The 72,089-nt window shown below is 33.8% G+C and overlaps 1 protein-coding gene across 1 annotated transcript; it reads right to left on the reverse strand.

Annotated features, from left to right (window-relative positions):
* Window positions 1–5,560: 5,560 nt before the first annotated feature.
* On the reverse strand, window positions 5,561–28,731 carry DDX18 (DEAD-box helicase 18). The gene is made up of 14 exons (XM_051985764.1): window positions 28,517–28,731; window positions 24,775–24,972; window positions 20,934–21,068; window positions 18,805–18,940; window positions 18,159–18,259; window positions 17,820–18,019; window positions 17,611–17,725; window positions 15,969–16,108; window positions 13,565–13,726; window positions 12,738–12,890; window positions 11,367–11,480; window positions 8,910–8,966; window positions 8,458–8,635; window positions 5,561–7,328 (listed from the first exon to the last, which is right to left on the reverse strand). Exons 1-14 carry the CDS (start codon window positions 28,605–28,607, stop codon window positions 7,183–7,185), a joined length of 1,926 nt encoding a protein of 641 aa, XP_051841724.1. The 5' UTR covers window positions 28,608–28,731; the 3' UTR covers window positions 5,561–7,182.
* Between the last annotated feature and the right edge of the window lie 43,358 nt (window positions 28,732–72,089).

The following is a 72,089-nucleotide window of genomic DNA, read 5'->3' on the forward strand; positions in this document are numbered from 1 at the left end:
TATTTATACAGTGTCTACTATGTGCCAGGCACTGTTAAGCACTATGCAAATATTATCTCATTTTTAGTCTCACAACTCTAGGAGGTGAGTGCTGTTATTACCTCCATGTTACAGATGAGGAAATTGAGGCAAATAAAGGTCAAGTGACTTGTCCAGGGCCACCCAACTAATAAGTATCTGAGGCTAGATTTGAATTTGGTTCTTCCTGATTCCAGGCTTGGTACTATTGTGCCACCCTACTGCTCTAGGAATACAAATATAATCAAGTGAGCTAGCTCTTATCTTCAAAGAATTTATATTCTAATAAGGAAAGTCAATTTATAGAAGTGAGGGACAGTCAGGAAAGAATATTTTGAATAGGAAAGTTCTAGGGAAAGTTAGTTATTTAAATCATAGGGCATGTGGTTGACGCATCCCTCCACATTTCCTTATTGTTTTTAGAGCTGGGAGTGAGGGATGGGGAAGTGAGAAAGAAGTATGATATTAGGGCCTGGGCCTGGGCTCCTTACAGTGAATGCTCACTAGTCAGAAGCTCAGGTTTCCACTGCAGGAGCTTGAGTTTCAGGCTGGAGGTGGACGCTGAAACCAAGTATGGCAGTTCCAACTCTGAATCTATGATTCTATGATCCTGCATCTTCTAGGGTTCTTTCCAGATCCAAATTTTGGATCCAGTGATCTGCTGATTGAACATTCAGATTCTCTGAGCTACTATGGGAAAGGGAGCACTAAGACCCTGGTAAACAAAGAGTAAACTAGTGGAGGTCCTTTAACTTATGTGAAGTTAAATTAAGGGATGAAGGCCCCTAAGAGGCCCTATCTGGAAACTGCATGAATTAAAGAAGATGAACATACATTTACTGGCTGGTTTCAATACCTTTGGAGCTTTAAGGTGATAACCAAATTTCATGTTTCATATCCAAAAGCCCTATACTACGGTACTTTGCAAGCCAGTGACGCTGGCTTCTTTGCTGTTCCTTGAGCTAACCATTCCATGTCCTAACTCTGAGCTTTTTCACTGGCTGTTCTTTGTGTTGGAACTTCTTTATTTCATTCAAGTCCCAAATAAAATTATTTGCCTCTTCTTCTTTTCTTCTCTTCTCCTCCTTTTTCTCCTCTTCTCCTCCTCCTTCTTTTAAACTGAGCTGTTTATCCTTCAGGACCTTTCCTTTTATTTTATGCATCACTGATATTTATTTGTTTCCAGACCCATGACATAGTTTCCATTTTCTATGCCTTATGGAAGATTGTTGGAAGGAATTCATTAATCATATTTGCAAATTCTTTATAGTTCTCAAGAATGCACTGAAATCTGGATAGGTGATTTGAATTCACTGAGGGCAACCATGAGATTTCCAACTCACTCATTACTTTAAGCTTCAATAACCTCTTAAACATTTTGGGTATTTTTCTAGAATTAATCTTATTCTTGAAAAAGAAATACAAACAAATAGAAATTGTGCATTTCTTCCTTCCATGTTATGCCAGAAATCTTGGCTGTAAAGTTTGGGGCAAGAATTTTTAATTATCAAGAGGTCTATGAATTTGGATGTGAAAAACAACAACAACAAAAAAAACCTATTTTATTTTCATTAACTACCAACCAAAATTTAGCATTTCCTTCAATTATTTTAAAATGTTATTCTGAAAAGGGGTTCATAGGCTTCAGAGTACTGACAAAAATGTCCATGACACAAAGAAAACTTGGAACATTTGACTTAGAGCAAAGTCAGTTCATTTCTGAGTCAGAATACTTATTCCAAATATTGCCTTTGACATACTAATTGTGTGATAATTACTCTTTAAGAGCTTTGGACCTCTTGGTGTTAAACTCATGCATAACTATACATAAGGACAATCATGGCTTCATATTAATTAAAAAAAAACATATTAACATTATCATGTCCTTTGTGTTATTATTTACTTAAATATTTCCTAATTACATTTTTAAAATTTTATTTTTATTATAGCTTTTTATATACAAAACATATGCATGGGTAATTTTTCAACATTGACCCTTGCAAAATCTTCTGTTCCAACTTTTTCCCTTCTTCCCCACACCCTCTCCCGTAGATGGCAGGTAGACCTATACATGTGAAATATGTTAAAGTATATGTTAAATACAATATATGTATACATATTTAAAGTTATCTTGTTGCACAGGAAAAATCAGATTTAGAAAGAAGGTAAAAATAACCTGAGAAGAAAAAAACAAAAATGCAAGCTAACAGTAACAGAGAGTGGAAATGTTATGTTGTGGTCGATACTCATTTCCCAGTGTTCTTTCTCTGGGTGTAGCTGGTTCTATTCATTATAGATCAACTGGAACTGATTTGGATCCTCTCATTGTTGAAGAGAGCCACGTCCATCAGAATTGATCATGATGTAGTATTGTTGAATTATATAATGATCTCCTGGTCTTGATCATTTCACTCAGCATCAGTTCAAGTGTATGTCTCTCCAAGCCCCTCTGTATTCATCCTGCTGGCCATTTCTTATAGAACATACTAATTACATTTTAATTTAGTTAACTGGGGCATGTTCTGAAATTTGACATCCCCTGAGCTTTAGGCAACTAAGACTAAGTTATAAGGAAGGTTCCAACTTGTTTTGGTATAAGGAGCTTTTTTACAGGCCCAATCCCTATTTTATGTCATCAGCAGTAATTCATTCCTCCCCTCCCCTCCCTTTCCCCTAAAGGAGGTCAACATCTTCAGTAATCCTGATAATTGCTCAAGTACTAAAATAAATATTTATGTGAGCCTGTGAGCAGCGTAGATGATGTAGTAGCAGCAGCCCTGAAGTCAGGAGAACTTGAGTTCAAATTTGACCTCAGACACTTAGTAACTATGACCCTAGAAAAGTCACTTAACCTTGTTTGTCTCAGTTTACTTAATTGTAAAATGAGCTGGGGAAAGATAACTTTGAGGTACCCCTTCAAACCTCTGAGATTGGCTAAGATGACAGGAAAAGATAATGATTAATATTGGAGGGGAAAACTGGAATATTAATGCATTGTTGGTGGAAATGTGCAATTATCCAACCATTCTGGAGAACAATTTAAAACTATGCCCAAAGGGCTACAAAACTGTATACCCTTGGATCCAGCAGTGTCTCTACTGAGTCTTTATTCCAAAGGGATCATAAAAAAGAGAAACGGACCCACATGTGCAAAAATGTTTGTAGCAGCCCTTTTTGTAGTAGCAAGGAACTGGAAACTGAGTGGATGCCCAGCAGTTGGGGAACAGTTGAATAAACTATAAAATACGAATGTAATGGAATATTATTGTTCTATAAGAAAAGAGGAGCAGGCTGATTTCAGAAAAGCCTGGAAAGATTTACATGAATTGATGCTGAGTGAAGTGAGCAGAACCAACACTTATATACAATAACAAGATTATGTGACTTGGCTCTTTTCAACAGTGGGGTGAGTCAAGACAATTTCAATTGATTTAGGATGGAAAATACCACCCACATCTAGAGAGAGAACTATTGGAGACTGAATGTGGATGCAAGCATAGTATTTTCAGCTTTGTTGTTGCTTTTTTTTTCCTCGTTTTTTCCCTTTTGATTGGATTTTTCTTTTATAACATGACAAATATGCAATTGCATATATTTAATCCATATCAGATTGCTTGTTATGGGGAGAGAGGAAATAAGGGAGGGAGAAACATTTGAAACATAAAAGTTTTACAAAAATTAATGTTGAAAATTATCTTTTACATATATTTGGAGGATACAATACTTAAAAAAAAAATGAGCTGGAGAAAATGACAAATGATTCCAGTATCTTTGTCAAGAAAACTCCAAATTAATTGGTCATGAAGAGTTGGACACAACTAATGGACTAAAAATGAGCTTGTGCATAATACTGAAATCCAAGATAAATCCATATTCCTTCTTCAAAGCTGAGAAAACCAGTTTCTCTAGACTTCAGACCTATCGGTTAGTCAGGCTTTCTGTTGGATAAAGGCAGGTGTGGAGATGTCTTTGCCCATCTCCCTCATCTCATTTGTTGCAGACATGCTAATTGGAGCCTGATCTGTGCTAATTCTTTCAAGTTCAGAAAATGATTGTTCTTTCTCCTTAACTCCCTCATTTGAAAGGTCCTCTGGTGGGGAAGAGAGTGAATAGCATTTTAGTTGCCATTACAAAAATAGTGGAAACCTGGTCTTCAAGGGATCTTGGAGATCACTGAAATCTACTCTCTCATTTAACAGTTAACTGAGATCTAAAAGAGGGAAATAGCTTTCCAGGTGACAGGGCCAACTAGTAACAGAATGGGGACCAATTCCTAACTACTATACTGTTTACTTGTCAAGATTTTTATTTAGAGATCCTATAATTCCCCTTAGTAATTGTTCTTTACTTTGTGAAACACTGGTTATTTCATTAAGTCAGGGAGTGTGGAGATTTCATCACACCCTTGGAATTTCTTCATCCTGGAAAATCACTTCATCCTTATAACTCACATCTCATCAATATTCTCTGCTTCTGGGGCCCCACCTTGTTTGAGAGTGGGGAGCTCCTCCCAAAGCCACCATTAAGGAAAGCATCCAGGCCAGCTATTAATTCCTGCACTTCTCCTTGAAGCCTCAGGGTTACCTTCCCTTCCCCTGTGATTTGTGCAGCAGTATCTCCCCTCACTTGCCTCTTGAGGGCAGGTTCAATCTTTGTATCCCTAGTGCTTAGCATGGTGGCTGGCATTTGGTAGGGACTTAAATATTTTTTGGCCTGCTGATTTTGAGTGACCAATGTAGGTTCATTCCCAAAGAGCTCTGTAAAAATTAAAATGACAAATGTAATTTTGTATCTTAGAAAGTCCACGGGAGAAGGTGAATTGTGGAGAAATTCCTCACATGATTAAAATTGAATCTTTTTGGCTAAAGTTTCCTGTGCACCCTAGACAACGTCCTGATTTATGAAAGAATATATTGTTGAAAAATAAGGCAATGTCTAACAATTAATTTCAGATGAGCTCTTGGCTCAATCCCTTTGGGCTTCTGTAAAAGGCACCACAGAACAGAAAGTATCCTACTTCCCACCCCGATTTTATCTTCTATTATTGCTCTCACTGGATCCAGACACCTAAGGAGTGGGATAGTTTCTGAGACCTATCCTTACCAATGTAACATGCCCTCCGAGATATCTATCACAGCACCAATATGTATACCCTGCTTGCAATGAATTATTGAATTATAGGAGGAAAGCTTGTCTCTCCTGTGTTCTTATATTGCTAGTATGTCAAGATGGTGTGGGCACTCAGGTACTAATTGATATAAGGGCCAGACTATTTACCTTGTGAACAAGAAAGGTGCAGCGAATTGACATAAAATATCCCTTATCACTTTGTCTCATTAACGCGCCTCCCCGCCCCCAAAAAATCATCTAGTGAAAAAGCCTATTATACCTAATTAATTTCTGACCTCTACTTTTCCTGTTCTTTATGCTTGACATTAATTTCTACCATTTTCACCTCTAAACTCCTTTCAACTTTTTTAGTCTGTAAGAGATAATTTTCTTGCAGAAACTTGTAACACTTGGAATCCCACGAATAACTTGCTTTTTGTTTTAAAATTATCATCTTTATTGAAAAGTTTTCATACCCCTGTATTTCTAGGAGTATCCCTCCCAATCTCTACAATTCCCTATAACAAAAGCTTTTTTAACAAGATAAAAGCAGTTCAGCAAAAACAAAAGAAAAAAGATAAATCTACGTAGCATTACTGTACATTCCCTAGGCTTCTTCCTCTGCAAGTCACCATAATTACAGCATTTACTTTTTCCATCTTTTCCATGTTGTGGTCATACATTTTATTTTGTTTGTTTGCTTATTAGAATCAGTTCATGTAAGACTTCCCAGCCTTCTTTGAGATCTTCATAGTTGTCATTTCTCACACTGCAGTTAATATTCATCATATCCATTTAGCACAATATCTTTAGCTATTTCCTAAATGAGCATTTATTTCATTTCCAGTTTTCCTGAATGCTTTTCAAGGACCCTAGAGTATGTGCCAATGTACATATTCAAAAGATTTGTGATTAACATCTTAGACTGATCCAAACACTAGAGGTTTTTTTTTAAACAATGTTTTGTTAAATAAAAGCATATTAATAATTGAGAATCATAAAGGTTTGTAAATACTTTATATTATTTCATTTGATGCTCACAGAGGAAATGGCTTCAGAGATATTACATGTCCATAAAAATCAGAGGTGCAATTTGAGCCCGGGTTTCCATATCTAGGGATGTGTAGTAATTGCTCAGAGAACATCCTGGTTTAAGCCTTGGAATAAACTTTCTGGGGCATATTTTATTTTCATATAATACCATATATTTAGATAGCAATGCAAAGAAATGGATACATTATTGATGCTTCTAATGAAGTAGATCAAAAGTAACTGAAATATCTTCTTCATATAATTTATTACTGTGGTATTAAGTGCAGACCTCTTAAATTTATGAGGTTTGTTAACAAGTTCCCAGAGGATCATAAGTTTTGAACTAGAAGGGATTTTGGAGGCCTTTTAGTATAACCCATTTCACAGATAAGGAAACAAACTGAGAGTTTAAGGGACATAGATCACAGAGAAGTAGCCTGAATTTGAATCTTGATCTTCTGTACAAATCCCAAACCAAAAGGTTATGGGTCCTATGATTTTGCAGACAATATTTAGTATGGATAAAAGATAATTTGTATTATTCAGGAAACAAGGAGAACAGACTGAGGCCTTTATTTGTACAGATAGTCAAGAAGACTCTCATCTTTTTGATGACCTTAAGATTTCATTATTATTGCAATCCAAGCCACAGAGTTCTCAAAAGACAATGGTAAGGAATGATTGAATATAGAACCAAGAAAAATGCTTGGAAGAGAAATGAAATAGTTCACAATTAGAAAATCTAAGTTCTTTGAAAAATATAATTTACAGTTAAAATTCTGTATATGTTACATACATTGAAAAGGAAATGTCACTTGCTATTTAGAAGCCAAAATAAAGTTAGCTTCATCTCACTGTTTTTTTATTTAAAAAAAAAAAAAATTGGCTGAAGCCACTGCATTTGAGTAGAGTAAATCAGATCATAATCCAAATTTTCAAGATTGTAAATATTCCATGGTTAGTGCAATGAAGACAAGTCCTTATTTAAGGACAAAGTTATTGAAGATCAGAAAAGTTACTGCTTCAGTGAGAGAACTGCCTGCCATCAGATTTCTTCTTGCTAATGTGTTTGAAGATTTTGGATTTGTGGACATTCTTGGGCTTCTGGTAGCCAAAACCACCACCACCACCTCTTTTTTGCAACCTCTTTCCCTGGCTGCTGTTCACATCTGAAAAGTGAATGTTAAGGAAAAGACAACAGAAAAGCACATGGCTTCCAATCTAACATTTACTAGAATACAGTAGTTACCAGTTGCCTCAAACCTCACTTTTGTGGTATTTCAGAATGGAAGTGATATTATGAATCATTTATTGTAGCCTCTGAAACGGCTGTAAATTGTAAAAGATTTGCCTCCCTATGAACCACAGAAGGTAAATGGCAGATACCATATTACAAACAAGAGTTTTTTAACTTCAAGTCCATTGTCTATTTATGTAAATCATGCAATTGTTGCTCCAAATATGACAAAGCAAATGAATAATTTGCAGAAAGTCATGAGACATGACATAAGTGCAAAACTTTGCATAATAGCACAACAACTTGTGACTTGAGCCTAGCCCACTGTCTGAAATTTCTACAACATATAAAAATTTACTGGTAAAACTTCCCATTAAATCCCAGGATAAAGAGATAAAGTGTGCTGGCATATATTCAAATAACCTTGGTTTGCAAGTGAGAAGTATGAGGGATTAATTCAGGACACTTAGTCACATAAAAAACACAATTGTTTTCCATGTATCATTTCCCTCTCAATTGTATCAAAAGTTAGTTAGATGATATCCTTATCTAAGCTGGCTGAGAAGACAAGTAGGCTTGTGCACACAAATTCATTTTTACTAATCAACTGTGATAGTAGGACCTCATTTCCCTATCATAAGAACTAAAAAAATGGTAGCTTGTATGGTCCAACTCACTTAGTATTCCAGTTCCTTCTTCTGTAAACTTAATTATCCTCTTAAGAAAGCAGCTGGAAGAATTTACTCTTTTATCTCATTTCCAAACTCCTCAATGTCATATAATCTCCTTTAAATTATACTTCCCATGTGTGTAGCACAATATACATAAATGTATACTTCCCATGTACCATGACATGGTAAGTCACATGAAGGATATCCCTACTCAGTAGCATAAATACTCTAAACAGAAAAAGACTGGTGATTAAATACTTACCTGGGAAGCACCTAAATCTAACTATTAAGATCAAGCCACATGAACTTGCCAGTTGAGCCTAGAAGAGTTTCATACAAAAACTGCCCCAAGATTTCAGGGTGCTAATATAAGAATACAGCAAAGGATACTTAGGTCAACAAATGGAGGTACTTTGAAACCAAATGATAAAGCAACTTGAGGTAAATTTAAGCTGTTAACATTGTAGATTTGCTTCAGAGAATGAGAATCATATGCTCGAACGTAGGATTTATATGCCTCCTGTGCTGATTTATGAAGGAAGTAGTTCTTCTCAATTAGTTTTTCCAACTGAAATTTAAAGAAGCAAAACATTTTGTAACATTCCAGTATCCTACTTTTCTCAGGCAAACAAATTTCTGTATGTGTGCAGTAATTCTATCTTGTCCAACCCTTATCCATTCCAATTTGCCAAATAATTCCAAAGATGCAAAAGACTTTCAAACATGTTATCACTTAAGAATAAAGATTTTTAAAGATAAGCTCAAAGCAGAAGATGAATAGCCTGAGCATGGGAAACAAGGCATATAAAATATATATTTATCAACATTTAATAATGAAATACCTGAGACTGAATGTCAGAAATTTTGGACCAGGAAAATTCAAATTCACTTAATGGAACCTAGAAAGAGGGGAAAAAAGTCAATACTGGTAAACTAGAATTACTAAATTTAAGATATCATTAACAGTATTTTGATATGCTCCAGTGGGGGTTGCAGTTACAAACACATATGGGTGTTTTGGGTTAAACCCCAAAATATTAGCCCTATAATAGATTTAAAAGAATTGATTTCACTGTCTCTTTCATTTCCTCTATAAGGAAAATAAGGAATAGAGAAAGGAATTAACTCAAGGTCATCTAGCTAGCATCCCTACTTTTTGCAACTAATACTCCAAACTACACTAAAACATTTGTTTACTGCTCTGAGTTGAGATCACTTTCGTCTTCTTGATCAGAATTCAACTAAATTCTACAGAACTGGCATTGGACAGCTGGTCTGAGCCACAGGGAGTAATGAAATTCCTGACGCTCAATTTGGTGAAGAAAGAGGAAAGCAGGTAAAGCCCTTCCAATAAACATCCCCGATAAATCATATTCTAACATAGTGTGCCAGGCGTGTGATAAAACTTAGCAATTAGCCTAAAATGTAACTTATGGTGATGATGATAAACTCCTGCCTGAAAGGCAAGTTTTATCACTGGATGATCACTTTTTGAAGTTAACCCACATTGGCATATACCCAATGTATAACTTAATGCTTAGTAACTCCTTTTATGAAAAACCTGAGTCTCTGCACCTCTATCCCATTGTTAAATCAGCAACCCTCCATACTTTGTCTATGCTTTATCTCAGGCTTGCTGATTGGAATATGGTAAAAAAATGCTTTAAAGATGCAATTGAAATTCTGGAGAAATATGAAAACATGAACAAATCACATAGTACTGGACAGTTTTGAGAAAGAAATGAAAATACAACTAAATACCAGCTTGAGCTTAAACGGTTTTACATGAACCTGTCCAAAGATCTGTCTTGATTTCTAGGCACAAAAATGTATGTCACTACCACAGGTCTAAGTGAGTTCAGAGTGGGTTAAGCTCCCTTTGAGGGGCTGGGCTTCTGACAACCTGCAGATAGATGCACAGGCTGCTCAATCTTTCAGGACCTCATCATCACCAGCCGAAAAATAAGACCCAACTCTATTATCATCAAAGGTCCAAAAAAGTAAAGGCCACTATCACCACTGTTGCAGACTGTTGTTCTGGTCACTTCGCCCATATGACCCTTCCAGCCTTGTTATCATATTATACTAGAACCTCCTATCCTCTTTCTTTTAAGTGCCTAGATCAACTGCTCTTAATCTATGGCTGGCAAATTCCTACCTCCCATACCCTTAAATTTCTGTGATTCTGCCAAGAATCTGTGAGTCTGAATTCTATGAGTCTGCCAAGACAAACCCACCTTTCCTTACTATCTCTTCTTGAACTGTTATCTCATTCCAGCTCAGCCCCCTTTCACTATACTCTCTGTATCCCGTGTTCTACTTTTAAGCAGCTCTCTTTCATCCTCATTTGTATAGATCTTGTATTACTTTTATGTATATATGTTACAATAAAAATAGAAGATAAGCTCTTTTTTTTTTTTTTTTTTTGGAATCTATCCAGTGTCCATCAGTCCCTGGCCCATAGTTAAGTGCTTAATAAATGCTTGTTGAATTAATGAATTTGATTTGTTTCCTCATTCTCCTTCTATTTTATGCTCATGGAAATTTGAAATTCCCTGGAAAAGACCTCTTGATCACATTACTCCAAAAACCTCTTAATATCCTTGTCTCTAGTTTCTCTATGTGGCTTTTCAATCTTACTACACACAGCTGCCAAAATGATCTCCTTAAGGTAAAGATCTGACCATGTTATTCCTCTGTTCAAAGTCCTTCAATATCTCTTCTGACCATTTCATTTCTGTTCTCAATATTCACTCTCCTTCAAGGCTCAGAAGTTAGTTCCTTGACATCTTTCTGGATTCTCCCAAACCTCTTCTCTCTTCACAAATTAATATTATCATTGTGAGCAATGGAATGTAAGCTCTGAGGACAGGGATTATTTGGTTTCTGCAGTCAGAACTCTGTCAACAACTGATACTAGTTAAATGATCATATCGATTGTTTTTTAAAATGATGGGTATCATTTTGATAAACTCTATAGGGTTCAAGAAAATTGCAATGTTACAGATTTGTTTAAAAGATTAAAATATGTTTTTGGACAGACTAAAATGCTTTAGTAACAACTCACTTTTATATAGTTCTTTCTGGTTTATAAAGCTTTTTTCCTTAACAGCTTTTCATGGTAAATATTCCAAGTATTATCATATTATATGTAGTCAATTTAGACTTTTCCTAATTTAAGATTTACCAAAGTTACTTTACTCCTCTTGGGACTCAGCTTCATCACTTGTAAGAATAAGTTAGAAGAGGTAATTGGTAATCTCTAAGCATCCCACTCCAGGTCTAAAATAATTCCTTACCTTGGCTTGCTTCAGGTAACGAAGAAAACCCAACTCTTCTGGTCGTAAAATAAGCAAAGCATGACCTCTTCCATTTATGCCTCTGGCTGTTCTACCTACACGATGAATATATTCCTTAAATAGAAAAAGAGAATGTGATTTAAAATGTGGTCTTATGAAGAAACATGCTGGCAATATATCAGCATTTCCAATAATCTGTTAATGATGGCACATCATCTGCATTCTAATTTGTACCGATAGCACATCTGTCCTCAATTTAATTTTCTATATGACACAGGGATTACTAGGAGACTGACCATTTTCAGCATAACAAATTGGTAGCTATTATCTTCTTTCAAGATCCTGTTTATGTCAAAAGAACAAAATGCAAATATCAAGACTGAGGAAGAGAGGACAACACAAGACTTAAGTAGGTCCAAAAGACAGAGCTTAGAAAAATGAAAACATTCTGGCTTTTCCTAAAGCTGTAGTTGGTGACTTCTTATAAAGAGATTTCTGGTGAAAAAAAAAAATCTCCCTTTATCAATGCCTATTAGTGACTGTTCTGCAACTTTTAGTGTAACAGAGATGCCTGGAGCACTGAGAAACTAAGGACTTTGCTCAGTATCACTGAATCAACACATATCACAGGGAGGACTTGAATATACTTCTCCTTGACTCTGAGGCTGTTTCTCCATCCACTATATCATCCTGCCTCTGCAACTTGCTTGATATCAATTTTTCATGTTTAGGATACCATATAATTTATAATTCATCAATTTATAGTACTTACATGAAGTATATATGGTGTTGATACCAAGTTTCAAATATTCTCTTTTTTAAATTTAATTTTATTTTTTGCTGAGGCAATTGGGGCTAAATGACTTGCCCAGGATCTCACACAGCTAGCAAGTGTTAAGTGTCTGAGGCCAAATTTGAACTCAGTTCTTGCTGACTTCAGGGCTGGTATTCTGTCCATCACACCACCTAATTGCCCCTCAGGTATTCTCTTAATACAGTCTTTGTTTCTTTATACTGCACCTTCCATGGTGCCACTCTAAGCCTCTCTGTGAACAATGGAATTAGAAACCAGTTTATGTTCTTAGTGTCTTCTAGAAACAAGTTTATATATCATCATAAATTGAACACTGTGGACTGACTTAATGATTTAACATTAACCAAGAAATGCAGGGAAAAGATATTTGTTATCAAATGTAGTTGAAATCATTTCCAGCTGTAATGGACACTATAGCATTTGTTAAGAATATTATTTGTAAAAAAATTATCTTAGAAAGAAGAAAAATAAACAATTCAGAAAACTAATCATCACACTGTGTGTGAAAGCAATTATCCATGTAAGATAATATTTGGAAGAGAAAGGACGGCAGCTACCTTTGGATCATCTGGAGGGTCATACTGGACAATCCAATCTACTTCTGGAATATCTAGACCTCTGGCAGCCACATCTGTACACAGCAAAATTCCAGAATCTGCATTGCAGAACTGAAAGAATGTAGTTGTCCGTTTATTTTGCTTCTGTTTGCCCTGGATTGAAAAAAAGAAATAGATACATTACTGAGTCACACTGTGAGCAGTTAAATAATACTGCATTCATTTCTGAAGGTGGATGCTTAACCAGTAAGGCGACCTGAAATCTAAAAAAAGGGGGCAAGTTAGGAATGCTTTATAATACTCGAACAAAACCCAAGACACCGCAAAAAGCACCAAATTATATAGACTGACAATAAAATCACAGATTACCATATAACACAACTCTTCAAGGATCTGAACCCTCAGGACTTATTTTTTCATACTTAGTTATAGAAGCATTCACTCAAAAGCAAGTATAAAGAATCAAAATACTCAAGGTTGATGTAAAAAGTAATAAGGCCATGTCTCCTTCAGTAGTCTGAGATCCTGTGTATTTCATAAGATCCTTTAGTGATCTTTTTCTTTCCAGATTAATTCCTTTAACCTAGAATCCAAGGCCCTCAACAATTTGGTTCCAATCTCCCTAAGCTTGTATTTAATACCCTTGGTAAACTGTTTCTATAAGCCACATCTACTTACTCCTACTTCCCCAAAGACATAATGTAAATTCCCGTCCCAATGGCTCAAATCAAGTTCCACATCTTCAGTGAAATCTTTCTTTGTCGCTAGTGGTCTCTCCCCACCTCAGAAAATAAAAAGAATAAAAATATCTCAAACAGAACACTTACATGAATAGCCATGACAGGTAAATCAATGTAGTTCAGAAGCTCATAGTGGTATTTCACTGACATACATGAAGAAAAAAATACCATCAACTTCTTCTTCCGGTTCTTCTTAAGGAATGTAAAAAGTAGAAGGAACCTTTTCTCAGATGGACAAACAACATATCCCTAAAAATAAATCAAGCGACAATCAATTACATAACACAATTCTAGAAGAATCAGGTATATCAACTAACATGAACATTTTATTAAAATTATATATTTAAAATAAAGAGTTTTTGTTTTTTGGTCTTATTATGGATAAAATAATTGCAAGGAGTCAATTGACAGAGCTTGATTCTTCGGTATACTCTTAAATTCCAGTATTTCTAATGTTTAGTTTTGATTAAGAAAATGGTGATCACAAAAGTAACCTAAACCATTAAAAGACAGGATAATTTTCACACATTTATTTCCAGTAATATATTCCATTCCATTGAAATGAAAGAATTAGTAACAATGATTTCCCAAAAATAATCTAAGTGACCTTTACATTTTAGTAATAATTTCAAGTATTCTCTATCTACAAATAATTTCCTGTTGTAATCACTAGATATTTTATGCCTTTAGTATTTTTAAAAAAAAGGGTTACTCATCTATGGTTTGGTTCTAATTCTGGATGGTATAAAGAAACAGTAATATATCAAAACCACAATTTACATGGTTTTTTCTTTGTTATATTCCATTTTTTAGAAGGGCTAATAACAAGAAAACAAACTTGAGAACTGGAAAAAAATATACTTATATGCACATGAAACTAATGTTTAATCTAACAGTTAAAAAAAATTAAAATCTTACAAAAAATTGGTTAAAAGTTAAAATCAGTGGTTTTTAGTCTAGAGTCAGATCACCTGAAAACTTAACCATAAGCCAATTTAAGCTAGGCTCCTGTCACCTAATACCTAGATCACAGCATCCATATTGTTGGTTGCCCCGATTTCATTTTTTCTATTTAGTTAACCTTTCCAACATTATAGCTTTCATCATATCTATTACCTACCATTGTAGGTCTTTATATTTTTTATTATCAAAATGTATCTAATCAAATGCTTCTGGATTCTTCAAAAATTAGCTCAGATTCTTAATTATGGATTCCGGGAAAATACTTAATATTTTTGACAAGTTTATTTCAATATAATTGGTTTTTATTTGTAATTTCATGTGTTTTATTTTAGGTACTTACACACACACAAAAAAAATCAATGATCAACATGGGCCTTACCCCTCTTTATGCAGCATTTTCAAAGTGTTCTAGATCAGAATATATGGCCTTTCTCTGAAATCCTCTAGTTCTTATTCGGTAACACACACCACACAGTTCAGCCTATCTATTTATAGCCTGAATTAATTGTATTCTAGTTGTTTCAAACTTCTTATATGTGTTTTTCCAAGAAGAATGTGTGTTATTTTAGGAGCTTTTGTATAAAGTTTACTTACTTCTTTGGTACCTACTACAGTGTCTATAACCCAGTGCCAGTGGGCCCAACAAAATATCTGTTGACTAATTCTCTTGAATTAGTCACATTTCAAGTTAAAGGTTTATACCTAAGCTACTTAACCCATGGGCTCTAGTTCCCTCATTTGTACAATAAGGAGGCTAGATTAGATTAAATCAAAGATTCCTTCCTGCTCTAAATCCTATGATATTAATCTCCATGAATTTATAAATCAGGGACCACAGGATCACAAAATGTATACACTAGATATCATTATTGTAGTACCTCTGATATGCTGGACCTCTACATTACACATGCCTAGAGTGCTAGGGAAGTGAATTCACTGGTGTTTGAAACTTCTTCCACAGTCCAACTATCCTGGTGACTAAGTAAAGTTCAAATCAGCCCGCTCTCTCCAATAGTTGGCCCTGGCCCCAGCCCCAGCCCTTCTGCCTGTCTCTCTACAAGCCTCTCCCTCTGTTCTTTCCACTTCCTGCTCTGGACATTAATTAATTTGTACCATTGTGCATTTTGTTACAATTACAAATTGTACCATAAAAATGTACCATTGCTCCTGGATAAAAAATTTGTGAAATGATTGTCCTATGCACACACTTATCACAATACAACTGAAAGAATAAACGTTCTAGAGTCAGAGAATAAGGGTTCGAATTCTACTTTTGGTGCCCAGTACTTGTGTGATCTTGGGAGAGTTGCCTGATCACTGTAGGTCTCAGTTTCTCTATCTGCAAAAGCTTCACTGAGCATGCAATAATCCATTCTTTGGTCCCCAGAACACAATGTTCTTCCCAGGCCACTATTTTCTTATGCAATGTAATTTTTCCTTGTAAGAATAAAAGCCTCTTGAGATCAGAGATTGTCTCTCTTTTTGTATGTGTACCCCAAAATATCAAAACAAAACAAACAAAAACTACCTGTTCAAGACCATCTACTGTTGCAGTATCTTTATCATCATCAACACCAACATACAATGGTTCCTTTTTAAGTGAAATTTTTGCCAGATCTTCTACCTTACGAGTTTGTGTGGCAGAAAAGAGCATTGTTTGTCTGCGTTCTGAAATAAAGATGATATAAATATAACATAAGCCTTTCAGAGATTTCCAACTACTTTATACTTGAAACAGATAGAACGTCAAACTTTTCCATAAAATATTTAATAATTATCTCACAAAACTTATGATTGCCAAATCCATCCATTTTCCCTCTACATATGCAAAAAACAGTATTCAATGCATGGGAGGTGATATAAATAAAAGTTTTTGTGAAACTTCAAATCCACAACCTTATTTGTTTTCTGTTCTGCACATTTTTGGTATCTGACAATTGTTAATAGTTTTGTTTTCTGACCCAGCTGTCTTTCAATATATGTCTCAAATAAGCAGACAGCACAGTACTACACAACATTGAGCTGAGTTGAAAGGATCTGACCTTGGGGACATAATCACTCAAATTCCACTTTTCCAAAAAAAAAAAAAAAGAAAAAAAAAAAAAAAAAAAAAAAAAAAAAAAGAAAAGAAAGAAAGAAAGAAAAGAAAAGAAAAGAAAAGAAAAAAGTTACATTAATTGAGTGGCAGTGGAGTACAATGTAAAAAACCCTAGATTTGAAGTCAGAGGATCTGACTTTCAATCCTCTCTCTCCTACTGACAGGTCACTTGCGATTTCGAAGCCTCTTTTCTCACTTATAAAATGAGAGGTTAGAACAGATGGCTTATGAGGACCATTCAAGCCTTAAAATCTATTATGCAAAACAATCATAATGTCATTCAAAGAAATTTACTAAAATAAGTAAACATTAATTATTATTATTTTTTTTTGGTGAGGCAAACATGGCTAAGTGACTTACCCAGGTTCATACAGCTAATAAGTATATGAAGCTGCATTTGAATTCAGGTCCCCCTGACTTCAGGGCCAGTTCTCTATGCACTACATCACCTAGCTGCTCCTAAGCACTACATTTGAAACAAGTGCTATATTTTAGAAATAGCTAATAAGCTCAATTCATAAGTCTACAAATTAGCAAAATAAACTTCCCCTTCAAAGTGAAATATTCTAAATTCATAAAGGAGATTGTTGCCCATTTTAAAAGGAACAAGACCAGAATTTTATTGGCACGTTTCCCTTTGTTTTGAAAAAGAAGTAGACATAACTATTTTACAAACTGAATACATGGGAAGTACTAGGAGATAACTTGGATGGAAGAGGAGACAAGATAGTTTGTGCCTTTTATCTTATATAACAAATTCCTGGATGTCTGTGAAATAGCTTTATAAAGTATCTTCTTTATATCACTTTTAAATAAGTAGCTTAATGTTTTGAAGAAGACCAGCAAATAGAGGCAGTATTTTTGTCTTAAAATTTGTGCTTTCAATGATTTTTTTTTTTTGGGGGGGAGGGGGGAGGGAGGGAATCCATACCAGGAGTCGATCCCATTTAGAATTCCATTATCATTACTTCAAGATTTTCTTAATGGCAATATCACCTGCCACCTCCAACTAATAGCACACACAACCCCAAACACAATGAGGATGCTGATACTATACACAACTTTGACTCACTTGGCAGAAGTTTGATGATCTGCTTCATTTCTTCCTCAAACCCAACCTCAAGAATTCGGTCAGCCTCATCAATAACAAGACACTGCAGATTTTTAAACATAAATCCTGGGGTGTTCTATAAAATAAAGAAGAAGCAGAAAGAAGTCTATTACTTACATGTTTATTTTTCAGGGGAAGGAGATAAAAAGGACAAGCTGCATGATATTTACCTGCATATGGTCCAGAAGTCGGCCAGGTGTTGCCACAATAATATTGATCCCGTTTGCAAGTTTCTGTGCCTCTGCAGATCTGTTACTGCCTCCCATGATCAAACCATAGGTATGCACATGATAAGACATTAATTCCTTAAGCACACCAAAGGTTTGCATAGCCAGCTCCCGAGTAGGTGAGAGGATAAGGACCCCAGTTCCTACCAAAAAAAAAAAAAAAAAAAAAAATTCAAAACCAACCCTCATTTAGAACATAGTGATAAAATAAACAGTCTAACATTACAAGGGTCAAAATAAGTTATATTTTAAAGAGACATAAACAAGAAACTGAAAGCTTACCATTCCTAGGCATGAACTTTAACTTAACAATGAGTTCTATCGAAGGAATGAGGAATGCGAGGGTTTTGCCACTGCCTGTTTTTGCAGCTGCTAGAATATCCCTATTATAAACAAAAGAAGAACTTATTTATACTAGTATACTGAAATCCTGAAATGAAAAAAAAAATTATCTTATTCTAGGAAAAAAAACCCCAACCTAAACCAAAAATGTATCACCCACAATTTTTGCTATTCTTTTTTCTAAGAAGTTGTAACTAACTAGTTCTCAGTATTTTTTAAGAGCTTTACATCACAACAAATTAAAATACCATGTAAATATTTTTCAAAATAGACAGGTACTTTAATTCAGCTTGAAGCAAATGAAGATACCATACTGACCTACTGATAATAGCTAACCTTTCTATAACACATTATGTTTTGCAAAATATTTTACAATCATTATTTCATTTACATCTTCATGACCACCTTGGGAGGTTGGTACTATTATTTGTCCCATATAATAGGATAAGGAAAATGAGGTAGATAAGGAGAAAATGACATGACCACACAACTAATTAAGTGGAGGGCAAATTTGCATTCAGATCTTTCTGATTCCTAAGCTCTCTCCATTGTGCTACCACATAATATATACTAATGTTCACTTTACCTGCCTTCTAGAAGCGGTCTGATGCTTTTATGCTGAATTGCAGTCATGTTAGTAAAACCCATTTCTGTTATTGCCTTCAGAGTGTTTTCATTGACCATATTAGTAAGTGAAGTGAATGAAGTATCCTCAAAGGACCCTAGACAGAAACAGGCAACCATTAGCAAACTTAAAAGAAAAATAAAAAATTACATATCATTAAATGAGTCATGTTGATGATTTTAGTTTTATTAAAAACTTAAAAAAAGAAACTTTAAAAAAAAAGTCATGATTTAATCATTATTTCTGCATGATGGCAGTTAGAAAGAGACATTAGTTTCTTTAGTTCTAACCATAAATAGCTGTGAAGTTAGGAATTAGGAAATTAAGAGAAGTCCTGTTATCAAGATGGAAAAAGGGTAACTAAAGATAATGAGTCCTTTACAACATTTCCACTTAACCAATGAGAAAAGAGAAGTTTAGAGAAATTATGGAATTGTTCACTGGTCACATGATTAATAAGCATTAGAGTTTCAACACATGCCCAGGTCTTCTGACTCCCAGTCTAGTCCTTTTTTACTGGACCTGTATGTGCCAAAATGTTAGTGGCAGCCCTGTTTGTAGTGGCTAGAAGCTGGAAAATGAATGGTTGCCCATCAACTGGAGAATGGCTGGGTAAATTGTGGTATATGAACGTTATGGAATATTTTTGTTCTGTAAGGAATGTCCAGCAGGATGAATACAGAGAGGCTTGGGGAGACCTACATGAACTGATGCTGAGTGAAATGAGCAGAACCAGGAGATCATTATATACCTCAACAACGACACTGTTTGAGGATGTATTCTGATGGAAGTGGATCTCTTCGATAAAGAGAGCTAATTTAGTCCTTTTTTACTATCTGATCCTGTCACTTAGATCAAAGGACAATTGTATAGTGTGAAGGAACAGAGGAACTGGAAGTTGAGAAGAGAACAAAAAGTGCTCCCAAAAAAGTGCCCATGGAGGATCCTGAGAGACAAAGTTGGCAAAAAAGAAAAAAGACAAATGTTGGAGGAGATGTGAGTAAACAGGCAGGGTCTTACACCATTTGGAGGAGGTGTGAAGTGCATTCTGGAAAGTAGTTTGGGTGCATTCCCTTTTGGGCCAGCAATAACACATACTTTTCCAAACGGACAACAGGAAGCAGCATGCTACCCACCTCCAAGTGATGACTAAATATGCAGAATGGAACAAATTTTTAGTATGTAGCCCCTCTGGTAATTTCTTTTGTATGACTGTACATATTTGTTACAATGGTTTGTTTTTCTTCTTTTTCTTTTTTCCCCAGATGGAGAGAAGAGAAAAAAATTGCACATGTGAAAATAGAAAAATATTTGGACTGATGTATTGAAGGGATTTTGCATGTTTAAGAAATCAGAAATAGAAAAAAGAGGAACACTCATTCAATACTACATAACAAGTAGAAAAAGAAGAAAAGATCACAAAAATTTAGAGGTCCTTAGAATGTAAAAAATAGTTAATATTTGTAATCTTTTAAAAGTGCTTGACATATTACCTCATTTAATCTAAGCTAGCTTCCACTTCATTTTTGGGGTTTGTTTTTTGCAAGGCAACTGAGATTAAGTGATTTGCCCAAGGTCACATTAACTACTAAGTATCAAAGTATCTGACACTGACATGGAGTCAGGTCCTCTGACTCCAAGGTTGGTATTACACCATTTAGCTATCCCGTCTTCCACTCCATTTTACAAAAAAGGAAAATAAAGCTAAGAAGACTTAAGTGAATTGCCCAGGGTAACAAAGCTATTAAATGCCTCAGTCAGTATTTAAACTTAGGACTTCCTGACTACAAGTCCAGCCTTCTATCCACTATTCTACCAATATGGCTCTAATTAGATATATCAAAGTAGCTCATGTTACAGAAAAAGATAAAAGGTGTGGGAGTGGGGGGCAGCTAAGTGCTCCAGAGGATAGAGCACCAGACCTGAGTTCAAATCTGGTCTCAGACACTTAACACTTCTAGCTGTGTGACCCTGGGGAAGTCACTTAACCCCAAATGTCAGAGAGAGAGAGAGAGAGAGAGAGAGAGAGAGAAAGGTGGGAGAAAGGAAAAGAGGGCGAAGGAGAGGAGGGTAAGCACACTGAAAATTACCTGTTAGCCCATGAGGAAGGCTGGGCATTTCATCATCCTCTTTCTGATCTTCCACAGTGTTTTCTTTTATTTTGGGATCTTTCTCATCTTCATCATCAGATCTCCCTTGGCTTTCAGTTTTTACTTTTTTGTTTTCTGGTTAAAGAAAAACACCATAACATTCCAACTCCAATAAGAAATTTTCTCAAAATGGACAAAACTAATGAGATATTCCCTTAGAACCCACAGAGAGAAGACATGCAACAAACTCAGGCAATAATTTTCAAAAATCCAAAAAAAAAAAATTTGAATTTGCTAAGACTTTTCAGTTCTCTAAATCACTTCTATATCAAGTTTCAACGTTAGTACTTTATAAAGTCATTTTACTGGAAATAATTTTGAAATCCTATGCAGTCTTGAAGGTCTGATTCAAATGCTATCTCCTCCATTAAATTTTTTCTGACTATTCCAGATTTTTTTCTCCTTTGAATTCTCACGATGATGTCTACTTGTCATGTATTTTTTTAAAATTCAACTTTGCCTTACATTTGAGTTCACATTTTATTTCCCCAACAATAGAATCCTTTTTCTCCCTTAAGCTTCAATCTTGTTCATCACCAATTGTCTACTGAACATTTCAAACTGTACGTGCCAGAAATATGGCAAACTCAACCTGTCCTAAAGCTGAACTCAACTCCTTCTCTTTACTCCACAAACTCATTTTCAATGAATCATTGAGTAATTTCCTTATGACTTGCACCATATCCTTTCATTCTCCCAAATTTGCACCCTCAAGATTATACTGGTCTTCTTGACTCCACATGTCTAATTAGTTGTCATATGTTTTTGTTTCTATTTCACATTTCTCATCTTCCTCTCCATTCTACTATTCTAAGCTTTCTATATACTAAGGGGAATTAAATTTTCTTCCTGACCCTAAATCAAGAATCTCTTAAGCAAGTACTTTGAACCAGGCACTAAGTACCTTGCTATCTTGCTCAATACACAGAAAATTATTCTTAGGTACTTATTTATGTAATATAATCAATTGAAAAGCCCTAATTGGATTTGCTTTAACCTTTATTTGACCTCTACACACATTATCAAAGCCAAAGCAAGCTGAGGACATCAATTATGCATGGTTTCAAGAGTTTTTAATGTAATGTTGAATTTTATTAGTATAATAGCATATTAAAGAATATGCAACATTTGCTTTTCCATGCTTAGCATACAAACTTTCTATACAAATATCTGAAAATTTCTGGCAAAGTGAGAGAAAAAATACATCAGTCATGGAAGAGATCTCTTTAGTGACTTCCCCAAAAATGTAAATGGGAAGTAGAATAATAACCTTCCAAAAAAAAGAGGGGGAGCTATATCTTTGACTTCTGACTTTTCCCAGTCTTTGTAGTCTGGTTTATAAATAAATGAAGCTCGATGGAACCTTAAAGATCATCCAGGAAGGATGAAATGGGAAGCCCAGAAAGTTATTTTGCCCAAGGTCAAAAAAGTAATAACAGCAGGAACAAGAACCCGGGGTCCTGCCTCAGAGTTCAGGCTCTTTCTTCTTCCCTTCCTTATTTACTCTTGAGTTTGTCACTTTGGCCATTTGCTGAGCCAACAATTACTTTACAGCTATAGATGCATATTCCAAGAAAATTTCTCAAACTTCAACAAGAGCAGACCTCTTACTCCAATGGTTCAGCATTTGAAAACACAGTACAAACACAAACCTTTGCTATTCTCTGCAATGCCAGAAAAACAGGATCACAGTTAGTTTATAGTGGAAGGCTGCTCTTAGTCCTCTGACTTGAGTTTTTGTTTATTCAAGCAATTCCCTTTTCAACATACACAAATAATAGGAGAAAATACAATTTTGGAAATCAAAATCTGCCCTGAACAAAATGACTATTTAGGTGAGATTTTTAGTAATTTGTATTCAGGAAATAAAAACAAATTATTCATTTTTCTGCTTTCTCTCTCATTTCTAAGGTAGAATTACTTACAGACACTGGCAAAAAAAAAAAAAAATCAATGGAATTTTAATTAAGTTTATTTCATTTTCTGAATCATACAACTTTGGGAGGAAGAAGGAAAAACTGACTTTTCTTGCAAGACTCAAGCTCCCTGAAGTTTTTTTCATATTACCTATCACCCCCAATTTAAGAGTCAGATCAAACAGACTGTACTTCAATATTCTTTCACAGACCATTCCTGTTCAGTCATCTCTCTTCTCTGAACAGTTGTAATGTTCAGTGTCTACTACTTATTGAAAAAAATAATTGTGTATTGCCTCATTTCCTTAGCTATAGAAGCATTAAAGTGAACTAAATCTTGGCTTCTTAAGCTTTTTCCACTAATGACTACTTTTTGCCCAAGAAATTTTGTGATTCTACCTATATGTAAAATAGGTATACAATTCAAACATTTATTGATAATAAATTCTAATTTTATAACCTCCACATTCAGTTACGCGACCCTATATGCCTGACAACCTTTAAGGTTTTCTTTCTTTTTCAAAGCGCTTTTCAAAAGATCTGCAATTTTACGGTAATTACTTCCTCTGTCCACTGATGTGGAACCCACCTCCTTCATACATTAGTAGATGGTTTCATGAGCCACTGTGGCTAAAAAAATGTAATCATATTTTGGTGATGTCTCTCCAGACACAGCTAGTCCTCAGATGACAGATACAATTCACTGTTGGGCCCTTGTGTTAAGATTTTTCTATTTTAGGAGACACTGCCATTGCTTATGTTCTACTGGAAGAATCTTTAAGAACTCAAAATTAAATAAAAACATAAAAAATTTAAATTCTTATGTCATTTTAAAGATAAATTTAAGAACTCAAGATGTCTCAATGCAGTTATCTGGTCCATAAATGGTTGAAAGTAAAGCTGTCTTGCAATTCCATGTATCTTTAGTATTGACTGCCATCATAACTCTTTTGAAGTTACAAGTGCAAGGAACCTTACTTGTTACTTACTTATACAGATTACTTAGTGGGTGATTTCTCTGTCTAACACAGCTTCAAAGATCTCTGATATTTAGTCAGTCCATACTGATTGTTACAGCACTCTAATTGTCTGCTCTCTACCCTGAAACCCAAAATACTAGTATAGATCTAAGAGACCATCAACTCTAACTCTGTCATTTTACAGATGGAGAAACTGAGGCTCGGAAAACTGAGATGAAGTGTCCAAGGTCCCTTCAAAAATAACCACTCAGCCTCCAAGACTACTTGTTTCAAAACATCACGTTGGTATATAATAGGAATAAAGAAAAGCAATAAGGTATGTTCCCTGCCTTCAAATAACTTATATTGGTTTGATGAAAGAAAGAGATGAAAATTTAAGAGATTATTGTAGGTTGTGGTGCTCAAGGAAGAATTTGGGAATTTTTCACTCTGATAGGACATTTTTTCTGATACTAAATTTGAGGGGTAAAAAGTCCAATCAGGGATGAAGAAAAGATTATTTTTACAATTCAAATAAGACTGTTTTTAAAGGCAAAACACAATTATATAAAAGCAAATAGCTCTACAATGTTCAGTGTATATAGTTTAAGAACTCTCACCCACTAACCTATCTATGTGATCTCCCCTTAAGGAAAAGAAGAATATAGTAGGTGGTCTTGACAAGGTAATTCTGCAAAGATAGGGGTAGGTATACCTGGAGGCAAGATGGATGGAGTAACACACAATGAAGATCTCAGAAACTTCTGAACCTCTGCTGGGCAGGGAAATGCTTTGTCCTCCCCAATAAATCTATAGGATTTTAGTAATTTGAGCAAATGAATTGTTTCAATGACAGGAGAACTAAGATGGCCTATAAAGAATCCAGGAAAAAAAGCAGGGACCTACCAGGTCCTCCATCAGGTATTATTTTCCTCTTCTTCTTCTTTTTCTTTTTTAATTCAGAATTGGGGAGCTGTGCAGTTGATTCTTCACTGGCTGCTAACACTACAGTTTTCTTGGGAGATTTTTTCACTTTCATTTCTTCTACCGTTTCTTCTGATATACATTCATCTTGGATTTCTGATATATTGGCTCTCAAGGCCTCTGTCAAAAAAAAAAAAAAAACCAAAAAAAACAAAAACAAAGTTTATGATTCTAAAATTCTGTAAATCAATCTTTTAAACCACTTAGTTGCTAAAGAATTAATCTATGACTAATATTTAAAAATCACAAATTTTTTTCACTTCTACTTTATATGCACACTCACAGTTCTAACCCATTTTTAACCATATTGATATTTTGTGTGCTTCAATATTTTGAGAGCTTGGTGAGATCTCTTTCCTTCAGATACAGAATAGAGAAGCTTTCTTTGATTCTGCCACCAGACATATAACCAAGTGGCAATTATTAAAAACTAATTTATACAGGTGTCTCAGTAGGCATTACAAAAAACTAGTTAAGACATGTCCTTGCCATTGCCATTCTAAAAGAATAACAATTATGAGAACAGGTAAAAATAAAATAAAAAAAGTAGACTAAATAAATATAGAAACTTTAGGAGCTCAATAAATACTAAGTGCAGTCAGGTATAGAAGACTGAGTCTGGAGTCAGGAAAACCTGAGTTCAAATCTAGCCTCAGACACTTCCTAGCTATGTGACCCCGGACAAGTCAACTTACGCTTTCTGTCTCAGTTCCATCATCTGTCAAATATCCGGGGAAGGAAATGGCAAGCTATTCCAGTATCTTTGCCAAGAAAATCTCAAGTTGGGGTATAGAGTCAGATACAACTGAAATGAATGAACCATAACAAAATAAATATTTAACTGACAAGTAGAATGTAGCTGTTCATTCATCAAATTATGTTCTGATCCTCTTAAAAGTCATAGTTAAGCCATTTCTACTACAACTACTATCAAATGCTATAAATGCCTTGAATTTTCTCATAAAATCATCAACTGATGATACCAATCAGTTAACTAATATTTATAATTAGTATACTTCTAATTACCTTTACATGCTCTTCTTTATCCAAATAAAAAACAAAATGATTTATTACCTTTATGTAATTCAAACCACTTGTATACTATATTTCATCTCTGAAATTTATTTCTGGTAGGCCTTTCTGAATGTCATTTAACCTTTCTGTACCTTAGCTTCCTCAACTATAAGACAGAAGAACAGAACTAGAATATCTCTAACATCCCTTTATTTATTTATTTATTTTTTTTTTGCTGAGGCAATTGGGGTTAAGTGACTTGCCCAGGGTCACACAGCTAGACAGTGTCTGAGACCAGATTTGAACTCAGGTTCTCCTGACTTCAGGGCTGGTGCTCTATCCACTGCGCCACCTAGCTGCCCCTCTAACATCCCTTTACACTTCATAAGCATGAACTTTTTTCATAATGATTCTTTTGCCATAAGAAAAGCAGGCAAGGTATTCAATACATTATTACTGGGAACATCACACAGTTTCCCAGGACATGTATCAATCAACATTTACTGACCAGTTATTATCTTTAAGGAAAAATTCTAAAAGATTTGTTCTTAAGTTATTCAAAGTCCAGCTTGGCTGAGATTACAAAGGGCTAATTAGATCTAATTAGGTCTGTTTCCTCTAGATTAGCTTTGCTGTCAGAAATTAGTCACAGTTATGGAACAAGGGAAAAGCTGATATTCCAAGCAGCTCTTTGCTATTTTTGATCACAACCAAAAAATGGGGAGATTAAGGAATGAATATGCTTGTTGCAAGTGATGCCTATTTGAACACATGTAGCAATTCAATGATTTATTACCAAAATTTATTGAGCTTCTACAAAACAATTTGCTAGGTGCTGACAGGATCAATAAATTCAAAGATCCTGCAGAATAATGCTGAAAGAAGGTTAAGATATTTATATAACAACTACGTAAGTGCCATATGTGAAATACCAATTGCTGAAGGTTTCATAAAGTTGTTAGTTGGATTGGGCCTTGGAAAATAAATAGGACTTTGACAAGTTGAGAAAAGTGAAGAGGGTATTCTAAGTGGAGGAAATGGTATGAGAATAAATACATAGGGTAGCAAAAATCATGTTTGGGAAAGAACTATGAGTGGTCCGGCTAAGACATATAAAATGTTTGTAGGGGAATAGTGGAAATGAGGTTGAAAAAATAGATTAAAGCTAGGGTAAGAGTTACAGATATTATTTAATAGATAATAGGGAGTCACTGAAGATTTTTGAGTAAACATTTGAAATAATTGCTAACAACCATAACTATGTACATTATTAAGTATGTGAGATAAATGGGATGGGGAAATGAGATTTAAGTTATTAAAATTAGTAACAGAACTCATGTAGTCTGAATGTTAGGAAATATCTGGCCACAAGTTTCATAGCTTCTTAGTAGCAGCACTGAGATGAAAATACCTGTCTTTTGATTTTTATTTTAGGGCTTTTCCTATTAAATTATATTTACATTAACCCCTAACAATATACTACCTAACAACATACTAAATAAGCTTATATTCTCTATGAACTTTTTGCTATATTGTACTACACATATGCAACACTATTAAGTGCTAGGAGATACGGTATAGGTAAGAAATTGAAAAAGGCATAATATTTAAAAATAAATGTTAGGTCCCTGTCCTCTAGGAATTTAGAGAATATCTTATGACAAGGGTTCTTAACTAAGGGGACACAGATGCAGTGGATCCCTGGATACACTTCATTAAGGTCTGTGCCCTTGGATGATAAAACAAAACAAATTTATTCCAATATAAATAGTTTCATTTACAATTTTAAATATTTAAAAAACTTCAAGAAGGTTTCATTAAACTAGCTAAAAACAAAAAGGTGAAACACCTCCCTGTTTTAGGGAGACAAAATCGAAATGTACAAAACAAGTTGAGAACACAGTACAGCATAAAGGAAGAGTTACAGATATTCAGTGAATTAAGAAGTCAAAAGTAATTGGGCTGGCCTTGCAAAGGACACCTTTTTAGGTGGAACTCTGAAATATGCTAACAAGAAAGGAGATGCACCACTCCTTGCTCAGGATTCAGCAGGGATCATTTGGCCACTGTTACAAGTAAGATTACAGCTGGATTTTGGTCCAGGTTCAAAACACAAAACAAAACAAAAAAATCCCCCCAAAACACCTCAACAAAGAAACACAATGAAACAAGTTTCTTCTTTCCACAACAAAGACAATGAGAGCATGGGCTCTCCAGCCCGTATTCGTTTTCCCAGCAGTACTTGGCCTACAGTGGGCCCTTAATAAATGCCTGCGAAATGTGTGAGGGGGTGGCTGTTCTGTCCCTGGGAGAATTCTGGCAGAGGCTGCAAGCGCCCCGCATGCTGGAAGCGGTGAGATGGGATCCGTGCAAAGCCTCCCTGCCCAGGCTCTATTGGGGGAAGTGGGGGGAGAGAGCAGGGGCGGTGTTTGCAGATGCAGGGCCTTGCCTTAGGCTGCTGGTTATCCCTGCAACCCAGCCCGGAAGGCTCCGCTCCAATTTGAGAACAATTTAAGAGCGGAGAAGTTAGGATTTACTGGCCATCTAGGGCCTCTCCCGGGTACCCCAAACACGTCGGGAAGCCCGCCCTGAACCTGGACGGCCACCGTAGCGACTTCAAAGCCCAGGCCTTTTGCTCCGCAGATCTCACCTTTTTCCTTCAGCCGCTGGTTCCTCTGACGCAGTTTCTCATTGCGCTTCTCTATCTTCTTGCGCAGCAATTTCATTGGAAGGTGCGACATTTTGGCGGCTGCCCTCCTTCTGCTCTGCTGCTCTGAAAAAGATTTTTTTCCTGTCTCGGATCCGCCAAATCTTCTTTCTGCGTTCACACGTGGGAGCACGTCGGAAACAGGAAATTACGCGCAAACTATGTCGTGCGCAATACAAATGCTTCCGGGGCAAGTGGAGAAGGCAGGCAGTGAGGCAGTAACTCTGGGCAACAGATCTTGACTAGCGTCTCCTGCTGGGGAGGATGTCGCATTGCTTCTACTGATGGCTGCTTCTACACAGATAGAGAAGTTTTAAGCTTAAACCTCCAAGATGTCCTTCATGCTTCATGCTATACTTGTGAGCCGGAGAGGACGGCAAAATTTCTTGATTTCAGCCATTCTGGCCTGGTCTTGTGTCCTGAAATTAATTATAAATAATTGGGAGTAAGAAAATTAATTTTTAAATTTTAAAATTAATTTTAATTAAATTAAATTATTTAAATTAAAAATGCATTTTCTCTTCCCACCATTAAAATAATATCCTCCCCTTCCCCACCATCAACAAACAAAAACAACAAACCCTTCTAAGAAATTGGAAGTCAAGCTAAGCAGATTCCAGCTCTGAATATGTCTAAAATACATGTCTTATTAGACGCCCTGAGCAGATCCCATCTCTGTTAGAAAGTGAATAACAGGCTTCATTATTGGTCCTTTGGATTCCTAGTTGGTGATTGTGTTGATCAGAATTCTTGGTCCTTCAAAGTTGTTTGTCTTTACAATCTTGTCATTGTATAAATTGTTCTGATTCTGCTTCACTCTGCAATCGGTTTACATCAGTATTTTCTTTCTTTTTTTAATTATAGCTTTTTATTGACAAAATATATGCATGGGTAATTTTTCAACATTGATCCTTGCAAAAATTTCTGTTCCAACTTCCCCCCCCTTCCCACCACCTCTTCCCCTAGATGGCAGGTAGTCCCATACATGTTTAAATATTGCATCAGTATTTTCAAGGTTCTCTGAAACCATACCTTTTATGGTTTTTTTTTTCACACAATACATTTCTTTCATCACTACATTCATGTAACATTAGTTCAGCCATTCTTTAGTTAATGGGCACTCCCTTAATTTCAAAGTCTTTCCCAACACAAAAAGAAGAGCTATAAATATTTTTCTACGCGTTGATAAATTTTTTTTCCCCTAGATCTATCTGGTATATAGGCTAGTAGTAATAAAATTGAGTTGAAGGATATAATATAATTTATTACCTTTATGGGTTTAATTCCAAAATGCTTTCCAGAATGAGTGAAGCATTTCACAGTTCCACCAATAGTATTATCTTGTGCCTGTTTTCTTATAGCAACTCAGACATTTGTCAATTTCCATTTTCATCAATTTAGCTAAATCTGATAAAGGTGAGGTAGAATCTCAGAATTGCTTTAATTTGTTTTCTTGTTATATGAGCATTTTTTCATATGGAGAAAATTTCTTATTTGTATCCTTTGTCCTTTTATTAATTGGAAAATAGTCTTTATTTTTATAAATGTAAATACTTGTATATCCTGGAAAGGAAACCATTATTAGAGAAAATTGCGGCAAGGATTTTTTTTTCTTATTTATCTGCTTCCTTCTAACTTTTGTTATATTGGTTTTATTTAAAAATTTTACAGAATCAAACATACATTTTAGCTTCTGTGATACTTTATGTCCTTTTTTGGTTATAAACTGCTCCCCTTTCCCCTCATCTGAAAGGTAATTTCTTCTTTAGTCCTCTAATTGATTTTTCATGTCATTTTTTATGTCGAGGTCTTATATCCATTTGGAGTTTATCTTGTTTTAAGTTGTAAAATGTTTGAAGTAGCTGTAAGGTGGCATAATAGATAAAGACTTTCAGGTCTGGAGTGAGGAAAACTCATTTTCCTTAGTTCCAAATTAGCTTCAGGCATTTGCTAGGTCTGTGACCCTGGCCAAGTCACTTTAACCCTGTTTGTCTCTTTCTGATTTGTAAAATGAGCTGGAGGAATAAATGGCAAATCATTCTAGTATCTTTGCCAAGAAAGCCCAAATGGGTTTATAAAAAGTCAAACACTACTGAAAATGACCCAATAAAAACAACAACAAATATTAGTTTGTATCTAGGTTCTGCCAGATGGCTTTCCAGTTTTTCCAATAGTTTTTGTCAAATAGTGAGTCATTAACCCTAATAATTCAAATCTTTTTGAAGATTTAAGCACTAGACCACAGTGTTGATTTTCTTCTGAATGTTGCGGTACTTCTACCATTCATTAACTTTTTTATTTCTTAGTACTAAATTATTTGGATGAGTATTGCTTCACAGTATTGTTTTAGAGCTAGTACTTCTAGGTCCCCTTTCCTTTCCACCTTTTTTTCATTATTTACCTTGAGATTCTTGACTTGTTATTTCTGAGATCAGTGGTGTTATAGAAAATAGACCCTTGTGGGCCATATATTGATTTTAACCCACAAATTAACATTATGCTGTAAATTATAATTATTATTTTATTTTGTTAAACATTTTCCTGTAACATTTTAATCTGGTTCAGCTGCAATAGGGTGTTTTGCAGGCTCTGTGGTCCAGGGGAGAGCTTGATAACTGCTCCAGGTGAATTTTGTTATTATTTTTCCTAGGCCTATAAAATTAATTCTTGTGTAGTTTGACCTAAAATTATAGCACCAAATAAATCAATTTAGGTAGTATTCTCATTTTTATTATAGTAACTAGGTGTATGCATGAGAAATTAATGCATTTTCAATTGTATGTTGTAAAGACCACGTATTTAAAATCAGCCGGAGTCAGGAATTCAAGTTAAGGGAAAAATCTTCAATATTTATTGAAGTGAAGAGGTGAATAAAGATTGCGATAGCAATATGGGCAAGAAAGATTGCTATAGCAATGTGGACAGTTGCGACAGGAAGCCAGCTAACAGAGAGAGATGTGAGCTGAGCAAACCGTGGTCATGGCAATCCCAAAAGTCTCTCCTTCCCCTTCCTTTTCCATTCCCCTGCCTCCACCCACCAAAATCGTCATTTCCTATACAACATATCAGGACTTGCACAAAGAGTGGGCGGGGGCCATTCTTTCTCCAAGCTTATATATTAATAGAGTATGGTCCAATTACTATTTAGCCTCATGTGCTTGGGACCTCAGTGCATCAACTCAAGCCTCAGCCCATTACAATATGTTTTTATGGAGACTTGTTTTAAAATTGTAGTCATATAGTTTCTTCATGTGTTATAGCAGATAGATTTAAATATTTTATATATTCTGAAGTTATCTTACATGATTTTTGTAATTTCTTCTTGCATTGCTTCTATTTAAAACAGGGAAACAGATCTGTCATTAGGACAATTATTGTAACAATGATATAAATTATGGACTGGAGAGTACATAGACTATAAATAGTAAAGTAGAAGTAATTCTGGTAAGAGAAAATTAATAATAAATATCTGAGTGACGGCAATGAAAGTGGAAGGACAGAACCATGCAGACAGTTTTTTAAAAATACTAAAGACATGTCATTTACATTTTCACACTCAAATTTTAAATCTCTTGACTTCTGTCTTGGATAAGAATTGAAGTGTTGTACCTAAATTCACTATCTCTTTTTAGTAGATAATCTTACTATGGGGTTGTCTAAGCATAAGGAGCCTACAGGGATTGATTTCTATTTGAGTTTGACTATTTTATTATGCTACACTTCTAAAGTTCCATATTTGAAAGAAATAATAACGTGAAAGGTATAAACTCCATGTCCCTTCCTACTCTTCCAACCAAATAAAGTATACATATTTAGTTTATGACTTGGGCCCAAAATGAGTAAAACATTAAAAAAAAATTGAAATACTTATATAGGATCATAGGTAAAGAAAAGTATCATTAGAAGAGAATAGAATAGAGATGGGAGAAACAGAGAGCACCAGAGTAGCAGAGTAACAGCCAGAAACAGAGACAGATACAGAGAAATATAGAATTTCTTACACTGACAAATTTTTGTCATGGAAGCTTTGTGATAACAAGGAATTTTGTCAGTGGACATCCTGCTTCTTATATTTTTCATTTTTATATAAAAGATTCACAACTTCCAGGACCAAAATTGTAAATTCTTCCCCAGAACATAAAATATCAATATAATACTACTTTTGCAACAAATTTACAAGGTTGTTGGGAGGAAAGTACATTGTGAACTTTAAATCTCAATGCAATAGAAGCTGCTGTTGCTACCATATAAATGGAATTGTTCCAAAAAAGAGCCAGTGTAACAATTTTTAAAATAAACATATAAAAGAGAAGAGACTAGAGTTCAGAAAGAAGGCTAGACAAGCACAGAAATTTTTAAAAGAAATAAACAGAATTTAGTATATACTTAAAAAAACTAATTGGTATGAAATATAGTTTTTGTATTCTGTGTACATGGGAATGATCTTTTTTGTTATTTAAATTTAGAATAAAAATTTAAAGCAATATGAATTATTCTTATTAGGATCAAATTGTACATTCTAACTCCAACCTAGTGGTTGTAGATGATTCATCTAAAGCTTTTAGCCTGCTGAGTTTCCATCAAATTTTAAGTAACAATGAAAGCTACAGAGTGACAGCTGACTACTAGTATGGGAATATAGGAAAAATTTGGCTCATCTTTACAAGAGTGTGAAAGTAAAATTTAATTTGACAGAGGAAGAATACCTTAAGAAAGGAAAGGAGAATAAATTCAAGATTATATAATGAAGCAATGTAATTTATCAAACAGAAGCTAGATTTAACTTCAGTAGCTACCATAGCTTCTTAATTAAACTACAAATTCTAGTTTTCAAAATCTTGCAGGACCACCTTAAACTTTCTTATCAACTTTATTAGACATTCCCCCTCCACAGTTAGCAATTTAGACAAATTGTACTTGCTGATTGATTGAAAAGTAAAAGTTTAGAGAGGCCAGAGATCCTAGGGTAGTGAGTGACATATTAATGGTCTGACCATGGAGTCAGGGCTGGATATGGACCTAAGTGAAGCCAGAAAGAGAGAGATGGGATAGGAAGGTATGAATGTATCAATAAATTGAAGTTCATAATAAGAGGCAATAGTAATTTTAGTGAGTAAAAGAAGGAAAGATATTAGGGTAGGAAATGGGATTAGAATAGAATTTTGAAGATTCAGAGAGATAGTAAGGTGTCTTGTTGAAATAGGGTTGAGAAATTTAGATCATTGAAATTGTAGAGTTTGAGGTTATGTGATTAAATAGAGTTGTTATTAACAGAAACTGCTAGGACTCCATGTAGATTTCTAGGTGGTGCTATGTGGCAATGAATAAATGCTAAGCCTAGAGTCAAGTTGGTCTGAGTTCAAATTTGGCATCAAACATTTGCTAACTATGTGATGCTGGGCAAATATGTCTCAATTTCCTCAACTGTAAAATGGTAATTATAATAGCAATCATTTTTCAGTGCTTCTATGAGGATTAAATGAGATAATGTTTGTAAAGTGCCTGGCATATAATAGATGCATAATGAATGTTTTAAATTTTTTCTTTTTTTCCCCCCTCTCCCTTTCCTCTCTCCTTGCCTCCCTTTCCTCTCTCCTTCACTTCCTTCCTTTCCTTCCTTCCTTCCTTCCTTCCTTCCTTCCTTCCTTCCTTCCTTCCTTCCTTCCTTCCTTCCTTCCTTTCTTCCTTCCTTCCTTCCTTTCTTCCTTCCTTCCTTCTTTCCTTCCTTCGTTCCTTCTTCCTTCCTTTCCTTCCTTCCTTCTTTCCTTCCTTCCTCTTTCCTTCTCTTCCTTCAATCTTTCCCTCCTTCCCTTCCTCCTTCCCTTCTTTCCTTCCTTTCCTTTCCCCCTTCCTCCCTTTCTATCTTCTTTCCTTCTTTTACACTTGCTGGCAAGAGACATAGCCAGTGAAGAGGAAGGCCATGAACCAAGTTTTAAAGTTAGTGAGAAAACAGAGAGTGACTAACTGTTGATAGATCAAAGGAATAAGAATGGACAGAGAGGATGGTGTGAACTGAATTATTCTTGAAAGAAAAAATTCTCTCAGAGTAGAGGAATGATCTGTACATAAGTACTATGTCCTCTGTACCTCCTGAATCACAGAGTCAGAAGTGGGAGAAGTCATCTTCCTTGAAGAGGATATCAGGAAATAAAAATATCCTTCCTGTATTGGCTAATTTATGCAAGGCATTTTGTTACATATAGGTAGGAAAGAAAAGAAAGCAACTTTTTCCATTTTCCTACACAACGGTATTTAAACATCAATTGTCATACTTTTGTTTGGCATTCTTTCAATTTTTATCTTTAGCCTTCTAATCTCAAAGAAGTGTTAATAAAATAAAATCTGATATATATATATATATTTGCTTTTCATTCAAACAAAAAAATTACATTTCGCTGGGGAGGAAATGAGGATGAAGGGGAGGGAAATCAATTTCTATTTTTGTCAACAATACAGAGATATGTCAGATACACTTGGAGTCAAATATGCCCTCTCTCTTCCATTCTCTCCAATTGCTACATTAAAATATTTGAAAAAAAACCCCAATAACTTCTAAACTCCCAAAAAGATCAATACTACCCACTTTTGAATATTTTCACAAGTATTATATGACTATAAATAAACATGGAGTGAGTCATTCCCTTCAATTTGATTGATCTCATTTATGGCAAGTTTGAGTTCTCTATGTTCCTAGAAGTAAGAAAGCAGAATATGAGAAACCATGGCCACAATTGAATTCAATTCACAAAGTATTTATTACTATGTCCTAAGTGCTGGAGGTAAGACAAAAGAGTATGGCAGTCCCTATTCTCTTGGGGAGACAAGACTTAACATATGAATTAAAGGCAAGATATGACAATATAGTTTTTATACTGTCAGGATGGCACAGTGGAAAGAATCATGGATTTACAGTTAGGAGAGGTAGCTGGTTCTGGCTCTGCCACTAATTTTTTTTATTTCACTTATCATATATTGTCTTGTTTATATTCATAATGCTTATTTAGCATAGTACTTAAGATACAGTAAGCCCTTAATGCTCATTGATTGATTGACTATATTATAGTTTAGGTATCTAAGTCTTATGTTGTCAGTTAGATTATAAAATCCTCTCAGCCAGAGAAAACTTTTCAATTATCTTGGTGGTTCCCACAATTCCCTGACTATATTAGGTTTTTCAGTAAACATGTAGGAAAAATGATTAACTGTGTGATCATAAGCAAGTTATTTCCTTTCACTATCTGTTTCCTTATCTATAAGAGAAGAAATTTACTAGATGATCTCTACACTTCCTTGATTTTTATGGCTCTTTGATTCTAGGTGCCAATTAGTATTATAGACAGTAAGTGTTATAGGTATTCAGAGGGGAAAAAAAGTGTGTAGCCTGGAGCATTTGAGGATAACTTTATAAAAAAGTCAATATTTGGATTGGACCTTGAAGGATGAGTAGTAATTGGATAGTCAGAGAGCAAGAGGTAGGTTCCCTACCCCCATGAACAAACTGAGGTTCAAGACATTAAGGAAATTAGAATAATTGGAGAAGATTTTTGTTTGGAGAGTAGTGAGAAAAAAACATTGGATAGGTAAAGTGGGCTTTCTGCACTCAATACCTTAAATATAAAGCTGCCAAATTTGAAATGAGGAAAATAGTATTAGGAAAAGCAATCTGGCCTTTAAGAAAGTGGGGAGAAGTTGTAGAATAATTTAGGAAGTTAGACAAGTTCTAAAGCTATTTAGGTCATCTATGAAGTGGTCATAACATTTGCTCCCATATAAGATGAAGAGAAAGCGATAATCAGATCCAATGGGGAAAGAACAATTATTAGAATTTAGGACTGATTAATTATAAGGAGAAAATTAAAGAGAAGTTTTAGCATGGGAAGCTGGGAAGAATGATATTGCTATCAATAGGAATAGAAAAGTTGTCTGGGAACCAATTTAGGTGAACTGATGATAAATTCAGTTTTCAGTATAACAAAATTCTTCTTGTTTTCCTTGGGAAAATTTTAGCATCCCCGAATTGTCTAACAAATCTAATTGTACCAGAATGAAATGGTAGTAGCCTCTTGGAGACTAAGGAAGGACAGATGATGGAGAGGGAGGCAATACTATTTTATTGCATATTGATGAATTTGCAGACCACCTGAGATGGAGAGGCTAGAATCTGCTTCTATGAAAATTCATGAAATTCAGAGCATGTATGGATTCTACAACTAAATTAGGAGAAGCTTTTTTCTACTGCCTGAATAGCTAGAACTACTCGTAATTTCAAAACAGCCATTGCTTATGGAATTTGCTGTATTTGAATGTGAGGCACTGAGTTAACTCTACTAACAGTTTCCTGTGAGAGAATATTATAGGGTGAAAGGATCTTGAGGGAAAAGACACCCCTTCCCAAGCCATAGACCCTCAAGAGCCTGGGTCTTCACTAGAAGCATTAGCTAAAAGAACTTAGGAGTCTAGAAACCTTAGTTGAGTGCTATAGCCAGTCCAGAATTGCTGGCAGTAGCAAAGATCCAAGGCTTCAGGTCTAGCAGAATCTGGCAGCAATGTAGCTTTAGATTTGAACTTGAAGGTATCAGTGCAATGAAAGAAATGAACTAAGTTGTGAGCTACTCCATGCCACTCATTCCCAGAGTCTGAGGGGCTATAAGGGACATTATGTCCTTGAGGGGGCAGGCAGAAATGATTTAATGAAATCTTACTATATATTTGAAGTGCATTTGATTTTTTAAAAGCTATCCAGTGTTAAGTTGTTAAATGGAAATGGGGGCTAGTCACTGTACCCCTACAATGGAGCAAAACATTCTGAGGAGACTCTACAGAGATTAGGCTCAGAGATCATTATGTCAAACTAATTGTCCAATAAATTGGTTTAAACAGTTTAAGGTAAATTGTGTTACATAGTATCCATATAAATAACTAGTAGAATTTCTAAATTTTTATCAAGGAAAGTAGGGGTTAAAAAAACCCAGCTGTACTCAGAAGGCATAATCTGGAAAGACGAAAATGGGCAAGGGTTATACTTGTTGTCAGCTTTCTGCATCAAAGGAAAGAGAATGCATTAGCCAGCCGTCTAGGGTTATGATTTCTGAGAAAAGGTTTTCTTGAAGTATCACACTGAAACCTGGTGCTGTATATCAATTTTTAAGGTACTAAAAAAAATACAGTTCTTCTGTGCTGAAAACGATACCTTATTATGTTATTGTTGAGGTAATAGCCTTCAACTAGAAATTTCAAATTTGAATATAATACAGAAGATATTAAATGTAGAAAGAATTGTTTGATCCTCTAATCAATGGAGTAAGAACTGATTGTAACTAATTATAATAAGGGGTTTCTCATTAGATTTACATAGGAGTCATGAAGAGAATATTCTTACTGCTTAACAAGAATTCTTATTCATAGATACTTTGTGTATTCTCTAGACCAGTGGTCCTCAAAGTGTAGTCCAAAGAATTGTTGGGGCTCTGAAACCCTTTCAGAGGGTCTACAAATTCAAAATTATTTTTTATTTCTAATATAGTAAATAGCTATAAATATAACCCATGTGAACAAAAAAAAAGCTCTTTGAACAGATCCTCGATAATTTTTTAACAACAGGAAGATACTGAGAACAAAAGTTTGAGAACCACTGCTCTAGACTATGCTGGTAAATGTGGAAATGACCTAGGTGGGAGGAAGGAGAGAGAGAGAGAGAGAGAGAGAGAGAGAGAGAGAGAGAGAGAGAGAGAGAGAGAGAGAGAGAGAGAGAGAGAGAGAGAAAATAGTCTCTGTTAGTGCGACCACTACTTTCCCTTCTACCTCTTCAAATCCTCCCCTTTAGAGCTAGGGCTAGATATAAAGCTGACCATTTTGAATTGAGGGGATGTATTCAATGAGTAATATATATTACATTTGTAACTGTATACAAAGTTTCCTTTAGTCATTCTCTCCCATTATACTTTTTTATAAATATACTTTTTTAATGCCAGAAAATTCCTCTCTCCTTAGTAAATACATATTTATTTTGTAATGTTTTAAATCATGTTACATTGAAGGCACACACCTTTGGTGGATGGTAAGTAACACACAGAGTATATAATTTTTGAGCTGTGTGTATGTAATTTGCAAACCTCTCTCAGAGCACACTAATGCCTTGTCCTAGCTTTGCTTTCCAGAGTAAGCTTCTCTGAGTATTGCCTCTACACAGCTGTGATGGTAGCCGAGTGATTATCTGTGGGTGGCCTAAAAGATCTAAGAAGGGACAAAGGGAGGCTTTTCTTAACTCCATGCCTCCAAGGGGTACTGTATCCTGTGGTTTCAGCAGGAGAAAAAGCTCATCTAATATTGATGAATTCCTCTGTTTTTATTTCAGGGAATCTATCAATTTGCCCATTTTGGGGTTAAAATATTTCTTACTGGATGTAAAGAATTAAGAAGATTTTAGGGGAGAGATGGTCTTTGGACCATGTTTTGTATTTTATTATAATTTTAAAACAAAATTTACTTCTTATATCCTTTACGACTATTTCTTAAGTGCTAGTTATATGAAGTATGATATGAAATATTCTATAGGAAATATTGGCAATTCCTTGGTGGCAAATTCAGAAACTTGTTCAGAACCTTGTTCAGATACTAATCCAAAAATATATATTTTTTTCTTTTTGAAAATGAGGTATTTGTTAAATATCCTGTTAAGTCCTCGAGGAATTAATTGCTCATTTCTGTCTGTTAGGTATTCAATTAATTTCATGCTTTTTAGTAGCTAATTATTGCAGATAATAGAATGTTCTCAATTAACTATTGAATTATTATGTAACTAGCTTGAATCTTCTACCCAAGATTTTATAAGAAGTCTATATTTTGAGCTAGGGCAGTTTCAAATTAAATATATGTATATATAGGATATTTCTCTATTAATTAAGGACAACTTATTCTCAAATGGTAAATCAAATGATAATCCTAGACATTGCCTCTTATTCCATATTTTTTAGATAAAGCATTGGAAATAAGTTGAAGGCTATCACATGATGGATTACTTTTCATTATCCCTTATACATCCATTTTAATCTCAATAAGTTAGGATGCATATTCAGCTTGTTTCTGTATCATCATGATTAGTTAATCAAAATTCATTAATAGTTTTCCATGACCTTATACATCAACCCATCAAATCACATACACACCTCACCTTTTTTGAAAGAAGCATGCATGGACATATGTTTCATTTATGAGTTGATTTAATAGAAGGCACAGGAATAGGGTAAAGTAGAACTGAAAAACTCTTTGATTATAAGCTAAATCATGGCAATGTATTTGAGTAAAAACAACTAAGTAGATATTTTTGTTCTGGGGAAAGTCATTTCTTTGGACATAAAAGAAAAAAAAAGTTCCCCTTTCTACTTGTATCTGCTTCTTCAACTAGACATATTTTCATGAAGAGGAAAATCAACTGGTGGTTCTAAAGAGTTATACTTCTAGCTACATGGCGACTTTCATCAGAAAGAGCCACATAAAAATAAGAACAGTTAGGGTATATAGCAAAGAATGAATAATTAGCATGACTCCACTACTAACCCCTAGCATGCTTCCTTTGGATCATAATCTTGGGGGCAAGACACAGATACTGAGATTTGCACTGTTAGAGTTTCAATAGACTTACTTTTATTTCCTTTATGTAAGATATTAGAGAATAATTAGCATCATTATAGTGAAACCTCTCCAGAAGATTTCCTTCATTGGAAGGATGCAGTCATAAAGGACTAAATTTTCAGAGCATGCATTTTAAACAACAAACAACCAAAAATCTAATTTAATATGCCTCCTGTCACCGGTTTTCATTGTCCAAGACTTGAAAGTATAATGCATTTTCTTATAGTGAAGAACATACTCTCATGTTTCCCACTTGAAGTAAAATTCTAAATGCAGATTTTTCTACATGCTGTCTAGGCTAGCAAGTAGGGTCAACTGAGTAATGAATAGATTAATCAAAACTGCAGATGCAGCAGCTTGCTCATAACTTATAGACTGACAGGTTCATGAGCCTTAAAATCATAATTTTCCCTGGGGTAGAAGGCTTTTCCATAATAAGCTGCTCTTTTTAAACATGAAGATTCCTAATAAAAAAATTACAATCTCTTTTCCTACAACGGATTGTACTTCAGTTCCTTACTTCTATTACCAAAAATGCTTAAAAAATAACAATAATGATTTGATTCAAAAAATGAAAAATCTAGGTTGACATTTCAGACTTAGCTATTTTTGTTATTGCAGTAAAATATTTTATAGTTGTCAATGTCTTGTCATCCTGAAATATCAAGATTGACTTTGAATTACCACAGTTCTTGAACTTAACTTTGCGATTGTGTTCCTCATGGAACTTCATGCAGAAGTAACCTGAATTTTCTGGGAAAGCTCCTGAAGCCATATTGTTTATTGTTTTTGGTTTGGAAACAGAATGGAGATCTTAAGGAATTTTAGTCTAAGAACATCAGAGAACTACTTGAATGTGAAAAAAAGTTTTCTAATTGTTTTCTAATTGCTTATAGTTAGATACTATATCTAAGCTTGGGAACTTATATTGGCAATTGCTCTATTTACATACTATACTTGGGATCATGAAATTTTATCTTTTCTGGAAAATATTCAAATTTTAAGGTTGTAACAACGTCAAAAATAACATCTACAGATTGATATGTTCCTAAAGTTTCAATGTTGGAATTTTTTTTTTGGAAGAACAAGAAGGAGGAGAAGAATAAGGAGAAGAAATCTTCCTGGACAAAACTATTTCAGGTTATTCCTTTTTATTCATAGAATTCTAGATATATTTTAGCATATAAATGGATCATTTGCAGATGAGGGAACTGAGACCCGGAGGGAGTTAAATGGCGTAATCATAGTCAAATAGTATTTGCAATGAAATAAAATTTTTTATAACTTAAAGGAAATGCTAGTTGATTTGATTTTAATCTGTTTAATGTATACTTATCTCGTCTCCTCAACTACATGCTACATGAGAAAGTTTTCAAAGAGATGAGAAATCTTGTTTTTCAGAGTTGCCTAAATAGAATAAAATCAGGCAACTGATTCTTTGGGTTGCTATATAACATTTTTCTTGCATAGATACACATTTGGTCTAAAAACTCAGAGGCTCATAATTTCCTTTGGCCTTTTAATGGCATAGTCATAAAACTATCACCTTGTAAATGTTTATAGGATTTTGAAAGGATGATGTGCAAGCAAAATTAGCCAGTTACTTTTATGCTTGTTTTCTGTACTTTCTTTCTAAAGCACAGCCTAAAGTAATGTAAAGTTCAATTCAAATTAGTTTTTTTTTTTCAGTACACACACACACACACACACACACACACACAAAACACACACATACACACACACACACACACACACACACTCTCACAGGTTATTTCAACAAAAGTAAATGAAGCATGAGACTAAAAGAACACTAGACCTAATTCCTGAGCAAAAAAAAAAGGGGGGGGATATAAGTCAAGGTTTTAATTAAAATTTTCTCCTTAATTTTAGTTATTATAGAACAAAAGATAAATGAGACATTTAGTGGATCTTTTTCCTTGTATGGAATCTGAGCACTAAATCTGCAGATGAACTTGCATTGCATTCTTTCCTTCCCTCTTTGTTTGTTTGTGTGTTTGTTTCTTTTAAATGAGAAGGATCGAAGAAGAAATACGACTGGAATGCTACTTGCAGGTATTTGGAATCTTAATAGTAGATAATGGTTAAAATTTTGAATTATTTAACCATTTTTATTCTTTTATATTTTCCATGAAGGATGATCTTTGGAATGGTAAGCATAGAAATAAATTTATTAATAAGCACTTGAAAATGAATATAGAAATTAAGAGCGTGACTTGCTTTCCTCAAGAAGATCAAATCTGAATCAGATGAATTATTCTTGAACATATTGAGAAAACTGGCAAATGAGATTACTAAGCCACTATTGGTAATACTTGGAAGCTCTTGGAGAATCTGAGGAAGGGTGCTGCATGACTAGAGAACAGGAGATATTATTTGGATTTTTCAAAATGACAAAAGGTCAGAATCAGAAAACTATGTTGCATTGAGCATGACTTCTACTCTTAGCAAAATTCTAGAGCACAATATTATACAGATGTTCTGTGAACATTTAAAAAGGGAAATAAGTGATCACATGGCCAATAGGAGTTCATCAAGATTATAATACTTTATGGCCAGTGGAGGAATTTGCTTTGCTTGACTATACATGCATACAATGGTTTTACTTGTATTTTTTTTCTCATTAGGGAGAGGGGGAAGCTGGGAGAAAGAGAATGCACCTAAAGTAATATAAAATTGAATTTAAAAAAGTAAAACATCAGAATAAAGTTTCAGATAATTAAATTTTTAGGTCAGAGGAATGCTATATAAAAGTGTACTTAGATTTCAGTGAAACCTTTACCTATTGGCTTTTCATGCTGTCTTTATGAACTAGATAGAAAGATATAGGTGACAAGATAGTAGAATTAGGTAGATTTAGGACTGATTGAATGACTAGACCTGAAGAGTGGTTATTAATGTGTAGAAGTAAATTTGGAGGGAGATTTCTAATGAACTACCCTAAAGACCTGTTCTTGACCTTGTGCTATTGTATATTTTTATCAATGAAATCATAAAAGGCATGCTAATTAAATTTGTAGCTAGCACATATATGGTAAGAAATATGAAAGGTAGGATCCAAAAAGAATTTAACTGTTTAGCCTAGTGGGCCATACCTTATAAGATAATAATAATAGAACATTGAGATTTGGAAAGTACTTTATAAATATTTTATCCTCAAAACAATCCTGGGAGGTAAATGCCATTATTATTTTTATGTTACAGATAAGGAATCTGGCACAGGCATAGGTTATGTGATTTGCCCAGTTAGAAAGTCACACAGCTAGAACATAGCTGATGCTAAATTTAAACTCTAGGTTTAGTGCTCTACCCACCATGCCAACAGGATGCTCTGAAATAAAATATATACTTTAGTGTTTCTATCTATGAAACAAAGATGAAATCTAAAAGAAATAAATATAAGTTTTACAAACTTGAGTTAAAAAAATAAACTTCTTAAGTCCCAAGATGGGAGAAGCATAACCAGGCAACAATTTTTGTAAAAAAAAAAAAAAAGATCAAGTCCCTTTTAGTGAGCAAGTAGTCAAAAATGTCATAAGTCAGCAAAAAGCTAATGCTGTTTTAGGTCATATTAAAAGGCATGTTATCCATAATAGAGGAGGAGTCAAAGAATTCCATTCTACTCCTCTCTGGTCACATTACATTGAATATATTGTAACATTTTGGGATACCATAATCAGGAGTGTATAGAAAAAAATTGGCTCTATATATGATAACTGAAAACCATGTCCTATGATAATTGTCTGAAAGAACTAGAGATGTTTAGTCTTTAGAAGAGAAGCATTTTTTGGGACAGAGGAAGAGATGTATGTTTTCAAGTATTTGAAGGACTGTCTTGTGGAAAATCAATGAGATAAGATCCTTTTGGTATCAGAAGGCAGAATTATAAGTACTTTTGTAAGTTGTAAAAAATATATATGAAATTAGGCTTGATATAAAGAAAAACTTCCAATCATCCAAATTGTCCCAAAGTAGAATGGGCTGTTTTGGGAAGTAATGGATTCCTTTTCACTTCAAGAAAAATCTAGGTGATCATTTGTTGATGCTGTGGAAAGAATTCTGTCAGATAAAGGTTGATCATTGAGGATCTTTTCAGTTTGTAGATTTTATGCTTCTGAGGGTCATAATAGGGATAATATATAAGACAAAAACCCAGTAAAACTGTCAAATCACATATCATAGAACATTTGATGCCAAGATGATAATGATGATAATGATGATAGACTATCATTTGTATAGCATCTACTATGTTCCAGAAATTTTGCTCTGCCCTTTTAAAATATCTCATTTGATATTCGCAATAGTCCTAGAAAACAGTGATTGAAAAAGAAATAGATACTTTAATTAAATATGATGATGGAAGACGGTAGATTAGGGGCAGCCAACCAGCTGAACTCTCCCAACATTCCTCTTGAAACAATTTTAAAATAATGCTACAAATAAAATTTTGGAGTATCTGAGTTGATACAAGGTTGTTGTGAAACATTTTTTTCTGGCCTAAGAAAACTTAAGAAGTTGACAGGAAAAGTCTGTGATACAGCTGTCCTGAGTCCACATATATATGGTGGCAGCAATAGCTGCTGAGAAGGAGAGAGGGTCCAACAGTTGATTAGAAAAAGATTTCCGGGGATCTTTTGCCAGCATACCGTACAGCACTAATTGGCAACTCTATTGCCCAAATAAAGTTCAGGATCTCAGTTCCATAGAGGAGAGCAGTGCTGTTGATTGATTTCAAAGGAGTAGTGACCCTGATTACAGTACTAAAGCAAAGAGAGCACAAGTGCTTAGGGCTTCAGGGGACCAGGGACAAAGTAAAGATAAAGCCAGAACAAAAAAATCACCTCATTATACCTCAGGATCACATCACCTTGGAATCACCAAAAATTTGTATATTTCCTCAAATAGCTCTGAAAATAGCAGCACAAAAAAGCCTGACGTTTGAGACAGTAGCTCCCACCCTGAGATAAGAAGATCTCAACTGTAACATAAAATTTAAAGTTAAAAAAAATAGACTGGAAAAAAAAAACAAGCAAAAACAACAGAAGAAATAGATAATAAAAGCTACTATTTTTAGTAGTAGAAGTAGTAGAGAAGACCAAGACAAACTCAGAAGTAAAGAAGAATGTAAAAACAGGTGCCAAAAAAAGAAAAAAGCAAACTGGACCTAAGCTCAACAAGAGTTCTTGAGGGAGTTAAAGAGTTAAGAGTGGTAGAGGAAAAGTTGGGAGGAAAATGAGACTGATACAAGAAAGTTATGAAAAGAGAATTAAGTTTGTTAAAATAAGTATGGAAAAAACCCTAAAAAATAGCATCTTAAAAAACAGAATTCACTAAATGGTAAAAACAATACCAAAAAAACCTTGGAAGGGAATTCCTTAAAAAGCAGAATTGGTTACATGGAAAAAGAAATTCAAAATCTCACTAAAGAAACAATTCTTTAAAAATTAGAATTGGGCAAGTGTAAGCCTATGTTTCCATGGGATAGTCAAAAAATTTAAAAAATCACAGAAATATGAAATATTTCACTTGAAAAAACAATTCACCTGAAAAATAGATTGAGGAGAGATAATTTACAAATTATTGGAGTATTTGAAAGTCATGATCAAAGAAAGAGTGTAGAAATCATATTTCAAAAAATTACCAGGGAAAACTGCCCTAGAACTAAAGGGTAAAATAGAAATAGAAAGAACCCCCTAATTACCTCCTTAAAGTTATACTCAAAATGCAAAATCCTAGGAATATTAGAATTCAGGGACTTCTAGATCAAACAGAAAATATTTTAAATATTCAGAAAGAAACAATGCAAATATAATGAAGCCACAGTCAGAATTAAATAAGATTTAGTACCGTCTATGTTAAAGGAATAGAGGACTTAGAATATGATATTCTGGGAGGCAAAGGAGCTAGGATTACAACCAAGAATAACTTGCTCATGAAAACTAAGTATAATCCTTCAGGGGGAAATAGATATTTAATGAAATAGAGGATTTTCAAGTATTCCTGATGAAAAGACCAGAGCTGAATAGAAAATTTGACATTCAAACACAAGACTCAAAGAGAATCATAAAAAGGTAAACATGAAAGAGTAATCATAAGGGACTCAAAGTTAAAGTATTTACATTCCTACATGAGAAGATGAGACATGTAACTCCTAAGAACTTTATCATTATCAGGATATTCAAAGGGAGTACTATATAGATGGAGGGCATGGATATGTGAGGTGATTATGTTAGATAATTTCCAAAATAATTAAAAGGGTAAGAATGAAGGATGCATTAGAACAAGAAGGGAAGGGACAAATAGAATGGGGAGGAAAATTTTCTCATATAAAAGAGGCATGCAAGAGTTTATGCAATGGTAGGGAAAATTTGGGAGGAGAAGTGGCAGACAATGCCTGAACTCCACTCTAATTGGAATAAATTTATAAAAGTAAGAACACACACACATATACAATCAGCTATGTATAGAAATGCAACACTCAATAGGAAAATAGGAAGTAAAAGAATTAGAGAAAGGAGGGGAGGATGATAAAAGGTAGGGCACATTAAGGGAGGTAGTGGTTAGAAGCAAAATAGACTTTTGAGGAGAGAGAGGATAAAAGGAAAAATAGCAAATACATAGACAGAGGCATATAAAGAGAAAGATACACACAGAGAGATAGGGAATCGGAGACACAAAAAGAGAGACAGAGATAGGAAAGAAGAAAAAGAAGAAGGAGAAAGAGGAAAAGGAGGATGAGAAGAAGGAGGAGGAGAAGGAGGAAGAAGAGGAGAAGAAAATGAAGAAAGAAAGAAAGAGAAAAAAGAAAGAAAGAAAGAAAGGAAAGAAGAAAAAAGAGAAGAAAAGAAAGAAAAAAGAAAGGAAAGAAGGAAGGAAGGAAGGAAGAAAGAAAGAAAGAAAGAAAGAACAAGAAAAAATGGGATGGAAGAAATACCAAAACTGTGAATGTGTATGAAATGAGCTCATTCATAACATGAAAACAGGTACAAAATGGATTAAAAACCAGCATCCAACAATATGTTGTTTACAAGAGACATATTTGAAATAGAAACACTTACTTGGAATTAAAATAAAGGACTGCACCAGAATCTAATATTATTATGTATGAATTATTATGTATTAATTCAGACTTTCAGCCTAAATGACTTTTAAAAATCTTTGATAAATTATATGAATTTACAATTTTATTGAAGTGATTAAAAATTTTTTTTTATTTTTACTTCAGTAGATCATTTCCCAGCCATAGTTTTCATCCCCTTTTTCTGGATGCCAGGAATTAAAAAGGACATTGGTAAGCTGTCAAATGTCCAGAGGAGGGCAATCAGAATAGTGAAGGGGCCTTGATCCCATGACATATGAAGATTGTTTGAAGAAACTGAACTGTTTCTTTTTCTTTTTTTAAAAAAATTATTTATTTATTTTATTTTATTTTTTTAATTATACCTTTTTATTTACAAGATATATGTATGGGTAATTTTTTGGCACTGACAGTTGCAAAACCTTTTGTTCCAATTTTCCCCCTCCTTCCCCCCATCTCCTCCCTCAGATAGCACGTGGACCAATACATGTTAAATATATTAAAATATATGTTAAACACAATATACATATACATGTTCATAGTTATTTTGCTGCACAAAAAGAATCGGGCTTTAAAATAGTGTACAATTAACCTGTGAAGGAAATAAAAAATGCAGGTGGACAAAAATAGAGGGATAGGGAATGCTATATAGTGGTTCACACTCATTTCCCAGAGTCCTTTTGCTGGGTATAGCTGGTTCAATGAATTACTGTTCTGTTGGAGCTGATTTGTTTCATCTTATTGCTGAAGATGGCCACGTCCATCAGAATTGATCATCATACAGAATTGTTGTTGAAGTCTATAATGATCTCCTGATCCAGCTCATTTCACTCAGCATCAGCTCATGTAAGTCTCTCCAAACCTCTCTGTATTCATCCTGCTGGTTATTTCTTACAGAACAGTAATATTCCATAACATTCATATACCACAATTTATTCAGCCATTCTCCAATTGAGGGGCATCCACTCAGAAACTGAACTGTTTCCAAATCCTTTATTATCTCCCTCCTGGGACTGGGCAGTTTTCTGGAGAGCCTTTCAGACTGGCCTTGGTCTCAGTGGGGAAATGCAGGAGGAGAGTTTGCCAACAGGAGCTTGACTAAAGGTGGAATTGAAATTCTCTCCTTGGCTCCGAGAACTTCTAGTGCGCTTGTCCTCTGTGGCTCTCAGTCCCTGCTTATATGCTCCACACTGAGTATAAACCAATCATTTGTTGTAGGATTAAATCAATCATACTGAACCATGCTGAGTTAGATAACTATTGTCTTTATCAATTCCACTGACTTAGCACCTTGTAAGAATCCTTTATTTCAGGTTCAGAGTTCTGGCCCATAACACTGAACATGTTTAGCCTAGGGGAAAATAAGACTGGGGCTGAGAGGAGAGACAACTTAAAAAACATTTTCAAAGATTTGAAGGGTTATTGTGTGGGAAAAAAGATAGAATGTTTGTTTGAGATCAGGAGCAATAGGTCAATGTGGACTTTATATCAGGAACCCCTCTCCCCCCCCCGCCCCAAATTAGAGCTTTGCAAAAGTGGAATTGACTTCATAGAGAGGTGGGGATTTCTCCTCCTTGGAAGACTTCAGGAAGGACCTTTACAATAAAAATAATAATTAATATTTGTATAGTATTTACTATATACCAAGCATTGCTTACAATTATCACCTCATTTGATTTTCACAATTATTATTCTCATTTTAAAGATGAACAAACTGTTACAAACATAAACTAAGTAATTTGGCTGTGATCTCATAGCTAGAAAGTGTCTGAAGCTGGATTTGAACTTATCTTCCTGATTCCATGCCCAAGATTCTATTTGCTACATTTTTTATTTGCCACTCCCCTCCCCATTTTTCTGACTATGTGATGGATATTATATTGGAGAGGAAATGGCTTCTGAGTTCCTTTCCATTTCTTAAGAACAATAATTTTCAGAGTTTAGGGAAGGGACTGTTTAAAATTCTGAATATAGTTTTCTCATTTGTAAAAGGGGAAGAATAGTAGCACCTACCTCACCGGTTTATTATGAAGATAAAATGAGAAAATATATGTCTGCAGGCTTTGAAAACTTTTAAGTGCTGAGTAAAAGAGGTATTTTTGCTTGGAGACAGCTAGGTGGTACAGTAGAGAGAACGCTGGACCTAGAATCAGGAAAATCTAAATTCAAAATGTCTTAGATGCTTACCAATTATGTCACCCTGGACAAATTATTAATCTTTCTCAGCTCCAATTTTCTTATCTGCAAAAAAAAAAAAAAAAACCAAAAACACAAAACACTTACTTCCCAATGTTGTTTTGAAGGTAAAATGAAAATGTGTAGTGTTTTGCAAATATTAAGTTGCTATATAAATGTTATTGTAATTATTATTAAGTGAGAATGAAGAAAACAAATTCAATTAAACAAACACTTACATGTCAGGCATTATGCTAGATTTGGCAATACAAAAACAAAAATGAAATGCTCTTGGCACTTACATTGTAACATGGTTATTTATGCTTTTTAAAAAAAATAAGTTTTTCATACTCTTTGACTCAGCAGTATCTCAAAGTGTATCCCAAAGAGATAATAAAAAATGGAAAAGAACCCATATGTGTAAAAATATTTGTTGCAGTCCTTTTTGTAATAGCAAGGAACTGGAAACAGAGTGGATGCCTATCAGTTGGGGAATGGCTGAATAAATTATGGTATATGAATATAATTGAATATTGTTCTAAAAGAAATAATCAGCTGGATGATTTCAGAAAGATCTGGAGAGATTTACATGAACTGATGCAAAGTGAAATGAGCAGAACCAAGATAACATTGTATATAGCAACAAGATTATGTGATGAACAACTCTGACAGAGTTGGCTCTTTTCAACAATGAGATGATTCAAGCAATTCCAATAGACTGGTGATGGAAAGTGCCATCTACATCTAGGGAGAGATCTATGGAGACTGAATGTGGACTACAACACAGTAATTTCACCTTTTTTGCTGTTTGATTTTTTTCCCTTTCTCTTTTTTTTTTCTTTTTGATCTGATTTTTCTTGTGCAGAATGATAAATGTGGAAATATGTTTAGAAGAATTGCATGTTTAACCTATATTGGATTACTTACTGTTTAGGGGAGGGGAATGAAGGGAAAGGATGGAGAAAAATTTGGAACACAAGGTTTTGCAAGGGTGAATGTTGAAAACTTTCTTTGCATGTATTTTAAAATTAAAAAGCTATTATTAAAATTAAATTAAAACAATGAGGTGATTTAGGCCAATTCCAATAGACTTATGATGGAGAGAGCCATCTGCATTCAGAAAGAGGACTGTGGGGATTGAATGTGGGTTATAATATAGTATTTTCACCTTTTTTGTTATTGTTTGCTTGTTTTTTTTTTTTTTTTGCTTTCTCATATTTTTCCTTTTTGATCTGATTTTTCTTGTGCAGCATGATAATTGTGGAAATATGTTTAGAAGAATTGCACATGTTTAACCTATATTGGATTCCTGCTATCTAGGGGAGGGAGTAGGAGTAAGAGAGGGAGAAAAATCTGGAAATTTGGAATGCAAAGGTGAATGTTAAAAACTATCCTTGCATATATTTTTTAAAATAAAAAAGCTATTATTAAAAATAAGTCATTTTTACACACCAATATTTCCATAATATCCCTACCTTTCTCATTTCTATAGAGCTACCCCATATAGCAAATAACTTTTCTTCTTAAGAAAAAGAGGAAATTATCAGTATCACCAATCTGTATTTGCAGTGTATCATAGTTGTGAATCTCTCACTTCTGTCTAGCAGTGGGATTTGTGATATCTCCTCACATCTCTTCTTTCAAAATACAGTTTTTCTTTATAATTTTATAACATTTTCAATTTTTTGTGATTACTTACATTTACATTATTCTAGGCAAGGTATATTGTTTCCTTGTCTCTGTTTACTTCACTCTTCATAAATTAATGTAGATGTTTTCCATGGTTCTCTGTACGTACAGTAGTACTCCATTACATTTGTATACAGGTTTCTTTGGCTACTCCCAATTGATGAACATCTACTCTGTTTCCAATTCTTTGATATCATAAAGAGTGCTGCTGTAAATATTTTGGACTTCTCTTATCATTGGCATCCTTTGGTAAGAGCCTATTAGTGAAATCTCAGGGTGAAAGGTGTGTTCATTTCACTTTATGTGCTTTCTAAATTGCTATTCTAGATTGCTTTCTAGAATGTTGTCATCTTTGTCAATTTGTATGGTGTGAGGTGAAATCTGAGTGTTGCTTTGATATGCATTTTTCTTATTAGTGATTTGGAGCATTCATTCATGTGGTTCATTAGCAATCTGCAGTTCTTTCTTTGTTTTCTTCCTTTTTTTTTTTTTTTTTTTTTTTTTTTTTTTTGAGGCATTTTGGGTTAAGCGTCTTGCCTAGGGACACTTAGCTAGTAAAGTATCTGAGGCTGGAGTCAAACTCGGGTCCTTCTGATTCCAGGGCCCGTGCTAGTTTGCTATTTTTTTTTTTTCATATCCTTTGACAATTCATCTACTGAGGGATGGATTTTGGTATATATGTACACACATACATATATATACAGATCAAGCAGTATTTGGTCATTGTTTGGGCCCTGATTGGTTCAGAGTTTTGACCAGAAACCATGAGGGTCTTCCCCTCCCAGAATGATTTTTTTTTTTTTTTTACTAAGTAAAGGAGGCATTTTTCTGCCTTTTTTTTTTTTTTTTTAAACCTAGCCTGAATCACTGAATGGGTGCAACCTCAGTGAAACTGAGACCTCTTGAAGACCTTAACTTTATAAAGCCAAGGTCTCCCCCTGAATTCAGAGCCATCTCCAGTCATCCTGATTTATCTCTGGACACTGGACCCAGATGGCTCTGGAGGGAAAAGTGAGACAGGTGATCTTGTACAGCCCTCCCTCACTTAAATCCAATTCACTTTCATATTATAGCATCAGCTCTCTGAATCATGGTCCCCTTCAAGAAGAAAAGACAAACAACAACAATATATGCATATGTGTGTGACTTGTTTATATATAATGGATACCAACCCTTTATGAGAGAAATATGAAAGAAATTTCTTTTTTCATTTTACCACTTCCCCTCTTATGGTAGCTGCATTCATTTTATTTAAAAAGACAATTTAGAGTTTTATGTAATATTTTGTAATTACTTCTATCTTCATTTAGTTAGGAATATTTCTCCCACTTCAAGCCTTAAAAGATTTATTGCCTACTTTTATTTTAAATAATTTCATTAGCATGATATTTAATATTGAGGCAATGTATACATTTGGAATGTATTGTAGATATGTATAAAGTATTGATTTAAGATGGGGAGTTTTTTCTAAATAATTTATTTGTTTATTTATTTTGCTTTACTAAACACATAGTTATTTGATTTATTTATTTACTTTTTTGCTGAGGCAACTGGGGGTAAGTGACTTGCCCAGGATCACACAGCTAGGAAGTGTTGTATTTTCTGAAACCAGATTTAAATTTAAGTCCTCCTGACTTTAGGGCTAGTACTGTATCCACTGTACCACTTAGCTGCCCCCAATGCTTAGTTATTAAGTCTCTATTCTTTCTGATTTTCCCTTGTTTAATCTGTTTCATTGACCTGTCTTTATTTTTTAAACAATGTTACATCATTTTTATGTTTGCTGCTTTATAATATAATTGAAAGTTTTTTTTATCTCTACTTGTTTTTATCAATTCCCTTGATATCATAGATCAGGGATGGCAAATTATCATCCTAGGGTCAAATCTGGCCTGTAACTGTTTCTATATTCCTGGTAAGTTAAGAATGATTTTTACATTTTTAAATATAACAATATGGCCAAAAAAAAAATAGATGTCAGCCCCTTTGGACTAGATTTTGCCTATAGACTTAAGTTTTCTAATACCTATAAAAGATCTATTAATTTTCTAATTGAATTTTGTTATTATTTTATGGAGTTCTCTTAAGATATGCTTTTGATAATTTGATTGTTATTGATAGCATTAAAAATGTAAATTAACTTTGGTAGAATTGTTATTTTGTTATATTGGCATGGCCCAGCAATGGGAACGAATGTTCCTCCATTTATTTAAGTTGTTCTTTATTTCTTTAAGGACAATTTTGCAATTGAATGTAAACAAGTATTATGTGTTTTGGAAAAATTATTTGGAGTGGGAGTTCTTTTCTAACATTGTCTCTTGGATTTTGTTATTGTTAAATAGAGATACTTTAAATTTTGCCAATTTATTTTTTAGCCTGTGACTTTGCTCAATCTATTAATTAAATCTCAATAAGTAATTTATGTTTCCATAGGATTTAAAAAAATGGATAATCAAATCATTACTATATATTACCATATATCTCTTCACTTATTTTTATGCTTTAAATTTCTTTCTTTTTCCTTTTTTAAAATTACTATTGCTACCTTTTCCAAATTTATATCGAATAATAGTGAAGAGAGTAGACATTCTTACTTTACTTATGTATTTGTTGGAAAAGGTTCTAGTGTATTACCACTGCACTTGATGCTTGCTTTTGATAGTAGGTACTTTTTATGATATTAAAAAAATCTCCTTTTATGCCTATAATTTATAGGGATTTTAGTATGAATGAATGTTATACTTTTTCAAGGGCTTTTTCTTTATCTTTTGTGATGATAATGCGGTTCTGGTTACTTTTTTTTTTTTAATTATGATTAATTACAATGATTGTTTTCCTAATGTTGAAACATCCTTGTATCCCTGGTACAAATCCAATCAGGTTATGGCAAACCATTTTTTCAAATGAATTGCTGTAATCTATTTGACAGAATTTTATTTAAAATTTTTGAATTGATATTCAATCAATTATATTAGTTTAAATTTGTCTTTTTGTGTTTTATTCTTCTCTGGTGTAAGTATTGGGATCTATTTCATAAGTGACTTGTCATTGGGTATTTTCCAAAAAGTGTTAGTGTGTTGTTTCATCATTATAGTATTCTTTCCCATGATTATTATTAGTTTTTATGGGGCTTTTGACCCATTTATTATTTGAAATTTATTCTTGTTTTCAACTCTGTGCCTGGATTATACTGCTACTCATATCATGAAAATCTTTCCTGCTTTTTTTTTCATTATCCAAATCTTATCTATGCTTATGTAAGTATTTCTTACTTTCCCCAGAATTCCTTTTTTTTTTTTTTAAAACAACATATGAAATTGGTCAACTCCATATGTGAAAAGTTACTTAGATGATGTAGATATCTGTTGTTTAGTTGTTACAGTTGTGTCTGAGACTATTCATGTATCTATATGTTTTGGGGGGATCAGAAATACTTGAGTATTTTGCCATTTCCTTTTCCAGATCATTTTACAGATGAAGAAACTGTAATAAATAGGTTTAAGTAACTTGGCCAATGTCACACAGCAATTAAGTGTCTGAGGCAGGTTGACCTAAACATCAGTTCTAAAAATATTAAATTATATTCATTAATGACAATAATCTAGTTAATTTAAAGTTTTCCAGTAACTTTAAAAGTTAATAAGATCCAATGAACTCTTAAAATGACACTATTACTGGGATTAATAAGTATAATTTACTATTTTAAGTTCTGATCGTTAGGTCAAGTTGGGAAATTCTGGTAAGGACAGCATGTGACATAGTGAAGAAGGGAAAATTTGTGATTATGTGAAATTTGTATTTTACTCATGAAAGGAGCATGAAGAATAGATAGGAGGACTTTATTTATTTATTTATTTTTTAAAAATAACTACCATGCCAGTTACAGCATTATCCCTTGCATTCACTTCTGTTCCGATTTTTCCCCTTCCTCCCTCTACCCCTCCCCTAGATGGCAAGCAGTCCTTTACATGTTGAATAGGTTACAGTATATCCTAGATACAATATATGTGTGCAGAACCAAACAGTTTTCTTGTTGCACAGGGAGAATTGAATTCAGAAGCTATAAATAACCCAGGAAGAAAAACAAAAATGCAAGCAGTTTATATTCATTTCCCAGTGTTCTTTCTTTGGGTGTAGCTGCTTCTGTCCATCTTTGATCAATTAAAGCTCTCTTTATCGAAGAGATCCACTTCCATCAGAATACATCCTCAGTATCGTTGTTGAGGTATATAATGATCTCCTGGTTCTGTTCGTTTCACTTAGCATCAGTTCATGTAAGTCTTGCCAGTCCTCTCTGTATTCATCCTTTACAGAACTATAATATTCCATAACATTCATATACCACAATTTACTCAACCATTCTCCAATTGATGGGCATCCTTTCATTTTCCAGCTTCTAGCCACTACAAACAGGGCTGCCACAAACATTTTGGCACATACAGGTCCCTTTCCTTTCTTTAATTAGATAGGAGAAATTTAAAGTTCTAAAATTAGATTATGATTTCATTTGAATACCAAAAATAGTAGGCTGGTACATATAATTAGAATGGTGATTTTTCATGTTATGTACATTGTTCAGAAAGAAAGGGCAGGAAAAAAAGATAGCAGTGGCTTATAATTGAAACATTAAAACATCTATATTTCCCAAATATTGTGATATGTAATTGTATTACAATGGTTAGATTGCAAAAAATAATTATCAGTCTTCAGGACCTACAGTCTAGCGTGTCTATTATGCATTAGCTAAGGAAAAACAAGTGCTTTGAACTCAGTAAAGAAAAGAGAGAAGTATCTTGTGCCTACAAGCCATTCTTTTCCCTTTTTCATCACACTCTTGCATACACTCCTTTCTTTCTTGGATTTTTTTGGGTATTATAATTTTGTTTTGATTGATGTTTGGAAATTGAAAGCTAATATATGTTCTACAATAGAATTAAGAGAACTCTTAAAAATGTCAGTCATAACTCACTTAGACCAGCTGTTCCTTCACTGAGCATTAAGCAAATAGCATATAATGAGGTATGCTTGTTATAGGAGTTAGGAGCAAAGAAACAATTTGTTATATAGTGTTGTAATGAATCTGCTGTAATCAAATTATCAGAGATGCATTAATATGGACCAAAATAGAGAATTCCCAGCCCCTAGTCTGGATCTGGTCTTTATCTTAACTTCTTCCAGGCAAAGGGGCCTAGACTCATAGCTGACACCATTTATGCCTGCTGTTGTGAAAATACAACAAAAAACAACAAAGTAAAAGATGACTTTAAAACTCTTTGGGGGCAATATTCTAACAGGCCACAAGATGGAGATATTACTGCATTAAAGTAATAATTTTCTCTAAAATTTATAAATAGTTTGTGAATTAAGAAGGTATAACATTTAGAATTGATTTCATTATTGAAATTATTAGGTCAATTCATCACTATGTTTTTTTAAAACTGTTTTATAATTTATTTTGAAGATAACATTTTGTTTATATGTCTCTTTATAATTGCAAACCAAGAATATTCTATTCTGACCTTTAAAATGAGGTAGAACATCCCACCTTTCCTAAGAAGAAACTTAGTTTATTTTTATCTATAAAAAATAGGAAAAAGGATTTCAAGAATTGCTGTTCTTCTGTATACTTAAATATTTCAAAAACTGTCAATCTTACTTTTAGAAGATTTTCTATTTTATTTCACAAAGAGTATTATTTATAAAAGATCTGGGGATTTTCTTCTATCCCTGACTTTTCTTCTTCTTCTTTTAATATTTTCTTTCTGAATTAAAAAAAATAAATGAACATTTCCACATACAAGGTAGTAAATACAAAGAGGATTGATTGTACATGAAAATGTGAATATTTTATATAATTTGTTTTTTCTAATAGGAATATAATAAATCCAACATGAAACTTAAAAGCTTCTCTATTTCCTAGTTTCTTCTGTGTATTTTATTTTATTTCTAATGGTATTTTATTTTCCCCCCAATTAGATATCAAGAAAAATTTTAGCATTTATTTTTACAAGATTTTCCCCTCCTTTCTCTCCCCTTTCCTCCTCCAAAGATGGTAGGCACTTTGATGTAGTTTATATATGTTTTGTTATGTAAAACATTTTCATGTTAATCACAGTGGTGAAAGAAAAAACAGATTAAAAAAAGAAAGGACAAAAACAAGAAAAATAAAATAAGTGAAAAAAATGTGCTTCAGTTTGCATTCCAAGTCCATTAGTTCTTTTTTTCTGATTATGGATAGCATTTTCTTTTGTAAATCCTTTGTACTTATCTTGGATCATTGTATTTCTGAGAGAATATAATTAGTCACAGTTGATCATCATGCAATGTTGCTGATACTGAATACTATGCTTTCTTGGTTTTGCTTATTTCACTTTGCATCACTTCACACAAGTTGTTTCAGGTTTTTTTGAAATCTGCCTGTTCATCATTTCTTACCACACAATAATATTTCATTATTTTCACATACCACAACTTGTTCAGTTATTCCTCAGTTGATGAGCATCCCCCTTAATTTCCAATATTTTGCCACCATGAAAAGGACTATATATATATTTTTTGCACATATATGTCTTTTTATATTTTTTAAATGATCTCTTTGGGATATAGACCTAATAATGGTATTGCTGAGTCAAAGGATTTGCACAGGTTGGTTGCCCTTTGGGAATAGTTCCAGTTGTCCAGAATCTTTGGATCATTTCACAACTCCATCAACAATGCAATGTGTCCCAATTTTCCCACATCTTCTCCAACATTTATCACTTCCTTTTTTGTCATATTGGCTAACTGTGATAGGTTTGAGGTAGTCTTCTGTATATTTTAAAAAGTACTTCAGTGATCTTCTTTTGTTTTCCTTTTCCACAACCCTATCAATACTCTTTCTCTCTCTATTCTTTGAGCTTCCTTTTTCATTAAAAAAATAAAACCTTTTAAAAAATGAAATAAAAACCAAACATCCATAGTCTAATAATAACTAGAGTGTAATTAAAGATCTACTTGCCACCTACTGTGCTAAACATTTTACAATTATTGTTTCTTTTGATTCTCCCAATAACATTGGAAAGTAAGTACTGTTAAAATCCTTATTTTACAATTGAAAACATTGAGGCAAGGAGTTTTTTTTAAAGTAATTTTTTACAAGGTAACATAGCTGGGTAAGTGTCTAAGTTTTGATATAAACTTAGCTTATCTTTACTCTAGGCTCAGTATTCTATCTCCTGAGTCACTTAGCTACCAAAATAAATAGCTCTCATGTCCAAGCTTTAGGTACTAGACCTAAAACTATATTATAAAGCATCAGTAATCAAAAACCATTTGGTACTGGCTAAGAAATAGAGCAATGGATCAGTGGAATAGGTTAGGCTCACAAGACACAATAGTCAATGACTATAATAATCTAGTGTTTGATAAATCCAAAGACCCCAGCTTCTGAGAGAAGAACTCAGTATTTGAAAATTTTGGGGAAAACTGGAAAATAGTATGGCAGAAACTAGAAACTAGACATTGACCAATACTTAACACCCTCTACCAAGAGAAGGTCAAAATGGATTCATGGGTTAGATATAAAGGTTGATAGTATAAGCAAATTAGGAGAACAAGTAATATTCTACCTCTCAGATCTGTGGAGAAGGAAAGAATTTATGGACAAAGAAGAACTGAATAACAAAATGTGAAAATGCAAAGTGGATAATTTCAATTATATTAAATTAAAAAAAAATTTGTACAACCAAAATCAATGCAGCCAACATTCAAAGGAAAGCAAAAAATTTTAATTTTCTATATCTAATGTTTCTGATAAAGGTCTCATTTCTAAAATATAGAGACATGACAAGAAATGGGCTCATCAAAGTGAGGGCAAGAAAAGATAATGATAAATGTTGAAGGGAATATGGGAAAACTGGGAAAATGGGACATAGCTGGTGGAATTGTGAACTAATCCAACCATTCTCGAGAGCAATTTGAAACTATGCTCAAAGGACTATCAAATTGTGCATACCCTTTGATCCAGCAGTGTCTCTCCTGGGTCTGTGACCCAAAGAGAGTATAAAAAAGGGGAAAAAGCCCATATGTGCAAAAATGTTTGTAAGATCCCTTTTTGTAGTGGCAAAGAACTGGAAATTGAATGGATGCTCATCAATTGGAGAATGACTGTGTGAGTTATGTTATATGAATATAATGGAATCTTATCGTTCTATAGGAAACAAGGAGTAGGATGATTTCAGAAAAGCCTGGAAAGACTTACATGAACTGATGCTAATAAAGTGAGTGGGACCAAAAGAACATTGTACACAGCAACAAAAAGATTATATTTTGACCAACTGTGATGGACTTGGTTCTTTTCAAAAGGTGATTCAAAGCAATTCCAATAGACTTGTAATGGAAAGAGTCATATGCATCCAGAAAGAAGACCTTGGAGACTGAATGTGAAATATAGCACAGAATTTTCACCTTTTTGTTGTTGTTTGTTTATTTTTTCCTCCTTTGAACTGATTTCTCTTGCACAGCATGATGAATGTGGAAATATATTTAGAAGAATGTACATGTTTAACTTATATTGGATTACTTGTTGTCTAGGGGAAGGAGAGAGGAAGAGAAGGAAGGAGAAAAATCTGGAACACAAGGTTCTGTACTTTCTTTGCCTGTATTTTGAAAAATGATTTTTATTAAAAATAGGGTTTAACTGTGTGCTAGGCAAATTTTTTTGCTAAATATTTAAATTACTGTCTCATTTGATCCTTACAACCACTTTGGGATCTATTACTATTTCTGTTTACAGATGAAGAAACTGAGACAAAGAGACATCCAGTAATTAGCCCAGGGTCACATTCCTAGTAGAGGTTTGAAACCAGATTTGAAATTAATTCTTTCTGGCCCCAGGCCCAGTGTTCTGTTCATTGTGCTACCTAGAGGCTCAACAAACAAAACAAATTCCCACCTTGATCTTGTCTTTTTAAGTTCATGTTACACCTTTATTTCATCATCTTTTCATCAGGAAATGGGTAACATGATTTATCTTTGTTCTTCTGTAATTATTGTTGATTATTATATTAAAATAACATATGGAATAAATGAGTGTAGCAGTCACACCTGATTGAGAGTAATATTGGCTTTTCATCAGAAAATATGGCTTCACCAGAACTCAAGGACATATTCCCAGCTTGAACTCTCCCAATCAAAAAAGGAAAATTTCTACTGATAGATGCCCAATAGTGCCCAACAGTTCAATAACTTTGATTTCCTTGTTATTCTTTTTTAAAGCCATAAATAATTATATTTTACTAATTTGACTGTACTTTTATGTAGTGAAGAGATGAGTGACCTTCTAGATAAAAGTGGTTCTAATCCTATGGGTGTCTAGGTTCACATCTTCTTGAAGATTTTTTTTTAGTTTTGATCTGGTTTTATTATTATAATCCTAAAAATCTTTTCACTCACTAATTAAAAAAATGTTGTGGGATCTATTATTTGAAAGATATTATACTAAGTAGGAAACAAAGCTGGACAAAATATAGTCCTTATCTTCAAGATGATAAAACTCTAATAGAGGAGATGAAAAGTACACACAATTGTGAACTATTTATATTTTAGAGGCCCATAATTTTTTCTCTGAAAAATTATATTTAAATCCATTAGAATCCATTGTTAATAATTTATCATCATCCAAAGTTATGACTCAACAATGCTTTTTGAAGATTTTGTTAACCTTAGCATAGGAATATGTAGCCAACAATTCCACTAGTTTAAAAAACAAATGATGTAGAACATATGGAATGTCCTATGTAATGAAGTTGGGGTAATAGAAACTGATTTTATTATATGACTTCTGTTTCAGAGAAAAACACTTTCCCTGTTTAGGCTTGATTATACAGGTTTGTAACAGGTCAAAACTAAAAATAAAATAAAATAGATTGCACATAAATATATATATATACACACACACATATGTGTATACCAAGCCACAAAGTTGTTTCACCAGCCATCGAAGCTTTCATGAACTAATGCAGATTTGTGTGGTTGGATTGTCATGATAAATGATTAAAAAATACATTGGAAAGAAAGTAATGGCATTTATTAAGTACCTACTATGTATAAAGCACTGTGCTAAGTGCTGGGGATACAAATAGAAAAAAGGAAAGTTTCTGCTCTCAAGAAGCTCACCTGCTAATTGAGGGAGACAACACATATAAAAGAGTTTAGCAGAAATTTAGGAGAGATTTATTCAAAGAGCAAAGAGTCAGTTAAATCACAAGAAAAGTGCTTGTCTCATTTTTCATGTATCACATACTTTCTTTATTGCTTCAATATTTCAAGGTGTATGTGATGTTTTCTCTGTGGTAGATATTGTGCACTTTCATTGGATGTTATTCTAGTTTGTACTCTTCCTAGATCTTCCACAGAAGATCTGCCAATGGTATGGATTCTTTCCTCTAGCCTAGGTCTTAACTTTTTTTTTAATGAGTGTATATGTATGTCACAAAGATTTTTTGGCAATCTGGGGAAGCCTATGGATCCTTTCCTTTTTCTCCAGATGCTTTTTTTTTAATTGAAGAAAATATTAAATTTCATCCAAAAGTTAGTGAAAATAAAGCTCTATTTTTTTCTCATCCAATTTTATTTATCTCTTGAAATTTATGGTTGGTGGACCAGAAGTTAAGAATTTCTGCTCTAAATCTTTTTACATTTTTAGGTACCAATGCAGGACATAGGCTACATAATTAAGTAGATTTGTTAGACAGTTATATAACTGCTGGATGTTACAAGTGTTTCGTAATGTCCATGACTCACCCATGCCCCATTCTCTTTTCTGACATTTCCACCATCTTAACATAGGCCATTATCTCTTCACTCATGAATTAATGCCTGATGGTTATTCTCTCTGTCTCAAGTCTCTTCCCAGTTTCATCCATGCTTTTAAATTGATCTTTTTAAAATACAGGTGTGACCAAATCACCCCTCCTTGCCCATTCAGCAGACTCCAATGGTTCTGCAATTATCTTCAATATCAAACATAAAATCCTCTTTAGCTTTCAAAATCTTTCATAATCTTCTGCCTTTCTAGCTTTTCAGTCTTCTTATCCCAAATCTTTTCCACATATTCTGTGATCTGGTGACATTGGTCTTTTGTGTATTCCATGTAAAGGACAGTCTGTTTCACAAATCTAAGTAGTCTCATTACCTGCCTCCTTGTGATATCATCTCTGTCCCTACTAATCTGTGATACATACCTCTCCTGGCTTCCTCCAAGTCTCAGCTAAAGTCTTATCTTCTATAAGAACCATTCCCCAGTGCTTCTTAATCTTAGAATCTTCCTTCTGAGATGGTCTCCAATGTATTATATATATCTCCAATGTAATATATATATATATATATATATATATATATATATATATATATATATATATATATATCTGACAAAGCTGGAATAATTTAAAAGAAAAGTAGCCAGCTTTGGAAGTCCCAGAGAACTTAATAGTTACTCTAGAGTGCTTTTGGTGCTAGTTGATATACACCATAGATGAGTATGAACAATTAATATTTGATCTTACTAACAAATAGGTCTGGTATTGGTCATATCCCCCATTACTTTGCATACGTGGTTACGCTATCAGAGATTTCTTTCTTTCTTTCTTTTTTTTTTTTTTAGTGTAGTTACTGCTTTGTGTAGCTTTTGGATTTCTCACAAATCTTGATTTTTTTGGGTGGGAGAAAAATCTTTTTGTTTTATTTTGTTTTGTTTATATTATTCATGCTGGGAGTTAATCTTTTGAACAAAACTATTGTGTTCCCTTGTATCTCTAATTTTATGCTGAAGTTGTAAAATTTCTTATTACTTCACATAATTTTGTTTAAATATTTTAAAAAATGGATAGCTTTTGTTTTTATATATTCTTTACTTCCAAATAGATCCCTCTCTCTTTCCTATTCAGAAAGACAAGATTAAAAAAAGAATTAAGCAAAACTAAACAACCCATCAACCTAATTTGATAGTATCTGCATACCCTTATTCCACTTCTATAATCCTCTACTTTTGAAAAAAAGGAAAGAAAGGATATTTTCTTAATCTCATTGGCCTAGCTTTTTAGTTCTTATAGTCATATAATGCTCAGTTTTTGTTGTTGTTATTATTGTTTTTTCATTTTTCATTTGCAGTAGTGTTTCCTGTGTACATGTTGTCTTCTGGGTATTTTTTTTTTTAACTTCATATCAGTTCATTTGAGTTTTTCTATGTTTTTCTGCATTCTCCATTTTATCTTTTTTTATATACAGAAATATTTCATTAAATTCATGATTCATACTTTGTTTATTAATTTTCCAGTAGATGTACATCTATTGTGTTTCAGTTCTTTGTTATTACAAAATGTGCAGTTATAAATATATTATTGTATAGGTCCTTTATGTCTTTGACTTCCATTGGTCACATTATTATCAGTGGAACTTTTGGACTAAAGTTTATGGCCGTTTTAATCTGGGTGTTTATTTTTTGTGTTTGTTATTTGACTTCGTATACATTGGGACTATAATTAAAGTTATAATAAGAAGAATAGATAGTAAATCTTTAGAGTATTGTATTACTTTAGAGTAATTATTTAGAATTGATCTCTCATGAAATACCTTTTGTATTAGAAATATATTCTGGCACTGTGAAAAAGCTGACACAATTTATGGCATGATGAATAATTAGGGAGATGTGAATTATTTATTAAAGAATACAAGAAGGTATACAAAATCTTGTCTGTGGTCTTCAAATTCAAATGTCATGTTCTGGCATCCTTAGAGAAAAGTTTTGTAAAATCCCTGAAAGTGATTATCAGTTATTATCTTTCCCCGTCAACCACTGAAGAAAAACAAAAATAAAATACAAGATTCTGCTGCAAAGAAAGGTTTTTTTTTTTTTTTTTTTTGGGTGGGGGGTTGTTGTTTTTTTCCCCTGAGGCAATTGAGGTTAAGGTGACTTGCCCAGGATCACATAGCTAGAAAGTTAAGTGTCTGAGATGAGATTTGAACTCAGCTCTTTCTGACATCAGGGCTGGTGCTTTATCCACTGTACCACCTAGCTGCCCCATTTTTAAAAAAGATACTTTGAAATGTATTATTAGAAAAATTTAACATCTGGAAATGAAAAGCAAGCCAAATAAAGACAATACATAGAATCTGTTATGCTGATATCTGAATTTAAAAAGACCCCAACAAACCAGAGTTGTCATGTTTATCTGAAGAGGAACTTTTTGAGTCCTGGATCAATTGGGTCATTGGAACAGAAGTGGCAAGCAAATAATAATAATGATGATGATGATGAATATTTACCCTGGAATACCAGTGTTTGATCAATCAGAGGAGCAGGGGTAGCTAGGTGGTGGATAGAGGATCAGTCCTGAAGTCAGGAGGACCATAGTTCAAATCTGGCCTCAGACACTTAACATTTCCTAGTTGTGTGACTCTGGGCAAGTCACTTAACCCCAATTGCTTCAGCAAAAAAAGAAAAAAAAAAAGAATCATAGGAGCAACAGCTACTAAGTCTGGATTCCAAAGAGATTAAAGAAAATGGAAAATGACCTATTTGTACAAAAATATTTATAGCAGCTCTTTTTTTGTGGTGTCAAAGAATCAGAAATTGAGAGACTTCCCATCATTTGTGTGGAATCACTGAACAGGGTGGTGATATATGATTATAATGGAAAACAGAAAGGGCAGGAGTGATTGTTTCAGAAAAAAATTGGGAAGATTTATATGATCTAATGCAAAATGAAGTAAGTGGAACCAGGAAAACATTTATGCACAGCAACAGCTGATTGTAAAGCTGATTAACTGTGAAAGATCTAGCTATTCTGATCAATATGATAATCCAAGAAAATTTCAAAGGATTCATGATGAAAAAATTCCATTTATCTCCATAAAGATACATAATTTTATCTACCTCCATGAAGATATATGATAAGCATAAAGCATATACTTTTTCATTTTCTTTTCTTTTTCTTTTTCTTTTTCTTTTTTTCTTTTTTTGCAAAATGACTAATATAGAAATTTTTTTTACATGACTTTAAAAATATTCTCTGTCCTCAAGAGTATAAGGGAATGTATCGTTGCACCAGCATATTGAAGGAGTCCAGAGCTATGTAGTGGGGTGGGAAATGAAGGGATGTTGGGTAGAAGTCCCTCCTTAAATTAAGGTGTTAGGAAGAGTTCTCTATCCTTCAATCAGAGGAGTCCTGTGGACAGAGAACACTGATAAAGTATAAATTCCAGGGCTGATGTGATCTTGTAGGATGGAGAGTTTCCTTGGGCATGATGAAAGAGTTCAGAGAACTTAAAATGCAGTACATGCAATTTAAATTTATGATTCAATCCAGATTTTGATAGTCACAATCTATTGATCCCTAAAATAGCCTTCCTGCTTTCTCAGCGAGTTCAGTGCCTGGATCACAGTCTTCTTCTTCATCTCAAACTTTTCCCTTAATGCTGGAAAATTTTATATTCTCTCAAATAATCTTTCTAGTTTATCAATCTACTAAACTTCAAGGACCTACTTTTCCAAACCATCTCAACTACATACAAGATTAATGTAGCCTTGAGTAAAGGTGAAAATTCCTTTCTTTATCTGATCATATTATCCTTTACTCTTGAAACCCTTGTTCCATTTTCCTAATATTGACCATGTCTTGCCAAATTCCATCTCTGGACTGATTCTTCTGTCTCCTTCATTTTTACTCTTATGCTTTTGATCAGAATGGAGAAATTTCTGAATCCATATTCACTGGTTCCATTACCAAATTCATGTTACCTAATCTCAGCAAAGTCCTCACTATATTAAGACAATCCTTTCTAATAGATTCCCTACCCTACACACCATAGCTATTGTTCTAAACTTTCTCCTCCTTGAGTCTCTCTGACCACTTCCTTCCCCAACATTCACAGATGAAAACCTTACTTCAACAAAGAAATTGAGGCCATGACTCTTTTTCTTTTCCTTTTCTATTCATTTCATATCTCTTTGACATCACTCCCTATAATGTCATCCTCCACTAGTCTATGATGAAAAGATGTTTCTTCTCCCTGCCCCAAGACCAACTACTCCATATGTGCCCCTTATACTAGCCCTTCCATCTCTTCCAGCAGTTTGTCCCATTCTCTTTCTAATTTTTATTCTTTTCCTATCTAATGATTCCATCTTTGTGGCTTACAAATATATCTGATTCTCTATAGCCTTAAAAACATCATTGCTATACCTACTAATCATCCTCCTCCATCTCTTTTCTCTTTTTGGTGGAACTGTGAAATGATTCAATTATTTTGAAGAGCAATCTGGAATTATCCTCAAAGAGTTATTAAACTTTGTATACCCTTTGACCCACAAATAGCACTAGAAGTTCTGTTTGCAAAGATGATTAGGGGAAAAGGAAAAGAACCTATGTGTTTGAAAATATTAATAGCAGCTCTCTTTGTGGTGGAAAAGAACGGGAAATTGTGGGGATACCCATCAATTGGGAAATGGTTGAACAAGGCATGTTTTATAATTGTGATGCAACATCACTGTGCTGTAGGAAATGATGAACTCATTTCCTATGATTTTAAAAATCATATTTCTAATGATTTAGAATGATTTTAGAAAAACATGGATAGACTTGCATAAAATAATGAAGAGTGAAAGGTAAAACATCAAGAGAATTATGTACAGTAACAACAATATTTTTTGAAGAACAATTTTGAGTGACTGTTTTGATTACTATAATTAGTTAATTAATAATTAATATAACTACCCAAATTAACTACAAAGAATGTATGAAGGAAGACACTTTCTGCATCTAGAGAAAGAGAGGATAAATAGGAATGACTTTGCATAAATATACACATTTGTGTCTAATGGTTGCTATTTCTAGGGTGGGGAAGAGAAAGAAGAAAAAAGGGGAAAAGTCACATGATAACTTTATTATCTGTTTAAAAAGAATAGCAAGTTGTTTCTAATAGATTCCCTATCCTACACACCATAACTATTGTTCTAAACTTTCTCCTCCTCGAGTCTCTCTTAGTCTCTCTTAGTCTATTAGTCTCTATGGGAATCTATTAGAATAAGCAAGATTTGCAATTTCATGTACAATAAATTTCCCCCCATTCTACTATATTGTGGGAATGTTTAAGTCCTTAAGTTCAGAATTAAGGGGGAAAAAGAAAAAGCTGTCTTATCAGTTCCTCCACTTCACTTCTTCTCTTCCTTTCTTCTCACTTTCTTTTCAATATTCTGAAATCTGAATTCTCATATCATAATTCAACCGAAATTGCTCTGTACAAAGTTACCAATGATCTCTCAATTGCAAAAAAAATAATGTTTTTTGTTTTTTCCTACCAATTCTCTTTCTTTTTGATCTCTCTGAGGCATATGAAACTTCTGACCATTTTCTCCTCTGGATTTTCATCTAGTTATGCTATTGTTATTGTTATAATGTAACACTATAATACATTTTATATACTATCACATAATACTATAATGTATTAAAATGTAATATTGTATATTACTATAATTTGTTATTGGGGATTCTTTTAGGGTTTTTCTTAGGCTCTCTTCCTTTTAATCTCTATATTCTCTTATTTATTGATCTTATTAGTTCCCATAGGTTCAATGATCATTTTTCTACAAATGACCCTTAATCTATATTTACAACCTGAACATCATCTTTCTTGATTGAATATTTTTAATTGTATGTCCATTAGGCATCTTCTTCTCAACATATCTAAAACATAATTCATTACTTCTCCCTAAAACTCTTCCCTCTTCTAAACTTCCCATTGCTATCAAGAATATCAGAATCTTTCTACTCAGGTTCACAATCTGGTCCCCATCTCTGACTTCTCACTCTAATTCATTCTATATTTCAATCCGTTGCCAAAGTTTGCAATTTCTTTTCCCACAGCATCACTTACATAAGTCCTCTCATCTCTACTCACAAAGATACTACCCTAGCTTGGGTACTCATTAGCTCTTGAATGGATTATTTCAATGGCTTTTTAATTTGTTTTCCTGCCTCAAGTACCTTTCTATTCCAATCCATTCTCTATACAGCTGCTAGAGTGATTTTCTTTAAGTATAGGTTAGAACATGTAACCCCCTGCTGCTATTCAATAAATTCCACTGGTATCCTATTACCTCTAGGATAAAATATAAATCCCTTGTCATTGAAAACTCTTCATAACCTGGGTCATTCCTATTTTTTTTTTTATTCTTCTCTTTCATTCTTTTTCACTATACCCTTGAGAGTTCAACTGTGCTGATCTACTTATGCACTACATTCCATTTCCTGTCTCTTTATTTGCGTTTTCTGTCTATATGTCCAGTATGCATTCTTTTTTCAAATCTATCTCTTAGAACAACTAACTTCTTTCCTTACTTTAAGTGCCACCTTCTACAGGAGGACATTCTTGGACATCACAGTTCTTAATGCCTTCCTTATAAGATTATACTTATTATTTAATGTATCTTATATATCTGTTTATGAATGTGTTATCTATTTACTTCAATGTAAGCTTTTTGAAGGCAAAAGTTTTTTCCCTCCTTTTTCTTTATCTTTTAAATGTTTAACACAATGGCTAGTATATAATGCTTAATTATGCTTGTCAAAATGCTTGTTAATTGATAGGCTGGTCAGAGTCAGGAAAAAGTTGCATGAATTACTTTTCTGAAAGGAAGGTGAAAAATGATCAGAATTTTAATCTGGGAGATGTTTGATGATGTAAGTTTATGCATATCTTTTATTGAACTCATCCTTGTTTATTGCCAACCTTTAAATATTATATTTTTATCAAAGTCTTCAAATCCACATTAGTTAGGTATATATGAATTCCACAACTGTTGCTTATCTCATTCCTGAATATAGTAAATAAAATACATTTCAGGACATTACTTTTTTCTTAAGCAACTGCTATAATTAACCTGCCTTTATATAACAAGTTTATATTTTCCCTGATAGTTTCTTTTCAGTACAAATGAGCTTTACTGATGTTTTAACATCATTTATATTTTCCATTTTGTTTCTCTTTCCCTCTCAGTCATCTCTTATAATAAAGAAAGCATATATAATTATAATTGAGGAAGAAAAAAATTCAACAAAACTAATCAACACATCAAAATAGTCTAATGTTATATGCAGTGTTCTATGATCATGGACAGTTTGTTCTCTTAACTCCAACTCTGCAAAGAAGTTGGGGGAAGTGTTTTCTCAAATTTCTTCTTTGGTTCTAAGGTTGGTAATTATAATTTTGCAGTATTCAGTTTGGATTGTTTGACTACTGTTGCTTTATTCATTTGTACTGCTATAGTTTCTTTTTAAGATTTGTCAAATCTATACAAGTGATAATTTTCCTAAAATAAACAAAAACACTTTGAAGCATGAAAATGCACATAATCTTATAAATGAATCTGAATGTTGAATACAAGAGTATAAATTCTCCTTTACTGGTACAATTCACTGATAGCAATTTACCTGAAGACTCAATTTAGTAATTGTGTCCAACATTGTTTACTCCTCACTTTGGTTTGCATCACTCCATATAAGTTGTTCCATGCTATTCTGTTCATCTTTTCTTATAGTTCAACAATATCTTGTTACCTTTATATAGTATAATTTCTTTAACAATTACCCAATTGATGAGCATTTACCTTGTTTGGAATTATTTGCTATCATAAAAAAGGAACAGCTATAGATATTCTGGAACATGTTGAGCTCTGTTAGTCATATCCTTGTCCATGAATTATAGTTTTTTCAACATCTAGTTTTTGTGTTTTTTGACATAATTATTAAAGCATTTCATATATACTGAGGGCACTATGATTTAAGGTAAATATTTTCTTTCCTTATGAATTCCTTTTACTGGTGGGGTATTTTTTTTTCTTCTGGATTCTCATAGTTGTATGATATCATCATTTTAGATTGGGGCTAGCTTACTGTATTATTTTGGAGGGGGCATGGGTGTTAGCTTCTGTATTTTTAAAAAGCAATAACAGACTGCTACAATGAAGGTTTACTTATACTTTATCTATTTTATTGACACCTGATCTAACAATATGAGTGAGCAATTTTATTGTCCTAGAAGCAATAATTGAATAATTTTTAGAAACTGTTAATAAGTAACTTGAAAATTTGCTGGACTGTTTTACACGGAACTTTATAGAATAACAATGGGTTCATAGCTAATGAAATTGAATAATACCCTTGTGTTGATTCCAGAGTGTTTTCTTTTTCCTCTACCATATGCTTTTTGATGCAGGGTAAAATACTTATTTTTTTCTATTACTCTGTTTATTCACTGATGAAATTACTCTGAATAAAGTATTTATTAAGTGATTACCATATACAAAATGTCATGCTAAGTAATGGGAATACTCGTAGAAATTAAGACATTTCCAGCTGTCAAGAAATTCTAATGTGACAATAAATACAGAAGAATACCTCTACAAGGTGCACAGAAAGGTTCTGCGATCCTTAGAGTGCTACAGGGAAGTAGATGGTAATTCTTCTTCTTTAATGTTACACACAAATAAAAATATCAGTTTCTGATGTTGAACCATTTGCAATACCAAGGATATCGGTAGCAAGAACTTTGTTTTCAGGGGTTGCTTCCTAAGATGCTGGCTAAGGACGCAGGACTGGAAACATTATTATTCCCATGGCTATTCAGTTCAGGGGTCTGGGTTCTTTTAGAGTGTGAGGGGGGATGGTGGTAAAGGTGATTGTGCTGATGGCCTGCCCTGCCCTTGCCTAATAGTGTTAATAATATTACTTTGAGAAAAAAAAATTAGGAAGTACAATAAACTTTCCCTTTCTATGCATCAACTGTTAGGATATTTAAGCAGTAGATGATGGGATATCAGGATTTCAAATTCCTCATGAGAAAATTTTGTTCAAGAGTGAGATACAAACCTGTGAACTTTGTGAGGGAAGAAAAGTTGAATTTATGTCTCAATTCAAATATTCATATCAATTGAAATATTCCCAAGATTGAAAATATGTATTTTTCATTTCAAACATTTATTTATTTAATATTTTCCCCTAATTACATTTAAAACAATTTTTTTACATTTTGTTTTTAAGACCTTTGAGTTCTAGATTCTTTCCTCTATCCCCACTTACAGTTAAAAAACCACATGTGAAATTATGAAAAACATTTCCATAAAGTTGTGAAAGAAAACACAGATCCTCCACCCTAACGAAAGTAAAAACCCTCAAGAAAAATTAAGTTAAAAATAAAAAGAGAGATAGAGAACATGTTAGAGAATGCCTCAATCTATATTTGGACTCGATCAGTTCCTTTTCTGGCTATGGTTAGGATGTTTCATCATAAGTCCTTTAGAGTAGGACTTTCTATTTCTATAGCCAGGGAGGACTCAATTACTACATGCATAATCCCTTGTGACAAAAACGTATCTAGGTGTACTACTAAGAATAACAAAGTGATTTACAGCTGGCCATCCCAGAACATTGCTATTACTTTGTATATAGTATATTTCACTTTGTTCATGAAGGACTTTCCAGTTTTTTTGAAAATATATTTCTAAACAGCAACCCTAAAAACTTGGACACTCAAACATTCCAATATGAGCAATGGATTTAGATTCCTAATAAATATTAGCACTAAATAATACTAGTGGGAGACTTACATAGGCTCCAGATGAGTTAAAAACCAAAGGAGGGAGGACAAAGTGCTATTTTTGCCTCTCAGAAGGAAGGAAAGATCTAAAGAAAAGCATGGAAGACATTTGTCTGTTACTCCTCTGTTTAGGAGAGCCAAAACATTAACATCTACTGGGTCCTGATATTCTTCTCCCTACCCTAGATCTTGTTAGGTCATGTGTTGTTACATTCCTTCTTGCTACAGACCCTTTTGCTTGTTCCTCAGGAACCCTCTGAGAGTTGGAGGCAAATTATATTTTATCTACAATGA

The sequence above is a fragment of the Antechinus flavipes genome, chromosome 3, assembly GCF_016432865.1.
Source record: "Antechinus flavipes isolate AdamAnt ecotype Samford, QLD, Australia chromosome 3, AdamAnt_v2, whole genome shotgun sequence".
Classification (NCBI taxonomy): domain Eukaryota; kingdom Metazoa; phylum Chordata; class Mammalia; order Dasyuromorphia; family Dasyuridae; genus Antechinus; species Antechinus flavipes.

Coding starts and splice junctions, on each gene's coding strand:
- DDX18 (XM_051985764.1), bottom strand. CDS start 28,607: ATGTCGCACCTTCCAATGAAATTGCTGCGCAAGAAGATAGAGAAGCGC. Junction 13,727..15,968: donor CAGTAGATGGTCTTGAACAG/GTAGTTTTTGTT, acceptor ATTTATTTTTAG/GGATATGTTGTTTGTCCATC. Junction 7,329..8,457: donor ACCTCCATTTGTTGACCTAA/GTATCCTTTGCT, acceptor TTCACTTTTCAG/ATGTGAACAGCAGCCAGGGA.